The following is a 71667-nucleotide window of genomic DNA, read 5'->3' as shown; positions in this document are numbered from 1 at the left end:
AATCGAAGCAGCATTCTGAGTGAGGCGGGTCTTTGGGACAGAACCTCAGCAGACGTAGCAGAATGTGGACTCACCATTGTCTCCACCTCCAAAGGACCAAACTGTGCGTCCATCCTTGGACAGCGCAGTGGTGTGGGAGCTCCCACAGGACACCTCTCCCACATTACTGATATCCTTCACCAGGGTGGGAATGTTCCTACTGTTACTGTCACCATGGCCTGAACACACACACACACACACACACACACGCACACACGCACACACGCACATACGCAGTCAATGCAAACAAATGCTACAAATTCATTCAACAGCGTCACGGTAAACTAAAATAATGCTTCAAAAAATAAACTTCACGGAATATTGACTCTAAAGGAGAAATGAGTTACAGATATATAAATATATACATGATAAAAGCTGGAAGTGTACCTAGTCTTCCAAAGTCACCTTCTCCCCATGTGTACAGCTCTCCATCCTCAGTAACAGCTGCACTGTGACGGTAGCCTGCTGAAACACATACCACCACCTATACACACACACACACACACACACACACACACACACACACACACACACACACACACACCGAGTCATGAGGTCCATCATGACTGGGATTCACTGGCTTCATCACATCACTTATTCATGCACAACAAAAAGACTGGATAATTCACACCTCAGCTCAGGTGAAAATGGCTCATATACAGTGGATTAAACTACACTGAATACACACAGTTAGTCAGCAATAAAATAATCAGTAATGACCCGCTTTGAGTCTGATTAGTTAGTGGTTAAATAACATCAGATAGCAGACAACAGGAAATTTATGAAAGTTTATCACAAAAATCTTTCAACAACAAACCTGATTTTCTTCACTTACACTGCTCTTCCATGGTCTGATTCACTTGAAGTGCTGTTCCATGGTCTGATTCACTTATTGTGCTTTTGAACGGTCGGTGAGGTTGTTTGCTATTGCTAAACTCATTAGTGCATTCATGGTGTTAACAATGTAATAACTTTGTAAAAACTTTTGTTTTTAAAGTTATTCCAGCCTCCTGATTGGCTGTGTCCTAGCCACAGAGACCCCCATGATAAGGCCCACCTCTCCAGACAGCTCAGCTGCTCACTGTGTGTTGACTACACACAGACCCCACAGTGGAGGAGAATAGCGATGAAAGACTCTGACCCCTATACACACACAACGTCTTCAATTTCTCAGATTAAAGCGGACAGTGTTGTGATATATTATAGCAGAGACCCAAAGGTCTTACCTCGCTGCACTACACAGCATCATTACCAAACCACAGAACTGGGGACACCATGGGACATGTTAGCATATAAAAAAAGCAAACCAGAAAAGACAGCGACAGCTACTGCTGAGCAGCTAGAAGATCAACAACCACCACAGGCTAAAGGAACTGGACTAGACATGAAGGTGTCAGAACTCCATTTCCAGTGCACCCTGGTAGAGCAAACTGGGGCGGTATTTTTATACCAACACTGATCATACACAACTGATGCCACAGCCTTAACAGAAAAAAACTTAAGACAGGTGGGATTTTCAAATGAAAATATGTTGCATTTATGATTAGTAGGTGTTCAGTCTAGCTCCACTGAACCTGTACTACCTTATTGTACTTTGCTGCTGCTTACTGGAATAAAGATCATCCATTTTGATTCAAGTTTGGAGAGACTTCCTTTTTCTTACAGTCTGCATTACAATTTCAGTCATTATTTCATATTCAGTGTGCTGTAATCCAAAAGATGAAACATGCTGTACATGTTTAGTTATCCTGCATGTGACGGATAATACACTACACTCTACTCACGCAACAAATTACACCAACATGGCACCACTAAAGGTGGGAACATATACAAAAATATGTGATTTGCTGTTCAGTACCTTTCCTTGCAGGGGGCCCAGGATGAGTTTGGGATATTTCTGAGTGGAGCTGTTCCCGTGTCCGAGCTTGCCATAGTCTCCATCCCCCCAGCTGAACACCTCCCCCTCACTGGTGAACGCCAGCGTGTGACCGTCAGAGCCCTTGGATGATGAAACCTTCTTAATAGCACGGTGAGGTTCAAAGGTCAGCTTCTTAAGAGTGGACTGGTTGTTGGAGTCCCCCAGGCCCAGGCGACCATAGCTGCCCTTCCCACAAGCCCGCACGGATCCATCAGGAGAGATCACAAACGTGCAATACTGGCCAGCCTCAATCTGAGATTACAATCAACACAGCACAAAACACCAGTTTGATCAACTTAAAACTACAAAATTTTACTTTTAGTTTTCCATCCCAGGCACATATTTCAGTTCACGCACTTCAGATTTCAAAAGCAAATGTTTGCTGCCGTGCAGTGGACACGTGCCCCAACACGTCTGAGTGTTTCTCACCGTTTGTGCATCACTGAAGCTGGGCGCCAGTTTGGGTTGGAGGATCTTTTCCTGCGTGCCCTCCACCAGCTGGTGACTGCTGTTACTGCCCCACACATACACCTCACACATCTCAGACACCATGGCCGCCTCCCCTGCCTGGATACTGTCTGGGCTGGCACACGTCCTTGAGTAGTCAGACGCCATACGACAGACCTGCCATGCCGCCACAGGGCATCGCAAACCAGGAAACATTCAGACCATTACACACGTAAACATCTACCAAATCATCGGCTCCTAATTCTACAGCAGACAGGATGGCTCCTAATTCTACAGCAGACAGGACTTACCTCCTCAAACAGGCAGAGTGCCGCCTCATACAGGGAGCACAAGCTGTCTGGGGTGCGTGACGGCTCCTTCCACTGGCTGCGGTCCGCAGACGAACCCTGGAACACAACTGAGTCTAAATCCTCAACTTCCTAATCTCCAGGGTTATGATACTCTACTGCCCTCAAAATCAGGAGGAAGGATTCCAGTCTGCAACACTACTGAGGGCAGAATAAGTTTAATAACACAGTAAGAGGAAGTTAACAAGAGTGTAATCAGTATTAAAGAAGCACCGAGTGTGGCATGACAGACTGAGAGTGTGAGTGAAACATCACCTACTACATACCAGCGATCGTCTCATCTGCATGAGAATGCTCATGAAGCAGTCATATCCCATCAGCCCCTCCTGATTCTGGCCGGGCTCCAGGCCCATGATGCCTGTGGAGGCGGCCAGCGCCATCTCCACCCACTCCAGCAGGTATCGCAGGGAGCCCCTCTGTGCAGCCAGGCCCAGCAGCAGCTCACACGCCAGCCTGCGGCCCACCACGTCGGCCCCCGAGCCTCGCACACTCAGGCCCTTCAGGAAGGTGCTGACCTGGGCCAGACAGTCCAGACCCATGGGGGGGATCTTGCTCTCGTTGGCCAGTGAGAGCGGCGGCAAGGAACCAACCACCTCGATTGCAGTTGTGATGACATCGTTGCAGAGGTTGAGGCCCGGCCCAGCGGGTGGCAGTGTCCAGCTCTGCCGCAGCAGAGAGAACAGCAGACTGAGACCCGTGCGCACTCCCATCTCGATGAGCGCGTCGGTGCTGGAGCGCGGCCGCTCGCTGACTGCCTGCAGCTCAGCCGAGCCCGGTGCGCTCTCAGGGGCGTGCTGCTGGGCCTTCACCTTGCCCTTGTCGTGGTACTTGTTGGAAAGTGCGTAAAAGATCCTCTGCAGGACCAGGAGGCGCTTGCGCAGGGCGGAGGCAAAGGGCGAATCGGAGCACACCGTCTTAGCCAGGGCAAGCTGGCTGGCCAGCAGTGCGTCCAGGTAGTGCTCCTGCTCATCGCTGGACAGACATTCTCGCTCAAAGTCTGGAAGCTGAGGACCCTTCAGGCACAGGACCTGCTGGGGGAGCACCACCACCTCTTTATTGGCCAGGAGCTTGGAGTACAACAGTGCTACGCCCTCACGGGTGGAGATGGACTCGCTGTCCTCGGCGATCCAGGAGCTATTCAAGTGCTCCAGCCATTTCAGCTTGACTGGTGGGATCATTGCAGCCATGACAGCTCCTCTCACACACACGTGCTTCGACCTGGTGAACAAACATCACGTTAATTATAAAAACACACCTGCCATAACCATCTAGCATGAATAAGCAATTTAATTAATTAATTAGTCATTTCCCATCATCCCTATGCTGTGTTTGATGTCACTAGGCCAGAAAATGCAGGCTCTTAATTGGTGAAAATCTTCCTGAGATTCAAGTATGTGCTATTTTACAGCAAATAGAATGAAATAACTGGAATAACAAAACATTCAAATGATAATGGCTTTTCACAAAGTAAAAAGTTAAAAGTTTGGCTGAAACAGTATAATGCACCTTAACCGTACAGCAGAAGACTTTCAACAATCAGCAATCAGTTTTATAGTGTTTGATGTGAGCATTCTAATCAACCTCAGTGCTTTGTTGGTGCTCCGATGAATCAAACCTGATTCAACAAATGTAAATCTGTGGCAAATGCAGGCCAGTCTTTAACCACGCTATATCATGCCCAGTCTTTAAGACACCAGTGTTTAATCCCACCAGTTTTTAACGGAGCACCAAGTTATTTTTACCACCAAAAAGTAGCAAACACTATTTATGAAAATGATTTTTTTATTAGGTGCAGATCACATGAGAGGAAGAATCTAATTGCTCTGTAGTCCTCAAATTAACCTGTTTATGCGCCACAAAGAAGGTCCCCACACATGGCGGCCACTAGGGGTCAGTATAATCTTCAAGGGGTAAAGAATCATTACTGGAAAAATGACTTATTGCTCCTTTAAATATTCCATATCAAGGACAGAATTTACAGTTACCAGCCATTAACCAGTATACTTCAAGGCCAAGCTTTAACCACACAAGACTTTAACCAGTTCATATTAAAAGGTTCCACCTTGTGGAAAAAGGGGAACCAGGCCCCTGTAATGTTGCAGAGCTTTTTGAAAGCAGAAATTTCAAAAGAGCACCATGAACGGGCCCATATACAGAGCACCTCAGGGGGGTGTTGTATCGCTGGTGGCCCTTGGTAAACTGCTGAAGGATTTGGAAGTAGGTTATAACACAGGAAAAAGGCTGTATGGAGCTGAATGGTCCATCTGAACCCCAACAACAGCAGATTCAGTGTGGGGTGTAGATGTAATGGGGCACTGGGCCACATCATGCATCACTACAACTCTACAGGCTGGTCAGGGATGGTGTTTGGTCCACTAACATGTCCACCTGCAGACAAACACCATGTTGCCAGAGCACAGCTTGGCAGCTTTTATCTGGGCCAAAGGTGATCCAGCCTTATACTGAAACGGGTTTCTATTCTTCTGGTCACTAAGTAAATATAGCAATATAATTGCAATTTAGTTTTTTCCCATATTGTAATGCATGATGAAATAACAGGGGAAGTTGGTGAGCAAAGCTCTCTTATGATATGGCATCTGAATAACCAGTGTATAGGCTAGATTTCCTTTCATATCTAATTGACTGTAATAATTTTCTCAGTAAATTAGCTTTCACAAAACCTGCATATGCAACATTTTTTTTAAATCCAGTCTGACACAGCAAAAAGGAATGTGACAGGTAGACCTGCCAGTTCCAAACAGCGGTGCTTCAACAATAGCGGTGCCTTTGGAACAACAGGACATTTCTGCACAAGCTGGTTGAATGAGTAACTGGCTGTATTTCATAAGGAAATGTATTTCATAGAAAGTGGAAATAAAAATGCTACTGTAATATGACCATGAGTGGTAATATGACCATGAGTGGTTGGCATATGTGCCACTTCCTTGTAGCAAACCATGGTTTCAGGATATATTTGTAGCCATGTCAGCTCTCAAAATCTGACCCACCCACCATTAAACCTTTGCAGCTTGTTTTTTTTAATACAAGAGAAAAAGTATCTTACGGTTTGCAATTAAGACTAAATACAGTACCAATGAGTACATATCTGTAGGATGGGATTACACTTTGCAATGCCTCAATACTATATAAAGCATTCTTTATTACACTTGATTTGGCGTTTGGGCGAGGAGAGCAGTCAGACCCAGGACACAAGGGCTAGTCTACTCAGAAGAATCCAGTTATCTGTCTAGAGGAACCACAAACCTAGGTTAGACAGCACAGGTCTGGGGAAAGTGGTTCAGCATCACACTGGCAATTTCAGTCTGGTGTAAAGTATGTTGTTGCCAGCAACGTTATGCCAGTTAATGTACAACTTCATCTATTTTAGGTACAGCATCGGTATAGTTCTCATACAAGGGGTTTTAGCTAGAGACCCTGCATTTGCTGGCTTGCAAAGTGAAGTATTACTAGCCAACGTCAGCCTCGCATGGTGTTTTAACATGGTTAGCACTACGAGCCGGTATCTGTGGCTCCATTTCATGATGTCCGGGATTAGACATCATGAACAGTGGATTACTGGGTTCATAATATTATATAAAGGAATATTAGTGAACGCCTGCGGTTTGCTCAGTCATCCAGCTGGTTAGCTAGCAGCTAGCGCCCATAGCCCGATAACGTCAACTGCGTATAAGCAAAGGAATACAAACAGCCAACGGTTCCTGTTCAAACTGTTAAAGTAAAACCAGCGGAAAACTACACTGGTTTATAAGAATAGTGAAGTGATAGGAAAACTAGCAACGTGTCCATCATAGGCACAGCTAGGCTAGCTAGCTAGCTAACACGGCTGGGCTAGCTAAGGCTAACAACCCTACACAGCTATCTAAGCGAGCTACTATATCATTAAGATATATATCCTCACATTCAGATACTAAATCCTGATGTAACTAATTAGCTGTTAAGTATAATTATGAAATCAGGAAACGGTGTTTGTGAATCACTGAGCTAGGCTAGCTAACCTAGTTGGCTATCTACCATGCTGACAAACAGCTGACTGGACATTCCAACACAAAGCCATTATATCATTATATTATATCATATCGTTATATTAGCCATTATGTCATTATATCATTATATCAGATAGTTAGCTACATCTAGCCAGCTGGTGTCAATTAGCATTAGCCAAACGTCTGTGTCCTGTCACCTCAGATGTGGTCCTCAGGTAACGTTAATCAGGATTAGGTTAGTCTAGAGTAGGTTAGTTAGAGAAATCCTTGCAACATTCACTCGCTAATTTAAATCAGTATATTTGTATTGTCCGTTCTTAACTAGCGACTGTCTAAGCATAATGAAAGCATCACAGTTTTAACTGACTGAGGCCTTGACCTGCTTGCTGTATTAGGTGTGAACAGTAAAATCTTAAATTGAACCATCTTACCGTAAACGATCAACGGCATCTGCATCGTTACCGCTTCAGCACGTGAATGTGCCGGTGCAAAAAACCCAACAACAATCGCTACTGCCTTCAGGCTCTCGTCAAAGTTCATAATACCAATGTTAGGAGCGCCAGAGCTCCATGCCTGTCGCTTCGTCCTACAGTGACTGGCTCTCACCACAGTCCCTACTGGTTTCTATCAACTCACGACCAGGTTTCTATTGTTTAAATGATGTTTCCTGAATACTTTCTTTCTACTTTTTCTTTTTGGGTGAGTTGAATTATCTCTACAATAGAGGCATAGAAAGGGGCGTCAGAGGAACTTATCAACTTCTGAACTCTCTCTCTCTCTCTCTCTCTCACTCTCTCTCTCTCTCTCTCTGTCTCTCTCTCTCTCTCACACACACACACACACACACACACAAAAACACAAAGAGTGCAGTGCTGGGCTACTCCAGGACACTAGTGCATTTGGAACAACTGAGAAACACTAATGCAGTGTGGTCTGATCAGTGTGGCCAGGGGCCTCTGTAACGTGGGTCGCCACTCAAGCACTAGCAGGTCGGTGTCCTTACAGTTACCTGATATCATGCAGGATAAAATCCTCCCTTCCTGTTTCAACACAGTGAAAGGGAACATTGATCCAGAAGTGAGGCAGCTTGTGAAATCATGAATCCCCCCTTTGGTGAAAAATATCATATACATGAATCCAACCTCTTACTTTTAGGTTTGCCTCTTGAAAAAACTAATGAATTATATTTTGATGTTAATTAATTTTACTCATTTTTCCAACAAATGCTGTTTATAAAGTTAATAATGTTAAACAATTAATTAGGTCTTCTTTTTTTTTGACAAAATAAATTCTCTTCAAGCATAGTAAAATTATGATGACCTTTTATCCAAAGTGACTTAAAATTATGACTAAGCACAACTTGAGCAATTGAGGGTTAGGGATCTTGCTTAGTGGCCCAACAGTGGCCACTTGACAGCGGTGGGGCTTGAACAAGCAACCTTCCGATTATAAGTCAGGTACCTTTACCACTTCATAAAAACAGCTTCCCCGTGTGTGCTAACAGAGTTCCCAGGTAGGCCAACAACATTCCCAGCTCAGTAACAGCATTCCCAGGCATGTCAACAGCGTTCCCAGCTTAGTAACAGTGTTCCCAGGTGTGCCAACAACACAGTAAGTTGATCCTGACCACCCCTTTCATGCTCAAAGTAGTTGAGCAGCTTTAGAAACTATAAATCCCCCTGGTTGTGGTATATGGAGTAGCTGCAGAAAAACTAACTCCAGCACATGCTCATATTTAAGACTTCAATAACTGTATTACTGTGTAATATTAAAGTTAAATTGAACCTCAAATATTTATTTCAAATATTTATATACAATTGTTATATACAATTTAAATAATTTAATTTCAATGTCTTTGTCTAGATTGTTTTGAGTATTTATTGAACTATTTTAGTTTGAGCCTGTTTGCCAACTCACCTGAGACAATTATACATAACAGATTTCTTGCTGTAGAGGAATCACATAATCTGTTTGCCCAACTCATAAATAGCATTTTTCCCAACCTACTATGCAGTGAGAAGAGTATAAAATCCACAAGGTTCAGAGTGTCAAACAATATGTTTATACCCATGTACACACACACACACACACACACACACACACACACACAAACCCCATCATGGTCAGCATTAGGCCATCTAACTAAATGAATTACTCCAGCTGAATAAAATAAGTGTACCTAAAACAATTCTCAAAAACATCTGTGTACATGTGTGCGACTTGAGATACATCTCCTTTTAAATGGAGTGACCCACAGTTAATGAGTTATACAGACAAATTCAAATCACTCCTCACTTCTAAATATAGACACCAACGCAGCAGGACCAGGAAAATGACATCATGGTTTGATGAAACCCTGAATACCTCAGTACATTTGAATGTTAGTCATTTTGGATTTAAGCACATTGGGGTGTATCTGTAACTGCAGGGTCAATTCTGTATACAGTTTAAATAAAGTTTATGTTTAACTGCATAATTTTCTTTGCATATTGTAAAAGTATCACTGTAATTTTATTGGCATTATTCACATAGGATGTGATCGATTAGTTTTAAATATAAACAGATGTCACTATTTGAATTTTCAGTGAACATGTAGTGTTATCACCAATGGTGTCTTGATGTCCGTTTCCGTGTTTCCTTGTAGTGTCTGTTTTCCTTTGATTCCTAGTTGTTCCGTTCCATGGTTTCGTTTTCTCCGCCCCTCGTTTGGTTTTCCACACCTGTCCCTCGTTTCTGGTCTTGTTAAGTTCATGTGTTTAAACCGTCTTGAGAGCTGTGTGTTTGCTGTTCATTGCGTGTGAACGAATGGATGTGAGTTTTGTACTACTAGCTTTCGTGTTTCTTAGTCTCAGAGTTCTTCCTCGTATCTGTTGTGGCCTGTTTTCCCTGTTTGCGTTCGTGTGTTTTTGTTGATTGTGTATCCCCGTGCTTTCCGTGCTGGTAATATGACACTGGACTACTACAACGACTCTGATTTTGGATTTGGCCTTAATAAATCTCGCTCTTCTCCGCACATGCGTCCGCCTCCGTACCGCTCACCGTTACAACTGTGCTCTATGATGTAATGAGTGAGTGTTTAATATTTATAATTTATAAATTGTGCAGAATATGGAAACAAAATGGAAAATGGCTAGTGCACATAATCATGATAACAAAAATGACAGCAGTTTGGGATCATTCAAATTCGGATTCCAATTTGGATTACCAGGAAAGGTCTTAGTGAGAAAATGCGCATTAATTAATATTTCAAGAATAAATTATACAAATCCTGATTATTTCACACCATGGTTAATAAAGAAATGCAGCCACTAAGGACATGTTATAAAGAAGTAATCTTTATTTATTTATTTTTTTAATAAACCAATGTTTACCACTATAGCGATAAAATGTATTTTTACCATGAGGAGAATCTTAAATCATTGCACTCAGTAGTAGCTATTTTAGTTGATGTCTAAAACTTTAAATCAGATAACTGCACGCATAGTGTTGCATTATTACCAAAGAATCAGAATGAAAACCCTTTTCATTTTAGTTCATTCACAAGATTTCATTTGTTGTTGTAGGTGACAGATCTTTAGAGAACAACGTCCATCCACGTGCTTGACGAGCAGAGAAGGTATAACAGAATATCTAAACATTCACAGAATTTGGCAGATGCTCTTATCCAGGGCAGCTAACATATTTATGACTATGTCCTTTCCATATGGAAATAACAGGCCCTGCCTTACCAGCTCTGACAGGTGAGCTACAGCTCCACTCCCAACTACAGCTCCACTCCCAACTACAGATCAACTCACATAACTACAGCTCCACTCCCAACTACAGATCAACTCACAAATAAATTTCAACTCAACCAACCTCTGTACCAACACTCAGCTCAACTAATCAACCATTCTCTAAACACAACTCAACTCATCTAGCTGTCTAAGAACTCAAGAAAATCCCAAAACAGTGTAAAACTACAGTCATGCTTCTCACCACCATTAAATGGTTCATATCTCACAGTACAGCCACCTCTGTTGAAGACCTACACAAACAAATGGACAAAAACACTGGACACTTGTCTCACAAATGCCAGAAATGAGGTAGAGGGAAGTGTCCAGGATTATGAACACAAATAAATCAGACCAATATTGGTGTTGGATTTCTTATGTAAGATTTTAAATAATCTGCCCATTTATCAACATTCCATAGTGATACAAATGACAGAACGCCATGATGATACACTGGCTTCAAGCAAAAAAGTCACAATATTATTACATATAACCACATTATTTATTACAATATTATTATATATAATCACATTATATATTACAATGTTATTATATACAACAATATTATATATTTCAATATTATTATATATTACAATATAATAGTTCAGCAGATGTGCTGTATGCTATCTGACAGGGCAGTACAGATAACAGCTGGAGACCCACCAGCATAGTCCGGATGGAAATAAGACTTTAAAAATCTGCAATCTTCAGGCATTGGCAATACAAACATTTCTAAATTTCTCATGAATTATTTGTTTGGTCATTTTTCATATTGTAAGGAGTGTTTTATATTGTTATATCTTAGAACCGAAAATTCCATGTAATAGTGAGTCTTCCCAGCACTGAAGATCATAATGTGGTCATGATGTGTGTGGATCAAATCAAACGAAATAAAGTTTATTTGGCGTGTGCACATTTATAGTAGGTAATAGGCTCAGTGAAATGAAATAAAGTTTATTTAATTTCATGTGTGTGTGTGTGTATCATCTCTGCTGGTCTAGGTTGAGGCCTGTCAGCAGATCTCCCCCACAGGACCTGTTCAGTAGCTCCTTAATTGCTTCATTCAAATCTGAGTTAAACACACTGCTGAAGCTACAGCTGGGGAATCCCCCCCCACTGCTGCCAACCACTTGGTTTGATCCGACCACCTCCTGCACCCAGTGCAGCTCTGCCCCCAGCTCCTCCTGCAGTGCCTCAAAGTGGGCCTGCCTCTCCCTGTAGCGCTCACTAACACGGCCAACGGCCACCTCCACTGCCCTCACGTCCTCCTGCACGCCTCGCCTCTGCGTCTCCACCTTGCGGAACTCGTAGTGGAGCTGTGAGAGATCGTGATGGATGCTCTCACTCTCCTCTCTGTACCACAGCTCCTTCTGGCTGTAGATGGAAGCAAGTGCATCGATGTCCTCTTGCAGGACAGCCTGGGCTGAGGCCAGCTGGCTGAAGGTGTCCTCCATGCCTGTGATGTCCTCCACCACCTGGGCGAAGCGTTCAAAGTTGATGTAGGTGTTGTTGGGTGGCATGCTGGAGTGGGATTTGATGGTGTACTCCTTCAGCCGCTTGGTCTTCAGCTGTCGATGCTCACACTTCCTCTCCAGGGCTTTGCTGGGCTCCTCCCTGTGCTCACTAGACTACAAGTCCAAGGACAAGGACAGACAGACAGGGTGAAGGAGTGGACGTCATGGATGTGGGAAAAAACAAGAAAAGGGAGTGAATTCCTACCTTGATCCAGGGATGGTTTAATGCATCCTGAATTGAGAGTCTCTTTCTGTAAAGCAACAACCCAACAGCACCTCTGATAAGTAATTACTCCTAGACTCTGTCAAAGAGATCTCTCTGTGACACACACTAACATCTACGACACATTCTGTGACACACTAGAATCTACGACACTGTGTGACACATACTAACGTTTACAGCACTCTCTGTGACACACTAACATCTACGACACTCTGTGTGACACGCTAACGTCTACGGCACTTTCTGTGACACACCAATGTCTACGGCACTCTCTGTGACACACACTAACATCTACAACACTCTGTGACACACACTAACATCTACAGCACTTTGTGTGACACACACTAACATCTATGGCACTCTCTGTGACACACTAACATCTAGCGCACTCTGTGGAAGAATAACATCTAGGGCACTCTCTGTGACATACACTAACATCTATGGCACTCTCTGTGACACACACTAACTGACCCCACTGACCCCGTCTGCCATCAGCACTTACTTGGTGTCTTTCTGTAACAGCTGTCTGATAAAGCTCTTTGCGAGTTCACTGGTGTGGCCGAAAAACTCGTCATCAAACTCGTAGTTCATAGCTGAAATATTTCCTAATGTATCCTGCTTTGTCTCACCCAAGAATGGAGATGCCCCACTCAACCTGCACACACACACACACACACACACAAACATGGACAAACAAATAAACACAAAGTCAACTGATCAATATCAAGCTGTCACAGCAATTATGATAAAATGCTAAAACAAGCTCAAGGATATTTTTAGAAAACATTTCCCAAACTTACAGTATATAAGTGATCACTCCTATACTCCTAAAACAGAAAACCGTGCTTAGTTTGTTCACTAACCATGTGACAAAATGTGTGAAAAAAATTGTGATAAAATATCACATTGGATATACTGAAACAAAGCTGAAACAAAAGTCTCACCACATATCGGCCTGCAGGCCCAAAGGCTCATAGTTCACAATCTCAGGAGCTGAAAAAGCATTTGGACAGAACATGCAAACAAAACCAAAAGTGTGTCGTACAACTGCCTAAACATCAGCAGCACAGATAAACTGTGTAATCTGTTCATATTTCATATTCATGCTTGGCTTGTAATTTCTGTGTATGTTTTGTATCCTACCCACAAATTCTGGAGTTCCAAAGATGTTTTTAAATTCAGCTCCTTCCTCAATTTTATGAGCTAAGCCAAAATCGATGAGTTTGATCCGAGGCAGAGGAACATTCTTATCAAGAAGCATGATGTTTTCAGGCTACAGAAAAGGATAATCACACAAACGATTACCTCTCAAAACAGAGCAATAACACACAAAGCCACTTATCTATAACTAAGAATGAGAGCTGACTAGTTATATCAGCAGTTATCAATGATCTGCTCCAGACACAAAGCACAATTCCTTATTCGTGTATTTCTAAGAACAGTCAGATTTTTACACAGTAAATAGATGATGCTGATAATTAGAGTTTGGACAGATGGCTTGACTAGGACAGTTTTGTTAGAATGTTTTACCACCCAACTGTGCTGAACCCGACAGACACAGGAGAGCCCTGATATATGAGCTCAACCCTTACCCTCCACAACCGGCACTGGAGATCCCTGATATATGAGTACATGAACAGTTTGTGCAGTTTGCAGCTTTTGTTTTAGTAAAAAATATTTTCCTGGCTGCTCCATTCATGTGTAGTTGTGTGAAATGCAGTTCCCCTTAGCAGCTGAAGATGGATGTGTGCACTTTTTCACCTTTTTAAACTATTTTTGAATTTCTACAGGCACTGCTTCTGTTTTAACTAGTTCCACAACACCCAAACTAGTCCTTTTCACTGTCAGAATGTTCTGGTATGGTTTCCTTTAGCTTCCAACTGGGTTTTGCTGTTCATTTGAAACACTCCAACACTCCAGACTTTAACACAAGAAATAACAGACAAAATGACTCACATAGATGTGTGTAGGTAGTGACATCACCTCACATAAACATGCGTGGGCAGTGATATCACCTCACAATAAACGTGCGTGGGTAGCAACATATACCTTAGTCACACAGACGTGCAAGGGTAGTGACATCACCTCACACAGATGTGTGAGGGTAAGGCATACACCTCACATACGTGCGAGGATAGGGCATACACCTTAAGATCAAAGTGAGCGATGTTTCTTGTGTGTAGGTAGTGAACACCCTCCAGTATTTGCTTGATGAACTGAGTAGCCTCATCTTCACTCAGTGACTCCTTCTGAGCCAGGAAGTCAAAGAGCTCTCCTCCAGACACACTGAAACACGACAAGCACCTGTGAAACTTCACTACCATTGGCCATTCCTTCTTTAATATGTTACAAAAAAGTTAACAACCAGCCTTGGAACATTAGGGACTTCATGAGTATGCGTGTGCTTGTGTGTCCATATGTGTGTGTCTGTGCATGTCCATGTGTGTGTATGTTCGTATGTATGTGTGTGCATGTCCATATGTGTTTATGTGTATGCCTGTATGTGCATTTCCATATGTGTGTATATATGATTGTATGTCCATGTCCGTGTGTGAGTGTGTGTGTGTGTGTGTGCATATGACTGTATGTCCATGTCCGTGTGTGAGTGTGTGTGTGTGTTCTTGTGTGTGTGTGTGTGTGTTCTTGTGTGTGTGTGTGTGTGTGTGTGTGTGTGTGTGTGCATATGACTGTATGTCCATGTCCCTATGTTTGTGTGTGTGTGTATCCTCACAGTTCCAGGATCAACACCATGTCTGTCTTGTTCTCCTAGACGTCGTGTAGGGTGAAACACGGCAAGCACCTGTGAAACTTCACTACCATTGGCCATTTGTTCTTTAATATGTTACAAAAAAGTTAACAACCAGCCTTGGAACATTAGGGACTTCATGAGTATGCGTGTGCTTGTGTGTCCATATGTGTGTGTCTGTGCATGTCCATGTGTGTGTATGTGTGCATGTATGTGTGTGCATGTCCATATGTGTTTGTGTGTATGCATGTATGTGCATTTCCATATGACTGTATGTCCATGTCCGTGTGTGTGTGTGTGTGTCCTCACAGTTCCAGGATCAACACCACGTCAGTCTTGTTCTCGTAGACGTCGTGCAGGGTGACGATGTTGTGGTGTTGTATTTTCTGCAGGATGCTGACCTCCCTCTCAATGTCGTCTCTAAGCACGCCGCGCTGGCTAGCCTCGCTCTGACGCTTCTTTATGAACTTGGCAGCAAACTGGTGGCCGGAGCTCCTCTCCCAACACCGCTTAACGATGGCAAACTGCCCGCTATTGCAGCCACAGCAGTGAGGACAACACTCTGTCACGGCTAGCAATGTTTGTACTAACACACATTAATCAAAGTAGATCACAGGTATAGAGGCTCGTTAGGGAAACTTATGCAAGAGCAGTGACCATCTACAGGAGTACTGTTCCTACTGTTCTGACAGACACTGTGGAATATGAAAACATCTAAGATTATAGAATATTACACATTAATTAACATTAATTAACTGGCCAGATAGGAGTAATGACTCCTTCTGAGTCAATTCCCCATTGAAGGAAATACACTCATTCTCCTTGGTGACTTCAACCTTCCATCAGACAAGCTGCATTCCTCTTGCATCCTTCCGCTGTTGACAGCATTTGACCTCACCTGCAACCACTCTTCTCTGACTCACAAAGCGGGCAATGTTCTGGACCTGATCTTCACCCGTACCACCACAACATCGGGCATCGCAGTCACCCCCTCCACCTCTCGGACCATCACTTTCTATCCTTCTCTCTCTCCCTTTCTTCTCTTTCCATATAGTCCTCTCCAACATGTTCCTCCTTTCCTCTGTTGCAATCTGCACTCCATAACTACCTCTTCCCTTACTTCTACTATTTTGTCCACCCTTCCTCACCCTGACTCTCTGTCTTCTCTCTCTTTGGATACAGTTACAAAGACTTTCATTTCTACACTCTTCTCATCAATGAATCTTCTGTGTCCTCTATCCTCTAGACCTGCTAAGTCCTCCCCACCTGCCCCCTGCCTAACAGAAACACTTCGCTGCCACAGGAGAGAATTAAGGTCTGCAGAGCGGCGGTGGAGGAAATCTCGTGTAGATTCAGACTTTAGCTCATACAAGTCTCTCCTTTCCAAGTTCTCACTGGAAGTAACATCTGCAAAGTCATCCTGCTTCAGAGAGAAATTCGAATCATCATCATCTGATCCACGCAAGCTCTTCACTATTTTTTCTTATCTCCTTAATCCTCCCCCTCCTTCCTCATCTCTTACTCCAGAGGATTTTATCACCTTCTTTGAGGAGAAGGTTGCAGCAATCCGCCAGTCCTTTTCCTCTGTTCCCACCCCTCCAACCAACGTGCATTCCCCAACATCCAACTCTCTGACTTCTTTCCTCTCTCCACAAATGAAATTCTTCAATTCCTGATTTCCAGCAATCTGACTACATGTCCGCTGGATCCAGTTCCTTCTGCTCTGTTCCAGACAATCACAAGAGATCTGCTTCCTTTCATCTCTGCCATCATCAACAACTCCTTATCTTCTGGATACGTGCCTACTGCATTCAAAACCGCCAGGGTGGTACCAATCCTCAAGAAGTCCACCAGCTCCAGCGTTACCAACTACAGACCTGTATTACTTCTCTCTTTCCTCTCAAAAGCCCTTGAAAGAGCAGTTTATAATCAATTGTCTCTTTTTCTCACCCAGAACCAGCTGCATGATCCAAATCAGTCTGGCTACAAACCAGCACATTCTACAGAAACGGCCCTCATAGCAGTGACTGAGAAACTTCATGCCGCTAAAGCTGCCAAACAGTCATCTGTTTTGATTCTTCTAGACCTTTTAGCAGCCTCTGACACAGTGAACCACAACATTCTTCTCTCTGTTCTTTCCAGGTTTGGTGTGACTGGCTCTGCTTGGAGATGGTTTCAGTCCTATCTGGATGGACGGTCCTATCAGGTGGCATGGAGCGGATCCACATCCAAACCGTGTAGACTTTCCACTGGTGTTCCACAAGGCTCAGTATTGGGCCCCCTTCTCTTCTCTTTGTATACTCGTTCTCTTGGTGATGTAATATCTTCTCATGGTTTCTCCTACCACTGCTATGCCGATGACACTCAATTATTTCTTTCTTTTCCACCCTCTGACACGCAGGTCTCCAGACGTATCTCAGCATGCTTGACTGACATGGCATCATTGATGACAGCCCACCACTTGAAGCTCAACCCCAGTAAAACCGAGCTTCTGTTCATCCCAGGTACTCCCAACCCTTACCATGACCTCACTGTTTCCTTTGAGAACTCCCTGGTATCACCATCCGAAGCTGCCCATAGCCTGGCCATAACTTTGGACAACCAGTTGTCGTTCTCAACTCATGTTTCTAATCTAACCCAGTCTTGTAGATTCCTCCTTTGTAACATACGAAGGATTCAACCCTTTCTTTTGCAGGAAGCTACCCAGGTGCTTGTGCAGTGTCTTGTGATCTCAAAGCTAGACTACTGCAACTCACTACTTGCTGGTTTTCCTCTAAGAGCCATCAAATCTCTACAACTTGTCCAGAATGCAGCAGCACGACTGGTCTTCAATCTTCCGAAGTTCACACGTTACTCCACTGCTGCGCTCCCTTCATTGGCTCCCTGTAACTGCACACATCAGATTTAAAACCTTGATGCTTGCCTACAAAGACAAAAATGGACCAGCCCCTTAATACATGAGGTCAATGGTCAAAGCGCGATCTGTACCTCAAGTACTTTGGACCTCAAGTACAGCTCGGCTTGAAATACATTGCTTCAGGTCTCATGGATGACAAGCATCGAGACTATTTTCTGTCTTGGCTCCAAGATGGTGGAATGAACTCCTGCTTGCTGTCCGGACAGCAGAGTCCCTTGCAATTTTCAAACGCAGACTTAAGACCTATCTATTTGCAGAATATTTAAAGGACAACTGACACTGCTCCCATACTGACTGACTAATTTAGTACTTATTGTAGGGCATTGTTTATGTTGTTTAACAAACTCTAGCACTTATTGTTTATAGCACTTATCATTGTTTAAGATAGACCTTATGTATTTTGCACTTTTATGTATCAGCATTCATCCCTGTATTCTACAGTATTCTAGTTCATTGGTATGTTTAATTCTAACCTACTGTACTGTACTTGGATATATTCTATGAGTAAATGACAAAGCACTTTTGTAAGTTGCTCTGGATAAGAGCATCTGCTAATTGCCGTAAATGTAAAGGTAACCATGAAACCAAAACATAATGTACAAATATGCCAGGATTCATACGTTTTATTTGTTTTGAAAAACATTCACTCATGTTTAGACATGTTTATATAACCTCACACATGGTTTCATACAGCTATAATGCTATAATAAGTTCTAATGCACAATAGTAAGTGTCTTTCTTCCCCTTCTATGAGGTTTGGGCTTTTCTTTGCTGCAGCCACAGACCAACTGTAGGTCTTCATACAAGCACTCCAACCAGTTCTGTCTGCACAGACCAACCTTCTGTAGGTCTTCATACAAGAACTCCATCTAGTTCTCTCTGCACAGACCAACCTTCTGTAGGTATTTTTACAGGCATTCCATGTAGGTCTATTGTGGACATCCTGGCAGTCCCTTGCCCCAAATTACTTTTCCGAACAGCATTATCTTGGGGAGGCAATGTCCTTCTTACGTGTCCTGCCCATCTTGGTTGGTGTCTAAACAACAAACTCTCACCTAGTGCTTGGTTCTGGTGACTTGGAACAGGCCACAGTTGCTAATCTCACACTTCATACCAGCCAAAACTTGCATTGTGGAATGCATTGAACTTCACATACTGAGACTGAAACATCAGTGGAAAAACATGCTGTACAGAGCCTTACAGAAGCACGAGTAATATGAAGGCCTTGTAGCTCTTGGTCTTCAGTGTCTGTAATCTTCAGTGTCATGAAGGGTTGTTTCTAGAGTGGCTAAAACAACTCTGTTCATTTGATTGCAGCCAGTTTGATCTCACACCCGATTTCCACCACACTCCCCATGGTTTCCACCACACTTCAGTTTGTCCTAGGTCATGCAGCCCATTCGATCACTCTCTTGATCATCTTGTCTCTCACCATTTCCATTTTGTCCTCTTTCAAGTTCTGCTAAACCTGTATTGTATCACCCTGTACTGTAGCACCCTGTACTGTACTAATTCTGTATTTTATCACCCTGTACTGTATCATCCAGTACTGTATCACCCTGTACTGTACTAAACCCATACTGTATCACCATGTACTGTACTAAACCTGTATTGTATCACGTTGTATACAGTACAGGATATTCTCTGGTGGTATCCTGCCTGTCTAACATCCATAATGTTACACAAATCAACAGTATATTCAATCAAAGACCAGTCGTTTCATTCAGAGAAGTCATGTTGATGTACTTTCTTTTCGGGAGAAAGTGTGTGGTGAGTCAAGGCCCCATCGACTGTTCCCTGTAACATATTTCACTACAGCGCATGTGCAGCCAACAACACGGCCAGTGCGAGCGAGACTGGGGCCTTTACACAGTCTCCTCACTGTCTCCTGCTTTCATGGTGATCCGAGAAGCCTTATGGTAGACATATAAAGATTCCAGGCCTAAGAGAGTTTCACCAGCCATGTGCCTCGAGGTGTTTGATGTTCACCTGACTAGTGGTACCACTAGACACTAGACATATCACTACAGTAGTGATCTGATCCAGGAGGTCCATTGTTGGTTGGACTGATGATGCTACACAATACCAAAACCAAGCTACACAATATTTCTCCAGCACTGACAAGTGTCAGCATGAGAAGTTGATATTTAATCATAGTACTTGACTTAGTTACTGAGTGTCCTAAGTCAATGTGTTGGTCAATGTCCTTTTAACTCTGGATGGTGTTGGTGTGGTTAATGGACATAACACTGGTGCTGTTGGTGTGCTTATGATAATGGTGTCATTGGTTTTAGTGGTGTTAGTGGAAGTGCTGTCATTGGCTTTAGCAGTGTTAGTGGAGGTGGTGTCATTGGTTTTAGTGGTGTTAGTGGAGGTGGTGTCATTGGTTTTAGTGGTGTTAGTGGAGGTGGTGTCATTGGTTTTAGTGGTGTTAGTGGAGGTGGTGTCATTGGTTTTAGTGGTGTTAGTGGAGGTGGTGGTATTGGTTTTAGTGGTGTTAGTGGAGGTGGTGTCATTGGTTTTAGTGGTGTTAGTGGAGGTGGTGGTATTGGTTTTAGTGGTATTAGTGGAAGTGCTGTCATTGGTTTAAGCCGTGTTAGTGGAGGTGGTGTCATTGGTTTTAGCGGTGTTAGTGGAGGTGGTGTCATTGGTTTTAGCGGTGTTAGTGGAGGTGGTGTCATTGGTTTTAGCGGTGTTATCAGAGATGGTGTCATTGGTTTTAGCAGTGTTAGTGAAGGTGGTGTCATTGGTTTTAGTGGTGTTAGTGGAGGTGGTGTCATTGTTTTCAATGGTTAATGGAGGTGCTGGTATTGGTTTTAGTGGTGTTAGTGGAGGTGATGTCATTGGTTTTAGTGTTGTTAGTGGAGGTGGTGTCATTGGTTTTAGTGGTGTTAGTGGAGGTGGTGGTATTGGTTTTAGTGGAAGTGCTGTCATTGGTTTAAGCGGTGTTAGTGGAGGTGGTGTCATTGGTTTTAGCGGTGTTAGTGGAGGTGGTGTCATTGGTTTTAGTGGTGTTAGTGGAGGTGGTGTCATTGGTTTTAGCAGTGTTAGTGAAGGTGGTGTCATTGGTTTTAGTGGTGTTAGTGGAGGTGGTGTCATTGTTTTCAATGGTTAATGGAGGTGCTGGTATTGGTTTTAGTGGTGTTAGTGGAGGTGATGTCATTGGTTTTAGTGGTGTTAGTGGAGGTGGTGATATTGGTTTTAGACGTGTTAGTGGAGGTGATGTCATTTGTTTTAGTGGTGTTAGTGGATGTGGTGGTATTGGTTTCTCTGATTTCAGTACATTTTATACATGTTGTACAGATTTATACAATTACTCCTACATGCACTCAGGTCAAGCAAAACTGCTTTTGAACATTGCATTGTTGGCTAGGAGTTGGGTATGCAAACATAGTTCCCTATCTGTAGTCTATGTGACTGGACAGTCAGGAGTCACTGGACAGTCAGGACTCACTGGCCAATGTATACACACACATAAACAGGGTAATTGTGTAATGTGTAAATGACACAAATTCTAAATCCTGTGATGTTTCACTGAAATCTGATTTTTACCTCTGTGGGACAACTAGTGAAAATATTTGAAATCAAGGGTGTGAGATTAGCAGCCAAAGCATACAATAACCAAAAGACAATAAAGCTATGTTAACACTTCAGAACTGGAAGGCATAATTATATAAGAAAACCTTTTTCTTTATATAAGAAAGCCTTTTGCTTTGAAGAAAATGCTTTTGTCTTCTTGGTTGGCTGCGTTCAGCGTGATTATAACCATAACGCCAGTAGGAATAAAAGGGCAAGCCTGCACACACCAGTCTAATGCCACATGTGTTACACATGATATTGTATGGTAAGAAAAAGGGTTTAAATAGTTCACCTTCCAAGCTCCTCTCCAATTTCATAGACGTCTTCAACCTTCTGCTGCGTACACATGGCCATTCTCCACACTCTACACACACAGAAATAAGTGGTGAATGCTGAGCATGTCTGTCTGTCTCTCTCTCTCCCTCTCCCTCTCCCTCCCCATTACATCAACATTTTTATTTTTAGCCAATACACAAATGTATCGTTTTTTTCATATAAAATTACTTGAATTTACTAAATGACTAAACCAACTAAATTTGGACTAAATCCAATTAAAAATAGCAATATGACCCCAGACCCCAGTGGCCAATTGATAGAAATATTACATTACAGCTAAATACATACTTGCTCTTGTCATCGGCAGGCAGTCTATGTTAAAAACACAACAAAAAAAAACCAAAACGGTCGCTTATGGAAAGGGCACATTTATTAAGAGAAATCGTAAAATTAGTCGTTGAATTCGAAATACGATCGACATGAACAAATTTCCCAGTTTTATAGGCAAGAACAGGCGAGAGTTGCGTTAGAGGAAACTCCGAGTTTGACGTTTTGATTCAGCGATGACAGAATAATTCATCTGCTTTATCAGCAAAATTATGAGCGTGGAGACCTGCTCCCCAAAACAACTCTCATCTGAAAAGAAAATCTAGGACAGTTAATTAGAAAAGCATGGGATTCTTACCTCATAAATGATTAGGTGATTAGATGTTTGTCTGGGTTTGTGTGTTTGTTAAGAGAACATGTCAAAGTAACTGGGCGCGCGTGTGAACGCTCGTGCCTCTGCGTCTAAAACAGGACGCCACCTGTTGAAGTGGCGCCTGCACGCTGCACGCGCTAGGGCACGTGGAGTGTAAAGTTGGCCTGAAGGTGAAATGTGACAGTCTTAGTTTTCTGATATCTGAGGTCTACAATGATTAACATAATGCCATAATGCTCAACATAACCTCATAACCTGTCATTTTAAGATCGCCTTGGAAAGCTGAGCCATTTCACTGCAGTCGCATTCTAGAAGCACGCTGGTATTATTTTCTATCAGTCATCTTTCATTTCCTCCCTGTCCTAGTCATATGATGTTATTGAGCTTGTTTTAACATAACTGAGAGTGTCTTCGTAATTAACTAAATAAATTGCCTTGTGTAACTTAAATTTTATATGTAAGAGGATAGCGATCTTTGCACTCTGGGAGATAATAATTCACATTTTACATTTCACTCATATATATTTTGTTATAGAACAAGGACTAATCAGTAGTCATTTATTCAATGCGATTATACAGGTGTGTGGAGTTTACTGAAGATGTTTATGACACTGTGTACTTGATCTCCAGGAGCGTAGAATGTTCTTACCACACTGATCCATCATTACATGGGACTGATTGATGACTTATATCTGGTTTGGATGTAAGTCATCAACACAGTCAAACAGAAAATGTTAAGGTCCTGCTAATGACATTAGATCAAACTCTGAACTTCATAGTAATTTGGTCAATAGTTCTTACAATTTTTCACTTTAATTAACAAACTATATACATATATTTTATTAATTATAAAACCTTACACTTCTCTGTTCCCACTTATTGATGTTTATATTGTTCTCAGGATATAAAATCGACTACTTTGGATCAATAATTTGCAGGTCAGCAAAAACGGATGCACTCACTGGCCTTTGCTGGGACCTTTCTCTTCTATCATCCAAATATCGACATATCTGGCATTGTTTAATCAAGAATAATACTCCATCTGTACCATTTATAATCTAGAATAATACTCCATCTCTACCGCTTATAATCTAGAATATTACTCCATCTCTACCATTTATAATCTAGAATAATACTCCATCTCTACCGCTTATAATCTAAAATAATACTCCATCTGTACCATTTATAATCTAGAATAATACTCCATCTCTACCATTTATAATCTAGAATAATACTCCATCTCTACCGCTTATAATATAGAATACTCCATCTCAATGTTACAAACACCCAGGAATCACGCTCAACCCCACACTGCCATGCCTACCTCTTCCCACACATGCCTCCACTGGTTCGCCAGAATACTAGCACACACCTGATTTCTCTCATCACTGCTCCCTGACTTAAAGTCCCCTCCCTCACACGCACGTCACGAAGTATTGCCAACATTATGCTGTGTACCAAACGGTTCAGCTACGGTTTTGTCTTCCTGGTTTTTGACTCCTGCCTGTGTTTCAAACCTTGTCTCCTGTCTGACCCCTGGACACCCCCCGGTTCTCTGCCTCGTGTTATCGACTTTGAACCAACCTGACTGCGAATACCTGCCTGACCCCTCTGATCTGTTTGATTTCCCTAATAAAACATCTTGTGATTAGATCCTCTTCCTTGTGTGTGTGTGCAATCATAACACTTATAATCTAGATACGCCATCTCTACCACTTATAATCTATAATAATACTCCATCTCTATCACTTATGATCAAGAATAATACTCCATCTTTGTCACTTATAATCTAGAATAATGCTCCATATCGATCACTTATATGTCCAATATTTTGTGTACTTGATTGCTATGGTCATCTGAAACAGTACTAGTTTAAACACAGGAGATTAGAGCTCCCCCAGGGTCAGTAGCTCAGGCTCAGGGCAGATCCTGTGGCGGTTCACCCATGGTTCACCCATAGCCTCTGCTCTCCCATTGTGCAGAGGGTTCTTCATCTCTGCCAAGATATTGAAAAAGTCTGATTTGTCCAAGTATGATTTATTTCTATTATACACCTAACAAGTGCAGACACATTTATACACTTTCTTTGGACTCGCTCACATCAATACATTTGTAGAAATGTATTCAAAGAAATCCACTTAATGTCTAATTCTAATTCTCAGCACATTGAGTGACCGTATTTCTTAAATAAGAAACATTCTGTCAGTTGTAAGAAACTGGATTTGGTTAAGTGGAAAATGCTTGGGGCCCCATGTGTAAAACATTCACTCAGTGACAGTGACAACATCCCCATAAGCCATTGTATTTGATTTTGGATCTCGTTGATTGCATCTCTCCTCATATGTTCCAGGGTCATGTGACCTTTTACGCATTGGTGGATTACATGTTTCCGTGTTCACTTTTTGTTTCTTTACTCAAGGCAGTAGTGGAGACAGATCAGCTATGCTGATATTGCAATAAAATCACAATGAGCAAAGAAACAGTGCTAATTGACCAAAGGTAGACAGAAAGTCTTCAACAATGCCACCATTCACAGACACACTCACTTAGTAGCATGCAATGGAAAATAGGCAAAAATAGTCAAATGAACTGCGCCAGTCTTCCTGTAGCTGGGCAGCAGGCAGGAGTAGCAGCGCCATTTTACAGCAACACGGCCATTCGAGGTGTGTCTGGGCATTTCTGCTGTGCCTCTACGGTTTGGTGTTTGTAAAGATCCAAGGAGATGGTGAGGATGGATGAGATCAATGCAACTCTAAACCCATTGAGCAGCAGAGCATCACGGCCAGACGAGAACAAGCCTGACAGCCGCGGGCATGAGCAGTCAGAGGTGGCTGCAGGTGGAACGAAGGAGCTGGTTCTCACCTGGTTTGTTGAAACTCAGGCATCACTCATTCTGCATGACGGACGCTTCCCCACCTGGTTTCATGGCTTCATCTCCCGACAGTAAGCACGTAAACCCAGTTATGGAGTAAGGCAAGGCAAGGCTGCAGTATGAATATCCTATTGTTGGAAAACATATCTTCTTATTGGTGGAAGCAGATTACACAGTAATGCTTATATTGAATGTTTACTGTACTAATAAAAAACATTGTTATTGACATTACATGGCCTAGCTAAAGTTTATTTATGGGTGAGTGCAGCTGACAACCTCCCTGGTTTTTCCTCTGCACTTGTTTTTCAGAGAAGCTGAAGACCAGCTCAGAGATAAAACTCTCGGCAACTTCCTCATCAGACTCAGTGAGAAAGCCTTCGGCTACATTCTCTCCTACAAGTAAGAGACATCAGTGTGATCATTGTCATAAATCATGTCATATTTGTTTTTTGATAAAAGTGCTTTAATAATGGGTACACTACCACATACTGGGTTCTTGCAGGGGAAAAGATCGTTGTCGTCACTTTGTGATTAACCAGACCAAGGACAGTGTGTTTGTGGTTAGTGGTGACTGTATCACTCACCCGAGTCTGTTGGAGCTGATTGAACACTTTACACACACACCCATCCAGCCGTTTGGAGAGTGTCTCACAGTGGACAGGGAGGCTGAGGTGTGTAAAAATGATGTATGAGTCACCTCCACATACAGAACACACAGACGAGTGTAAAACTACAGTCTATCTAGGGTTAGGGTTTAAAAGAAATTAAGTAATAGTTCCACAAAAAGAAACTTTCAGACTATCCACCAAAAAATAAGCAGTTTTCCTGCATATGGAAGAGGTTCATTGAGTGTGCATCAGTGCCCGATGGTGTGTTGGGGGATTGCTGACCTGTTGTGCATTCTTTCAGGCTGTGTCTGATGACCTGTATGATGTAATTCATGGTAAGTCCCGCGTGAGTTCAGGTGTAAGTGTTCAGGCCCTGCGGAGTCTGTGGGACCAGCGTGCTGATATCACACTGAGGGGTCCTCTGCTGCCCCCTAAAGGCAGTAACCGCAGACTGCCATCTTTCAGCTCCATTGACAGGAACATCACTCAGGTAGCCATCGCCAAGGACACTGTGTCTCCAGCCATGACACTAAAAGGAAAAACAAACGTGTTCTATACACTGCTTTGGTATTTCAAACTGATCTTGTTATATTTATTTGCAACAGCAGTGCTGCAACAAAAAGTACAATAATCATCATTATTTTTGTGTAACCAGGTGGTGCCACCTGTTCTGAAGAAAAACTTACCTCTTCGGAATTCCTTGAGTGCTACCCTGACAGGCAGACCTCTGTTCCATGGCCTAGAGCCACACAGCCAGTCAGAGGAGTTGCCATGCGAGATGGGCACAGATGAAGAGCTTGCCTGGGGGAGCGGGGGATCCAGCTCCCTGAACAGCCACCTCCCCTGTCATTTAGAGTACCAACAGACTGACTGCCATCAGTTGCTGCCTGATCTGGAGGAGGGTCAATCTCACAGCAGTCATCCAGCCAAGCCCTCACCTCCACCTTCACCACACGCATCCTCAGCTCCACCCAGATCAGTCTCCTCGTCCTCATTGGCTGTGTTCAAGGATGAGGACAATGACCAGCCTGTGCCTGGTGACCCCCTCCATACAACTCCAACGGCTCTGCAACCGAACCCACTCTACCAGACCTCTTCTGGGCTCTGTGCTGGACACAACAGACACTGGGGTTCATACAGTTATGGGGAGCCAGGCCGATTTTCTGAGATCTCCAGCAAACCAATCAGTGACCTTGAGACATCAGACACCACCTACCAAGATATTCCAGAGCAGCAAACCAACGACACCTATGAGGGCTTAGCTGAGAGCCTGCAAGGAGGCATTCCGGAGATCAACACATACGAGGACATTCCTGATAGACACAGCAACACATATGCAACCGTGGAGGAGGTGCAGCCCAGACAGCACACTTGGGGAAAGAAGGTAAGACACCAGAAAAGACAAAATATAGAGAACTAGTGCATCAAACTATTGGATCAAACCATTCAGGAGGGGGTTTATTCTTTTCTCTCGCAGACGCATAAGTGGTGGAAATTCTTACCAGAGGGAAAGAAGAAGTGAGCAGGTTCTAAAGAATGTGATGTGCTGGACAGGTGTAGTTGCTTTCTGCATGTTTGCATACAAATGTAATTTTTCAGTCATGTATTTTATTGACTTTAGTATGTATGTTAAACAAAACTTGGTATAGCGTTATGCAGCGTTATAATACTATATTGCACTTTGCATTGTGCTTTCATAAATATCTGACATTCTGAATCTTTTGTAGTAATATTGTAAACAAAGAAGCTATAAAGTACAGTGATGTTTGCATCAGTCTTCAGATTTCACCTGGTTGAATAAGTTTGTATTTGTGCCAAAACATGTATATTAGAATAAGCATACAGATATCATATAGATATCATAGTACCAAAGAGACAAAATCACTTCATTATATCCAGTGTATGTGATACCTGATTCTAGGCCTGAAATTTCTGTTATTTCTGTCTGAACCTCTGGACTTCATTGGTGTGGGTGAATGTAGATACAGAGTGCTGTGAGCTCACTACTACCTGCAGACACAGTAGTGCGGTTGAGTCTCAGCATGGAGACACAGTAGTGCGGTTGAGTCTCAGCATGCAGAGATGGTAGTGGGGTTGAGTCTCAGCACGCAGAGAAGGTAATGGGGTTGAGTCTAAGCATGCAGACACAGTAGCAGGGTTGAGTTTCAGCACGCAAACACAGTAGGGGGGTTGAGTCTCAGCGCGCAGACACAGTAGTGGGGTTGAGTCTCAGCACGCAGACACAATAGTGGGGTTGAGTCTCAGCACGCAGACACAGTAGTGGGGTTGAGTCTCAGCACGCAGACACTGTAGTGGGGTTGAGTCTCAGCACGCAGACACAGTAGTGGGGTTGAGTCTCAGCACGCAGACACAGTAGTGGGGTTGAATCTTTCTTTATTTGCTCTCCTTCCTACAGGCAGACATTTACTCTTTGGTTCAGTTTTATAACATCTACAATGCTCTTGTTTTAAAATGACTAAATAAAAAAGATAAATATGAACAAGTCACCTTTTCTATTCTCTGTTCAGCAGACAATAAACTGAATCAAAGTGTTTCACATGAAACATTATATACTCACCAAAAATACAATAAGAGTAATATATATTTAGTGCTCTTCCATGAAGTGATTTTCTGTTTCAATACTATATTGTGCTCTGAAATAAGATTTACTTTTAAAATATTATCTCCCAGTAATTGCTAACATTATCTCTCATTAGTTGCCTGTATTATTAAAAGCAGAGTTTCAGGGTTTTCTACCAGTAGCAAAGATTATATTCATAATAGTGTGCAAATTATCGGATTGAGAATAAGACTAAAAAAGGAACAAAGATTTCAAGAAAGTCAAATCCAGAAACATGTTTTTTAGATTAGACACATTCTTATGGTATCTGGAGGACTTACACAGCTGTGTAGCACAGAGTATCAGTGACCAAGTCCCAGGTGGTCTATAGTCCTTCAACAGTTTAAAGAATTTTCACATCTAATGATAATAATTGAATGGAAAGTAACTGAAAGAAGGCCCGTGTGAAACTTCACACAAAGATTTCTGTCACGGAGAGTACGGAGTCGGGGCTAGTCAGAAGGAGGTTTGAAAACTTCACTATGCAAGAGTTCCTGTGCAGTCTGTCCTTGAAAGTGACCAAAAGATCCTTTCACCTGCAGCCAGAGCACAGATCAAGGTACTGGGATGAGCATGACATTAGCATGACATTAGTATGACATTAGCATGACATTAATATTACATTAGTATAACATTGGTATGACCATAGACTATAGTGTCTATTTCCTATATCTGTATGTATGCAGCTTACCAGTATACTTAAAGGCATTTTGGTCAGCATCAAAACATAGAGAGCAGAGGCAGAGAACACAAACAATCCTCCACAGAATCTGTCAAGTCATTCATGTCCTCCTTCATGGCCCTTTTCTGGTCATTCTGCAGCTATTCATATGCGTATGTGGAAAGTGCTGCACAGGTCCAGACAGATGCACAGCATGTTAGACATCCAAGCATTAGCACGGCTCCCAGCACACAAGCCCCACCCTCACTGACACTCGCATGGGATGGAAACCAGTTTGAACCGGCTTCAGCCTAGCCAGCTGATTATGGGATATATATACCTGTCCAGCCCAATAATGCTTTCATCTCTCAGCTCTCAGCACTAAGCCATTTCCAAATGGTTTGTGCTATAAACTGGGATCTGCTTACAGCCCCGTGATAGATGGAACAGCACTAAAAGGCTTTGCAGGGTCTTTATGTAACAGCAGCATGACGGTTATTTACCAGACCATGTAAAACCACAGCAGAAGCTATGCTGCAGAAAACAGTCGAATCAGACTGGGACCTTTCCCAAGACTTTACAGTACAACACTGTGTGAAAATAAAGTTTTAGAGATGTTTTTATACATCTTTTTCCATAATGACTTTAGTCATATTTTCCTGTTACATGGCACGATGGTGTCAGGTGTCTGAGGTGTTAATTACCTAATGAAATCTGGTGCTTTGGAAATCATGTTCTCAAAGTCAGTGAGGGAAAGCTTCCCATCTCCATCCAGGTCAGCTTCCTCCATCACCCTGTGCGAGACCAGCTTGCGCTCCTCTGGTTTCAGCTCTTCTCCAGTCAGCCGGTGCACTACCTCCTCCACATCTTGCTCACACAGGAACCCGTCCATGTTGAAATCTAACAAGACCAGAGGTGGAGTGAAGCAGACAAACTTAAAGAACACCAGCTCCCACAGCACAGCACAACAGCTGGACTCCTGACCATATATCTTGAAGGCGTAGGTGATCTTCAGATCCAGTGGTGCCATTTCACTCAGGATGGAGAACATGTCCACGAAATCACTGAAGCTGAGGTCCCCACTGCCATCCTCTGAGAAGGTCTCCACTATGCGCTGGCGGAAAGGGTTTTCCTACAGAGCAGAGTATCAGAAAGACGAGTCAGAGTATCACAAAGATGAGTCAGAGAATCAGAAAGATGAGTCAGAATGCCCCAAGAAAAACAGTCATTAGTGAGAGCAAGCCAGTGACCTATAGACAGACAGTTCATACTTTAAATAATTAGACCATTAAATAATAATTAAACTGTTAAATTTTACATATTAAATAATTCAGAATGAACAATTAGAAAGATATCATTAAAACATTAAAACAAAAAGATTGTTTGAGGTCTGTTCCTTAAACCTACCTTAAGTTCAGGCATGGCGGTGATGAGACAGGAGGTGAGGGTAATATCAGGATTGTTTGTGTAGTCCAGGGGAACCAGGTTGGGGGCCAGTTCTCGGAACCGCCCATGTAACCTGGAGAAAGGAGAAAAACCCAACATGAGCTGAGAGTGTGTCAGTCCAGTACAGAGTGGATACATATAGATCGACTCTATGGGTCTGCAATGCCAACCAGTACTTGGCCTGTAGAAATATTTCTGCATTTATTATGTGGTGTAATATCACAGCCGTAAATAGCAACTGCAACCCAAACTTCAGACTCAGTGATAAGAAGTAGTTTTGCACTGCAGAAAGGTCAGTTTTCTGTGTTTCCCATCTGGGGGTTTACATAACGTTCCTGAACAGATTAGGTAGTCTGTAGCACAGTTAACTAAAATCACATACAAATATGAATGAGAAGTGTTTCAGTGGGTAAACATGCATTATTAATTATTATTAGTAGTAGTAACAACAGACACTTTTACAGTATTTATAGACATTTACTGCTGGGCCAAACTAATCATGTATTGATCCAAGACCAGCTGTACTTCCCTTACAGACCAAACCATAAGTAACACAGCAGAGTAAACAAACTGGACTCAAATAACACAAAGGATCTGCACACCTTCATATAAAATAACACAAGGGATCTGTACACCATCATATTAAACAGCCACTTACCGCAGAATTTCTTTACTGGTAAAAAATGTGCAGTCCTGTTAGAAGACATTTTGAGTTTTACCAAATGGCTCTTTGAATGCTTTATGTAGAATGTTACTTCAGATAGCATCATAGACAGCATTAATAGTATTTTTTAAATAGCCAAAAGCCCCAAATGCCACTAGAATTACAGAGTGATGAAGTGAGCTACCTGGTACTCGTCGAGTTGGTCATCTCTGAAGGTTGTTTGCTTACTTCCCATTTCCTATGGAGAGTCTTCTCTCGACATCGCTGCATGCCACGAGCATTCAGCAGTATTAAGGTTTCATTGCAAGATCTAATTTACGGAAGAAATTAAAATGAAAAAAACAAAACAAAACTATGTGTCCACTAGCACCATGTAACATAAATCAGATTAGAAAAACAACCAAAAGAAAACTGCTACACCTGTTGTAGGTCAGCCTTGCTATTCCTCTCGCTGAACGTCGTAAGATCGACTGCCAGAACAAAACAGTGCCTCTGCGATGAACAAAACAAACAGCAGTGGGCGACATTCACAGTACGGAATATATCAGAGAGTATTCATTCACATTTGAATATTTTAGAAAGTATTGATTCACATTTAAATATTTGAGAGAGTATTGATTCACATTTGAATATTTGAGAGAGTATTGATTCACATTTGAATATTTTTAAGAGTATTGATTCACATTTGAATATTTGAGACAGTATTGATTCACATTGCTCATAGTTTTAATAAACAGAGAGAAATTCTATTGTATTGAAGGCATATATATATATATATATATATATATATATATATATATATATATATATATATATATATATATATATAAACTAAAAACTAAAAACCCAAATAAGCAATGGCTACACAAAATGTAAACTATTCATAAGCTATAACGAGTCTAGGATTGGCGTACTACAAGAATTACATTATAAATTTGTTTTTTAAACATTCTTTTTCACAAGAGGAACAGTATATCTTTACTGGACTATGAACCACCTATTCAGTTATTCCCTGACACATGATTAGCCTATTACGCTGTCATAAATGAACAAAACCGAAACAGAACTATATGGCTGCGCACGGTTTGTACTTTCGTAGTTTAATGTTTTTGTTTCTCAGCTGTTGTTCCCTTAGCTGCGCTGGTCGGCTATGACGTCACCCGACACACGCCCGACTCCTGCCAGTGTAGTGGGTCCGTAGACTAGTTCGCCCACATTTTTATGTACTGTTAGTTAAATACCGTTACTTTGCTACCAGGCCAGGCAGCTAACTAAGTCATCGGAACAGACATGGCAAAAACCTACGATTATCTTTTTAAACTACTGCTCATCGGGGACAGCGGAGTGGGGAAGACATGTCTACTGTTTCGCTTCAGTGAGGACGCGTTCAACACCACCTTTATTTCCACCATTGGTCAGTTTCTAAGAGATTTCATCTTTGATTTTACTATTCACAGTCGCTGGATATGAAGTCCAGTCGTTTCCCATTTTGAACATTTTTTTGGTATATATACTCCAGCGTAGCAGAGAAGAGCCAGAGCTGAGGGAAATAAAAGGCCTTCCGTTTTGATAGATTCCCTTAGCTGTTCGGATAACATTTTAGTCAAGTTAGCAAATGTTGTGTCCAGTGTTTCAGCTTTCTGTCACTTGAATTTCTGCGCTAATATTTCACTGGGGTGTTTTTAAAAGTTGCTGCCATAATAACAACCAGAGACTGAAAATAATCAGTTTGACTAACATTTAGCTAGCTAAGCTAGCTAACCTAGCAGTCTTGCTATGGGCCGGGAATGTCGCTGAGGCGCTACGGGCTGGTCAGTCAGCAGATGACTCTACATTTCTAACGTGTCCGCTTGACTCTGACCAGGTGAGACGTGGTTATGATACCTGTGATGGTCTCCCACTGGGTTAAAGTAATGCTGTACATAGCTGGTGTCCCTGGATGTTGGCTGGTCAGCTGTGCCAGTCTAACATTACCTAGCATTACATAGCATTACTTATACCTTACACGAATCAAAACCCCAAAGATTTCATACATTACTTAGATTAAAGCAATTCCTGCATTAAGTGGGGTTAATTTAATGTAATGGGAATCCAAACTGAATGGGTCCAGTGAGTTTGATTTGTTGGGAAAATTATTTAAACATCCTGGTTTTCTGTGCAGATAGTTGGCTAGTTTACCTCCATGGAGTGATATTTGCTTTGTTATCTTGATTCACAAGACAGTTGCCAATTCCATCCTGGGGTGGGGGGTGGATTGGTTGGGTTGGGGTGATTGTGTAGGACATTTCCTGTCTGCAGAGCAGGAGTTCGAGTTCTTTGACCTCTTGTTGTTGCTATGCCACAGACTTCCTGTATTGCCATGGAGAACGCTGCTGTCTCACTTCCTGTTCTATATCCTGTCAAGACTTTCTGTGGACAGAAGACTGCTCATAAACTGCCAAGTTCCCTCATAATTGTAATAAACTGGGACCAGTTTCAATTCCCACTGAAAGCAACATGTTTAGACTTAATTAATGTGACCATATTTTGATTTTCAAAAAGACATCGGGAGGTGGGGGCATGTATGCATGTATGCAGTAGCAGTTGCTTTCAGAGCCTATATGGCCTGATAATCTTATTCTTCTCCATTCAGCTGTTCCTTACGAATAAAGTGTAAAAATGTATGAAATAAAAAAAATATTTTCATGGTCATAGGTAAATATAAATAAGTTGCCATAAAAATGCACTACTTCACTAGACAATTTTCAGTAGTTCTGATGTACACAGGTATACTTTCCTGAAATCTGTCTGAGATATTTTAACAAGACTGATGTGCAATCCCGTTATTCTGAGACCTTTGTTACCCAGTGCACATTCTGGGTGTACCTTTGCTGTCCTCTTTTACAGGAAGTGACATTGTAGCAGATTAAAGCTGTCTGGAATTAGAATCAATTAGAGAGACCATGTTATGATCCTATTGTCTTTATTATCTTCTTTCAGGGATAGACTTCAAAATTCGAACAATTGAGCTGGATGGAAAGAAAATAAAACTTCAAATTTGGTGAGAAATGCTGAGCTAGTCAGGAAGATTAGATCCATTAGCCCTGCATGATGGAACCTAGGAAGTAACATGTGCACGTGTGTGTTTTGTAGGGACACAGCAGGACAGGAGCGATTTAGAACAATCACCACAGCCTACTACAGAGGCGCAATGGTAAGACCCACACCAGATTTAACCTGCTCAACTACAATAACATTTACTGCTTTACTATACTAATGTTTGGGTGGTCATGAAGCTATATAATATATACTTATTGTATTATAGTGATAAGAGTTAATTAAAGAAGTAACATGTATATTAGCCTCTGTGGGGTTCTGCTGCTGTTGTAATCCATAGTGCTCCTACGCTTTTCCATACTCAGGGCATCATGTTGGTATATGACATCACTAATGAAAAATCATTTGACAACATTAAGAACTGGATCAGAAACATTGAGGAGGTAGGAGAACTCTAATACCACCACAGCCTCTAATGTGGAGAACAGGATCTGAGAGAAAGACAACTAACCTGATTTTATAAAAGGAGAATATTCAGTCAGTTTTTTCTTACTGGACTTTACACCACAAATAACTAGAGGCGGAATGTTCCTGTCCAAATGACCTGTGTTAGGTGCTTGGGTATATCAGACAGTTCTGGTCATTTTTGTTGTCATTTCCTGTTCTGTAACAGCATGCGTCGTCTGATGTGGAGCGAATGATTTTGGGAAACAAATGTGATATCAACGATAAGAGACAAGTGTCGAAAGAGAAGGGAGAGAAGGTGTGTAGAGGAAATATTAAATACTGACACCAACTTTCAGTTTTGTGTTGCATTGTGGGATGGAAGGCCTGATGTGTTATTTGTGTTTCTGATTGTTTACACAGCTGGCCATTGATTATGGGATCAAGTTTTTAGAAACTAGTGCAAAATCCAGCACAAATGTAGAAGAGGTATGAGAAATTAAGATGAAATATTGCATGACATGAGTTTTGAGTGATGAAATATTTTTAATATTAATAAAGAGCACAAAATGATTAGCCATTTAAACTGAAGGAACTGGACTCCATTGTCTTTGTCCTAAAGCTCAGCCCAATGTTAACAGTCCTGAATTTCATTCCAATATTTCAGGCCTTCTTCACCCTGAGCAGAGACATTATGACCAGACTTAATCGGAAAATGGTAAGTTTTGTTAAAACTTAAATTAAATTAAATACTTGTGTAATAAAAATGGCATGGTTTAGTATGGTGAGGTTTAAAAGTTCACTATGATTTTACAAAAAAAAAAAAAACAATCCCAGATTTGTACTGTATATATTTTGAATAGTACATTGCAGTTACCCACCTGAGCATAAAACTTTAAATTCCAATTCATAGAATGGATTTTGAAATCATTAGACTCTTGGGTGAATAAACTAAATCCTTCTGTGCTGTTAACTGAATGACTCCCTGTTTTTTTTTTTGTTTGTTTGTTTTTTGTTTTTGTTTTTTTGTGTGTGTGTGTGTGTGTGTGTGTGTGTGTGTAGAATGAGAATAGCCCATCAGGTGGAGGAGGTCCAGTCAAGATCACTGAAAATCGCTCAAAGAAGCCCAGTTTCTTCCGCTGCACTCTTCTCTAACCCTGCAGTTCTTCCAGTCTCTGTGTAACAGGATGTGTGTGTGTGTGTGAGAGAGACAGAGAACATGTCTTAGGAGTTTGTTTTAATTTCTGTAGGATTATTTGGAGCACAATTTATGGGTGTGTGTGTGTGTGTGTGTGTGTGTGAGTGAGAGAGAGGCTGCCTGCAGTGCCACTGGAGTGTGAGCTGCTGCTGAGAGCTCTGGACACTCTTCCTTACACACACTGACGACTCATGAACAGAAAGGAAGATGGAGCTCAGCTGGCTCCTCATTAGCCCTGCCCCCACCATGCCCTGTCCCACCCCCACCCAATACAAAACCAGGCTTGTCTTTGCAGATCCTAACAAAGTTCTTCCCCATCTGCACTTTTTATGCAACAATAGTTTTAAAAGTTAATGTTTCATTTGCTTTTACTTTGATTAGTGAGAGTTGATGTCATGAAGGAAACCAGATCCTACTGGGTTTGTGAGAATATACAGAAGATGTGTAGCTAGGCTCAACAATACTGACAAGAAAGAGTCCAAGGTCGTTACCACGCCAAGGACACACAGTACTGAAGGACCACCATTGCTTATCCTGAAGGACTCAAAGAAATCTGGATCATATCTGTAAGATTGTTTTTCAAAAGCACATTTATTCTGGTCTTAAAAATATGACCTTTGAAAATGTTTACATTGAGTATATTAGCAGGTAATTTTGTGAGGATTTCTAAATACAGATTGTGTAAGGAAAGCGTAGGACAGGTTTCTGTCATGTTCCAAAGTCGGATAATGATTACGTTGTAGGAAGTGCAATATTTCCCAGGACAGTCTTCCAATCTGCCTAGCTGATTCCACCGTTATTACAAGAGACCAAAGGAACTGAAAGCTGCAGACACTGTGGTAAACCAGGCCTGTTTAAGTGTCCTTCAGGGCCACTATTGTTAATGTTTTTTTACCCCCTAAATGAAGGCCATCCCCAAATGCTAACAGTAGCATGTCGATTATCAAATATTAACGGGTCCCTAGTTTCGTTCATTGTTGACATGGTTAGTATTTTTGGTTCATGTATTTCTTTAATATCATGTACATTCCATTTTCTTAGTGAAGTCACACACACACAGTCTCGACAAACGAGGAAGACTCATGTCCACATGCTTGTTGAAGTGGCAGTCAGCTTGGCCTCAGCTGGGACCTGGATATTAAATTCACATTATTATGTTTACTAATGGTATTATATTTTTATACTTTATCTACTATATGGAAGCACCTGTTACTTATCACTCTGTAAAAACCACTTCAATCATGTTTGGATGCATGACATTAATATGTCGATTTACTCTTTTTTAAAATATTAATTTCAGTGTATTTACAGTATGTTGATGTTTTGCCTTTTCTAATTACCTTTTTGTAAGATTCTGTAAGTAAGGATTTATAGTATAGTGTTTGATCCCACTGCTACAGTGTTTTCTTTTGTTCTTTTGTATTCAGTCTTAACTACGCGCAGTAGATTGCAATACCTCTGTACTGGTTCTGAAGTCAGGAGCAGCAGTACTGATGTCTTTAACTTTTCATTCGACTGAATGTTACGCTCAAACTCCAATGAGAGGTTCATTTATTCTTAGAAGATTAGTGCACCACTCCAGCTATCATTAAACCTTTTTTTAAAATCTTTTTTATTTTTGTTATTCTACAAATAATTGCTTACTGCATTTGTTTAAGGGTACACGATTGCTTGAGTTTCATTGGATGTTTAGCGTGTCTGTTACAGGCACTGATCAGACACAGTCTAATAGCTTGCATAGGTGTGCCGTCCTGGATGACCTTAGTGGTCAGATTTTGAACACGCATGCTGGCACATGTGCATACTTTACAATGTAACTATGACAGCTTTCAACCTCCTGTAGAAACTCCTTCATGGGTTTAATGCTGCATCTTTCTTCTCAATAATTTCTTTTTAATATTTTCCTCAGTTCCTGTCTGTGCTGTAACATATCAGTGTAAACTGATACTGCATAAAGATTAAACTATCTTTTGTAAATTATACTGATGCACCTGGTTCTATCTGTACCTGAAAAAAAGTTAGCATGTTAAAACAATTCTGAATTTTTATAATTAAAAAAAAAACATTGAATAGAACACAAGCACAAACGTATTCCTAAAATGTTGATGGTATCCACGGGGAGGGTATGATTGGGGCTGGAGAGGGACACTTGGTTTAGTTAAACACATGTATGTGTTTCATGCCATTTGCCTCATAAACAAGATGTGCCTGATATGCCAACGGGAATACTCAAACACAGGTTACACTCAGATTTGTTCACTGGAATGTTAAATCACCCAGTTAAACACAGTACATACTACAACACTTACATCATTAGTGAAAACTCCTCTAAAGACATCGGATCATAGTGAACTTTGTAAAGGGGGGGTCAGCTAAATATTTCACAGTACACTTAATGCCAAATCTGTATGTGTGTTACAGTGCGTGTTCATATATGTTTGTATGTGTGTGTTACAGGGTGTGTTCATATATATTTGTATGTGTGTGTTACAGGGTGTGTTCATATTTGTTTGTGTGTGTTACAGGGTGTGTTCATATTTGTTTGTGTGTGTTACAGGGTGTGTTCATATATGTTAGTATGTGTGTGTTACAGTGCGTGTTCATATGTTTGTATGTGTGTGTTACAGTGCGTGTTCATATATGTTTGTATGTGTGTGTTACAGTGCGTGTTCATATATGTTTGTATGTGTGTGTTACAGTGCGTGTTCATATATGTTTGTGTGTGTGTGTTACAGGGTGTGTTCATATATGTTTGTGTGTGTGTGTTACAGTGCGTGTTCATATATGTTTGTATGTGTGTGTTACAGTGCGTGTTCATATATGTTTGTATGTGTGTGTTACAGGGTGTGTTCATATATGTTTGTATGTGTGTGTTACAGTGTGTGTTCATATATGTTTGTATGTGTGTGTTACAGGGTGTGTTCATATATGTTTGTATGTGTGTGTTACAGGGTGTGTTCATATATGTTTGTATGTGTGTGTTACAGGGTGTGTTCATATATGTTTGTATGTGTGTTACAGGGTGTGTTCATATATGTTTGTATGTGTGTGTTACAGGGTGTGTTCATATATGTTTGTATGTGTGTGTTACAGGGTGTGTTCATATATGTTTGTATGTGTGTGTTACAGGGTGTGTGTGATGTGCTTTGAAGCCACTGCTCTTGCCTGTACTCATGTCCCTGAGGAGCATTTGACTGCAGGTGTGGGCGACAGGTGTAGTCACTCCAGCTCACTCCAGTTCTCCAGCTTCATTCATGACCAGCTGCTTATTGTGCTTTAGATCATATGCTAACTGTCCAAACTCCCTGACACACACACAAAGAGAGAGAGAAACAGAGGAAGAGATAAAGAAACACTCTATGTATACTTTTCTTGATGAAGTTTCTTTGTTTCTCTAATGCAAATGAAAGACTGAGCCTAACCATGGATTAAAGTTAAGCATTCATATTTATACTCCAAGCTACATCACTGTTAACAGGTCATCTTCTACACCAATGTACTGCACATTGCCTTTATGTTATGTTCAGGAGTGATCCCTCACTTGGACATCTTATCCAGATCCTGTAAAATATTGTCCACTCTGGGAGACTGGGTCATAGCCTTGGTCATGATCTCCTCATCCTGTTGCCACAGGGGGAGCGCCCTCTTCTGGTGCCTCTTCAACACTGCCTACACCATCAGCTGGTGGAGCGTGTACTGGAAGCAGCTGATCTTGGGATCGCACATGTGGACATCCACATCTTCTTCCTCATGCTAGATCAGACAGCAGGGAACAGGAGTCCATCAGACATTTAGAATATGCTGAATATCACTCTTGAATTCTTTAGGATAAAATTACTTCTAATGAGTGAAAAATTAATTCAGGTCCATCCGCAGCAGTTTGAGGGCTTTGGGCTAGAAAATAATCAGAGAGGTGTAGTTACTCTAGATTGTCACAGGAACATTTTAGAGAGGTGTAGTTACTCTAGACTGTCAATGGAACATTTTACAGAGGTGTAGTTACTCTACACTGTCATGGAAACATCTTACAGAGGTGTAGTTACTCCAGACTGTCACAGGAACATTTTACAAAGGTATAGTTACTCCAGACTGGCACTGGAACATTTTACAGAGGTGTAGTTACTCCAGACTGTCACGGGAACATTTTACAGAGGTGTAGTTACTCTAGACTGTCACTGGAAAATTTTACAGAGGTGTTAGTCCAGACTGTCACTGGAACACATTTACATTAAGACGGCCAGCTCAGTGTCCTGGTGTCCCTCACTGTTATCCACTGAGGCTGAGAGACATGCAGGTTTCTGTTGTCCCTTTACTCACCAGTTCTCTCTTTTTCATACCCTCCATCACCATGCAGTAGATCTGACTACAGTTATAATGGAAGCTTCTCTGACTGGTCAGCAGAAGCTTCTGTGTTTTCTGGTGATGTACTGGTGACTGGACATGGTCTGGTGTGGCTGAGTCACCTAAAAACTCGGTGGTGTTGCACTGTTCACAGGGCCCCTCAGAGTACACAGCACAAGTAGTCCTCCTTCAGGGAGGACAAACAGTATACTGAGTGTGTGCACCTAGGAGCTGCACACTTACATCTCATCTTTATTCTCCATGATTCCCCAGGGTGAGATTCCAATAGCATCCACTCTGCCAGGTGACCTGAAGGAATGGTCTTGAAGTGCACCTCCAGCATGAAGAGCCACTCCTGCCCAGCATGAGATAAAGAAGCGCAGGATATTTAAGCAGATCTTCTTGCTGTAAACTTTACTACTATATACTTTAATGAGATTTCTGTAAATCTCACATATGCATTCATGTAAATCACAAATAAACATTACCTGGCACCTTCTAGCATTCATTCGGATTTTTTTAATGATACAGTTTATTTATTTATTTTTATGATAAAAAAGAAAAAAAAAAGAAGTCAGACCTCATAGCCACAGCCCATCTCTCCTATTGTGAGTCGTGCTGAGTCTCCTCTGTGCTCCCTCTGGTGGAGAGTGGCGGAACAGTCACACTTTGGTTCCGCAGCTGGCCACACCCGCACCTACCACAACTGCAAGGCACAAGGAAAGAGCAATTAATTACTGTAAAGTCAAATAAAATTATAATATTTTATGATTTTGTCAAAATCGTGCGTTGACATCTTAACATCTAGACAGGGTAAAATCCTGCACAGCATGATTTTAATGTTAATGTTACTGTTAATCTTAAAGTTGTAATACTGCCTCTGTGGACAGTGTGCGAATCTGTTTATGGTTAAAGAAAACAAATATGGCAGAAAACACTGACGTATCAGGTTCTTTGCTGGTTGGAAGGATATAAATGCACTAGTTCTTATGAAAGGTCTGTGCAGTCCCTGTCTTCTGTGCCTGTAAAACAAATCAGGTAAAACAGAATTTGTATGAAAACTGTATGCATATTCCTGTAAATACTATATTATCACAGAATTGGTTTGATTTTTCTATGGGGGGAAAATATGCTATGAGCTTTCAGTCATCTAGATTCTACCATGTGGGTTTCTATGTTATTTGAGCAGATTAAACAATGAGAGACCAGGACCAGATTAAAAAGTGCTTTAAACCCAGAGAAAAATGTCTGTGTATTTGTAAAGAAAGGCAGAATGATAGGGGAGTGGTTAAAATGGAACTTCCTGCATTTAGTCCAGTATTCATTCTAGATAATGGCAGATCAGACTTGCATGCAAACAGAGGAACTTTCTCTCTCACTCTATTCACTCATGCACATGCACTCTCACACATGCGCAAATATGTGGTAACCTCATTCCTACAAAGACTTTCAGCTTATTGAAGCTCAGATGTTACCAGATGGAATAAATAACATGACGTTTACTTTTCCTGACCTGATTACTTTTAAGACAGATGCTTTTTTGTTCCTCATGTAAAAAGTTAAATGAATGAAGGTCACAACAATTAAAGAAGACATATACAATGCAAAATTTCAGGCAGGAGTTTAAATGAAATCTAGGTGAAAGTGCACACAGAACAGACACGGTTTCACTGCAAACACATATTCTAAGTCGTAGAACACTGTGCGATGTGTCAGGCATGGTTGGAGTGCAGTGGTGGGCATGAACATGCAAAAGAAGAATTCAGTGACGTTGCTGACTACTCACAGCAGTAGTGAGAAGCAAAATGTTAACCACAATAATATACTGATCTTTAAGAGTATTAAGAACATTATTAATGATGACCACAGCAAGGTACTGATCTTTAAGAGTCTTAAGAACATTATTAATGATGACCACAGCAATATACTGATTTTAAGAGTCTTAAGAACATTATTAATGATGACCACAGTAATATATTGATCTTTAAGAGTCTTAAGGACATTATTAATGGTATTTAGGTCTATTAGAATCATATTTCTTAAAAGTAAACAGGTCAGAAACAAGGCAACAAAATGCCTTTCAGTGAATGACCCACTAACTCAATCAATCATAATCTGTTTCTGCCCCAAATCCATGCAGGATATTTTCTGACATCTGCTGACAAACCTGATACGTAACCCAGCTTTGTATGGGTTTACTCTTAAGAACAGATTTTATCAAACATAAGGTTGTTAATTCTGTGCTGGACTCTACCCTGTTGCTTTAGCATGGACACCCCATTCAGCTGTAGAAGCACAACTATAAAACCCGAGACAGCAACGTTCAGCAAAAACACTGAAGACCTGAGGAACAAAACCCTCAGCAACTTGTCCTTCATGTGGGAGAGCTACAGTTACACATCTGTTTGCCAAAAGCAGATGCATTTCTCAGTTCCTAAAATTATCTGAACTATAAGAACTTTTTCAGCAAAATTGAAACTTGGCCCACAGTTGCATGTTCAAACACATGGCCCCATTTCTGTAAACTAAGCAAAAAAAAAGTATTACAAAAGAAAACGGTGTCAAGCGAGCAAGCCGAGGTGCACGGTACAGGGTAGAGCTGAGTTCTTCCCCTAACAGTCCAACAGTCCTGAGCTGCACTGGCTCCTGTCACATGCTTCACCACATAGATGATCTCCCCCTGCAAGAGCAAATTAACCTATTAGTGTAATGCTGAGCGATCACGAGGCAGACACACGCTGAGAAGAGCAAGATTTATTAAGGGCAAATCCATAATCAGGGTCGTTAGTACACTCCAGGGTCAATGAGCCAACACAGAGTCTGGGAATGCATAGTAAACAAAAGAGACAAACACACGATAACAGAAACAGGCTACAATGAGGAACACAGAATACACAAACAGGCAAAGAAATACAGGCAGAGCAAATAAGGCAATAAGGGCTTAGTACATCCAACTATTAACAGCAAATACAACAGAGGCATGGACTGAAATACCAGCAAACTAACAGAGAATGAGCACTAACAAGAACAGGTTATACAAATGAAAAAGTGAAAACCAAAGCTCTGTCCCAATTTCATACTACACACCAATACTCTAAGGAATACACTATATACTGATCTTAATAGTACGGGTTTGGCGAGTTAGTACATAATATTAACAAACGACTTCGTTTCGTACTAAAAGCCGATATTGAAGCGTTGCCATGCCAGCATACGTAATTGTGAGCTACAACTTGATGGAGATTTTCTTTGACTAAAAAATGTAAATTAACGATATTTTTCACCGTAATGCTTTACGACAGTCGGTCTCGTAGAAGAGTGCTGCTTTATCCAACCTTACGTGTAATTTCCGGATGTATTTTTTCTATGAATTGCAGCCTTCACAGGTTTACCACGGTATCCGAATATATATTCACAAGGAATACGTGGGACTGTGGGAGCAGAATATTTATAACAAAGCTGCGTTTAAAGAAACTAGAGAAACCGGAATGAAAGGCAGTGGGGCTCGACAGCTCAACAAATTACCAATGGAATCAAAGAGCCAAGGACGTTCGCATGTGGCCAGGAATAGGGTTTCCTGACATTTATATGTAGTCTATCTGATTGCATGTAAGCTACCAGGGACATACACTAAGCAAAGCCTGAAGGAGCACAAATCCTTGACACTCGGTGGTACAATGGATATTTCTTGATATGTTTCTTGTTATTTTAAAAGTTGGAATTCAAATTAATAGTTACTAACACTGTTAATATTACCATCGTTATTATTAATCATATCTATAATTAAACATAAAAACCCCAAAACTAATTAGACTTTTACATTTTATTTAATTTATTTTAAATTTGTTTTTCCCTGTCATGAGCAGGTGGAGGTCTTCCTCGGTCCCTGAGAAGGTTTCCATGGTTTATTTTAACCTTGTTTTGCTGGTATTACTCTTGAAATTCTACCTCGCTTATAAAGTTAAACTTAGCTAGCTGGCTAAGTGGCTAACGCTAGCTATCTTGGCTTACCTACGAAGGCCAAACACTACTGCAGCTAGCTAAATTAAAGTAACATGCGTTTCAAACAGATGTCTTACTAAAATAGCAACCATTTACGTTTATTGATTATTTTGGAAGAACTCTTGAGTTTTACTGACGTATATAATCCGTTCGCCTGCAACAGTCGTCGCTGAACGTAAGGTACGATGTCCGCCATTTTTTTTCAAAAATTTCCAGACGCGAATAGCTCCTCCTTTTCCGTTTTGCGTTGCATTATGGGACAAGTGTCCATTCAAACCACACTCAAAAACCGAGTGTACTCAAATTTGACCATTTTTACTAAACTAAATACTACATACTATACATATACTATATACTACATACTACATACTAAATACTACATATTATACATATACTATATACTACATACTAAATACTACATACTATACATATACTACATATTAAATACTACATACTATACAGATACTATATACTACAAACTATATACTACATACTCAAAAACTAGCTAGTTTCAGTAAGTAGTATGCAAACTGGGACGCACCCAAAACAAGGCCCGGAAAAGGACTGGAGAAAATGAAATACTGACAAAAGACAGAAACCATGGAGACAGGGACGCTAGAGGGGCCAACCAGGACAATTCAAACAGACAACAATGAGCAATGTCTGAAAATACTTTTTGCAGGAAATAACACCCCTCCTTTTAATAACTATCTGCATGGTAAACACGATCTGTATGGTAAAAATTACATTCTGAGTTTATGAAGATGCTCACCGCTGCTTCCTCAAACATAATTTTTGATCATCCATTTACATCGGAAGGATTCTACAAGGGCAGACCAGAGGCAGACAGGATACTACATGAGCACATGGTTAAGCATTGATCAGCACGACTGATCCCAGGTCAGTTCGAGTGAGCCCAGGTCAGATCAGTTGAGCCTGGGTGAGCACGACTCAGTGTGCATCCATGTCAGTAAATCCTTATCAACTCTTCTGGGTCCTGTGATTCACACTGATGGATCAGATGTTTGATGGCAAGTTGACATCTAACTTAGATTTCTCTCAAAAACCTTTTTTTTTTTAAAAAAAAAGGTGAAAACTAGAAAATAAATACATTAAGGATAAAATGTATGGAGAGACATTGCACATTTTGTTTCATACAAAGAGCATACTCAGAGACAGGTCTACACTTATTGTGGCAGCAATCATAAGATCTGTAAAACTATGGGTAGTAACATAGCTGCTCTGCATACATATTAAAAAATCAGTACATTGTGATAATACATCACAGCATTTAAAGGTAGTGTAGCATAAAAAGAAACGTTTTCTCCCAGTTACATCTGTAACACTGAGGTCATGATTTTCATTTGACTTTTTTTTATGTTGAGTGGTAATAACTTGTGCCTTTTAAACTTTTACAAATTTTACATACAAATCCAACATATATATTTTCTTATACACTGCAGTTGGATTTTTCCATTTTATGGCACATTTTGTAATGTATATTACTTGGGTTTATTTCCTTGATCCATGATTTTTATGACTTAAATCATCAACATTTCTGTGGTACACTGACACAGCAGGTGTTTAATGGGTTGAGGGCAAGGGAGCGATAGCACTGTGTTTGGGTTCTGTACACAGGTCTCTGCTGCTTTGATGTTGTAAGAGTATTTGAGCATTTGAGGGACCGGCAGTAGAAAGCTGTGTAGGCATCTTCTCTGTAAAGAGCAGTTCTTTTCTCTTAATCCTCAGAGATTAAAGGACCATGGTGAAATCACATTCAGAACAGATCCTGTTCAAAGATTATTCAGACATTTCTATTCCATTTCTCTACTGTTGAAACATTCACACAATGCACCAGTGGTCTACCTCAATCTTTCCAACCAAAAGTATACAAACCTATGCTTACTTTAATTCCTGGACATATAGTTTGGTAAACTATGCTACCAGATGCTTGTATTCCTAGTGCAGATTAAACATGGGCAGAGGGAGCTATAGTAATCTGAGAACTGAATAAAGTATGTTTAATGGAAGATCGCTTAAGAGAACCCTTTTTCCCACCAAAACCTTCTCCATGGCAAACAGGCTACTGTCTCTCCTCATTTGTCTGTCCTGTGCCAACAGTGATCCTCTTACCTCAGTTAGCAGATACCACGACACCAAAACTGGCTGAGCCCTTCCAGTAAACAATAAGCAAACCTGACAGTGTTAAACACAAATTCCTAACACTGTCTTGATCAACAGAAGTGAGGACAGAGATAAAGGTGCTTACTTACCTTGAGTCACCTCTCCTTAACGTAGGTTTAATAAATGGTGATTATAAGTAAATCTACTCTGGAAAAAGACAGAGCTACAAAGGCTTTAGGGTTTAACGATGCACTAGATTACCATAGCATGATGATAGACGCCAGACCGTGGGAGCAGGGTGGATGTAGCAAACTTGTTAAAAAACAAATGTATGCTTTCTCGGATTCTTGGATACTCCCCGTATCAAGGCATTTGTAATTGGTACAAAGGCCTTGATAAGTGCATTAGAAGTATGGACCACTAGATTTTGAAGTTAAAACCATAATTTTAAATGATCAATTTCAATAATCCAACTAATCTCTCCAGTAAGCATTCATCACCCACACGTTATTTCGAAACAGAATCATGCATATTCACACATAAATGGTTCATTTTGATTAAAGCTGTGGCATAAAAAGAAACACTGCAGACAGGGTTTGACTCAGACATAACATGACACACCGGACTTTCTTTGTTCAGACAGATTATCGGTATGTCAACACTGATGCATGCACATTTCACTCCAGTGAATTTACTGCACAACACATATTTTAAAACAGCTTTATTAAATGATTCAAGCTCAATTGTTATAAACTGAAACAGAAAACAAAACAAAAGGCATTTCTACAAAAATGATACATATATCCATAAAAAAAAAATCATCATTTTTAAGGCCTTATCTTGTGCAGCCTTGTGCTGAGCTGGTTGGTACATGAAGGATAGAGAGCTGTCGCCTGTAATAAATAATATGTACACAGTCCTCCCTGTGTGACTGGCCTTCACCCTAGTCTTCCTCAGTCAGCATGGCACTCTGCTTCTGCACCTAGGTCCTGCCTTCTGCCTCTGACCACCCTGTCACTCCGCTGGATTGGAACCAGTGTCTGAAACAGAAACAGAATATGAATCTTTATAATCCCAACCACACTTAATCCAAATAACCCTGCACAACATTCTCTCAGCCATTTCAGAAATCAGCACATTTCTCCTAATAAGCCTGCAGTCTCAGGCAATGATTAGGGTCTCTCTTTGGAACAGGATATTATTTTGGACTGCATGACAGTTGAACAACAGGCCAAGTGGCCTTGGAACTGCTACAAAACAAAGTATTTTAATATGTAGTTTGCAGAGAAAGCATAAACTGGTTTCCACTACATGTTGTAATTCTGACATCCATATTAAATTGTTTAAAGCCCATAAAATGAAAAAAATATCTAAAGCTTCATTGCAGAAAATCTGCAAATTGATCTACTACCGTAAATCTGTGTGACTGGCCATAAAACACATACTGCCCAGATATTACACAGTCCCAGTCAGAATGAATGGTGGAAGGTTTGGCTACTATCCAACCTCTATAGTATCATATAGGCTAGAATTATAACATATTTGCACTGGGGAGGCTGGGGGAGTGGTCAACAAACAAGAAACAACAATCTTACTTTTCCCATCGCAGGCTACAATCTTCATCTTATCCACCTTCACCAGGTCAGTTACTTCACGGAACTCCACATCATTTAAAACAAATGTCCACACATTGTCACAAAATCTATACGTGTTCAGTGATCCCTGGGAAGAGGACAGAGAGAAGCCCTCATAATTAATCCAGAATGTATTCTTTCAGATGAGGTCTACTGGTACACTTTTAGGTTTTGATAACCAGGATAACAACAACAACAACAACAACAACAACAACAACGTCCATTACCGTATTATTACATAAACATAATTCTGAGAATATTGTTTGATATGGTACTGCATACTCACCTTAAAGTTAACTCTGTTGCGAACTCGGTTGGCCAGTGCAGTGTTGATGGCTTTGTCAAACTGCAGAAGTACTTGTAGGGCTAACTGTGGGGTAATCTGCTGAGTCTGTGTAACAAAATAAGGTTCTTAAATACATATCTTAAGGCAAGGTAGGGTAAGGTAAGGGTATGGTAGGGTATGATAAGGTAAGGTAAGGGTATGATAAGGCAAGGTAAGGATAAGATAAGGTAGGGTAAAGGTAAGGTAGGCTAAGGTAAGGGTAGGGTAGGGTATGATAAGGTAAGGGTATGGTAGAATATGATAAGGTAAGGGTATGGTAGAGTAAGCGAATGGTATGGTAAAGGTGGCTAGCGGTATATTTAGCGGCACAGGTTAGCTATACGACAGTATATTTTGTGAACGAGCTCTACCCTTTCTCTCTCTCTGCTGTTCCGTTTGGTATCTTAACAATCACGATCCAACAAACTCTTTCGCTGAAAGCACATTAGCGAGATAGAGAAATCTTTTAGGAATGCCCATTTGAAAAAAATGTTCCCCACCGCTAGCTAAGTTAGCAGGCCCATATAAAGTCGGGTTTCTCGCCATCTTAATCACTATAACCTGCGCACACAGCAGAGATGATCAGTTAGCCATATTGTTTGTCAGTGTGTGTTTAACTGCTACCCTCACACAGACAGAGACACAGAGACACACACACACACACACACACACACACACACACACACACACACACACACACACACACACACAAACAAACAAACAAACAAACAAACAAACAAACAAACACTCCAACTGTGCACAATAACCACTCAATTTACGAACAAACGACTTCATCTTTTGCTTGTAAGCTATTAGCTAATGTAGCTCTACACGAAAGCGAGTGTTGGGCTATTTTACCTGTATAAGTTCGTCCAGACTCTCTTGTAGGCTGTTTCCGAGGGTCGTATTCCGATACAACTGATATGCCATTTCTTATTTTATAGCGAAATCAAATCAGCTTAGTTTGAATAATCAATCGCCGGGATGCTCTGTGTTTAGCAACCCGACTGTTCTGCCTGACACTTCACTTCCTCAACTTCCACAAGGACGAAAAAACGCAAAAATAAAAGTCTTCAGCCGCGTAAATTAGCGACGCAACACAACTACGACAAAACAAAAGTCTTCAGTCGCGTGGATAGGCGACGCCACACAACTACGACAAAATAAAAGTCAATCTTTTATGAAAGAATAACGTGATGAATGCAAAAGGTCCAGAGAGAAACAAAAATATTTATATCTCAAATTTAAATACTACCTACATTTAAAATAAATCTAAAAATACCAATAACAATTAAATCTATAAACAAATATATATAAACAAATAAATAAATATGAAAATATGAAAACATATAGTCCTAGATAGCCTACATGGAATCTACACCAATAAGATTGTTTTATTTTTTTAGTTTGATATTTCATTTTTGCACCTATATATTCATTTTGTACCTATGTATTGTAGGTATGTTGATGTAAATTAATACATATGCTTCGTTTGACATGAACAGTTACTGAGTTAATTTGTTTTACTATTTTATTGTCAAATAATTTTATTAAAATAAATGTGACATTTTGTTGAATAAGCTGTAGTCTAGTAAAACATTACTCGGTCATATCGGACAAGCTATTTTAAGTTTTAGGCCTACAGGTAGAAAGAAAGAAAGAACTCTGCAAAATGTTGATGAAATTCGTTGAGCCTGATGCAAGAACATTTTCAAATTCTTCTCTTAATTTCGCGTTGAGTGTAAGACCAGTTTAACTGCGCCACATAAACCAGACTCGGCGGAAGCGCGCCTTCAGGAGAACTGCGACTGGCACGATTGCCTCCCCAAAGCTGCAACTCCTTATTTGCACGGCGGCCTTCATAAAAATTTACGGGTAAATCTTTTACCCATTTAGGGGTAAAAATGAGTAACTTTCCAAGTTAGTAAACGACAACATATCGTACTGCTATAACTATTTCAGCGACTCGCCAAAGTGCGGCGTTACTAACGGAAGAAGGTCAAGCAGACGAGGTGAGGCAGGCGTCGAAACGGATCGGCGACTGTCAATACCGACAATATGAAATATTTAATTAAATAAATTAATTTTAATTGAAGGCCAATTTGTTATCATTTAGGCTATAAAGTTAACGCGTAGTTTATGAATAGTAGTACTAGTGTCTGACAGCATAATCTCAACATGATTGTTCATCAAGTCACAATTTTATATTCCAGTTTCTTCAAGGTAATGAAATAGATAGCTAAAGTATTTTTTTTTTTTCTTTGGGGAACAACTGTGCATGACTTGTAGCACAAATCTGGAGCAATCGTAATTGTTGGGGCAGTCCAAGAAGTTCTGTGAATGCAAACGAAATGCTTTAATTGAAAGAATGCAGGAGAAATCATCAAAAGCACAAATAAAAAAGTATAAATGAGCATGTTCTGTATGATCTGTTTTTGATGCGTCAGATAAATTTGGTATGAATCAGTTATTCTACCTCAGTTCCGGGGAATGTTAACAGGCCATTCCTGAGTCTTCGTCGTCGCCACAAGGTGGCAGCAGGGCGTTTTTAAGATAAACCATCTAACAAACAAACAAACAAACAAACAAACAATCTATCTATCTATCTATCTATCTATCTATCTATCTATCTATCTATCTATCTATCTATCTATCTATCTATCTATCTATCTATCTATCTATCTATCTATCTATCTATCTATCTATCCACCATATCTTTTTAGTCACCATAATATTAGGGATTGAAAAAATGTTTCTAACTTTAATATATTAAATGATACAGCTAGAAGATTGAATGCTATTTTAGAATAACATTTCACAAAATATAAACACATTTATATTGAACACAGCTGTATACTCTGAGCATTCTTCAATAATGTTTGCATTATCATAAACACATTTATACCAAACACAGCTGTATACTCTGGGTGTTCTTTGGTAATGTTAGCATTATCATAAACACATTTATACTGAACACAGCTGTATACTCTTGGCGTTCTTCAGTAATGTTTGCATTATCATAAACACATTTATACTGAACACAGCTGTATACTCTGGGTGTTCTTCAGTAATGTTTGCATTATCATAAACACATTTATACTGAACACAGCTGTATACTCTGGGTGTTCTTCAGTAATGTTTGCATTATCATAAACACATTTATACTGAACACAGCTGTATACTCTGGACGTTCTTCAGTAATGTGCCCTAGCCCTGCTGCTTCAGTATTATCATGAGCTTTAGTTGGGCTCTGAAGTCCCTGTGCATATCGTTTTGAAAACATCATTTTCACATGTTGAGTGTAGAATTAATTTCAATGACAAACTTAACTGGATTATAAGTATACATTTTTCTGTGATTAAATGTTATATCTGAAAGGCCTGTTTCATCAGGATTCATGAATTTTATCCCAATTTATAGTACCATGTAAACTTTATATCAAGTTACTGACTTACCTCAAGTTACTGATTTATTTCACAAATCTTTGCACTATAACATGATTGTATTTATGCTTTTCACTGTCCAGATTCAAACAGATGTCTTTACATATAGAGTATTGCATTTTCTCTCAACATGTTATGGTTCAAATATTTACTAAAATATTTATTAAAACCTTATGCGGAACATGTGTAACTGAGTGACATTTATAATTTAGTGATATTTGAAACAGCTGAAACAACTGGATAAGCAGAAACGGGATATTTCACTGTTTCCAAACATTACTTGCCATCATGCATATTTAAGCATTTGTAAGGAAACCAGATTAGTGTTCAGAGGGAAGCAAAACTCTTCCATTCTGTCTGCATTTAAACTCACAGTGTCCCTATCAAAGTTTAACCACGAACCCTATATAAAGTCTTATCATTTTAAATAAAGTGCAATTCTGTTATTATATTAAGAACTGAATAAATTTCCATAGATCCAGTTAATCATTTTTCATTTCAGAAACATTTTGGTAGTGGCTTTATTAAGTCATGGTTTCCACACCTGGACCTGAGCTTGAGGATCTTAGTGCAGTCAAACTCTCCATCAATACTTTACACATGCAAATGAAGATGCCAAGAGTTGCATGAATAAGCACAAACATCACTGATAAATTAGTAAGGAAGTTAGTAAACTACTCACTACATTCAAGCTTTATAAATTGTCACTTAATAACAAATAGAAGTGTTTAGAGAGAGATTTGAGATGACACCTCTCTGCAATAATGTCAAATTTTAAGAGGAATACAAATAAGGCACATTGTAAATAGAAACACAACCAGGTAAGCAATTATTTGCACACACCAAGTGTGAGCTCAACATAAAACCAAACTAATAAAATTGATCAATGACGCTGTTCTCGCTTGCTGTGAAATAATAGTGTTCGTTTAACTTATTCATCTCCTTCTGCACATGAGCTTTTGTGCAGCGGAGGGCGACGAGTCTTAAACGATGATAGATACAGAGGAGCGGACGGAAATGGGCATTGCTTCCTTCATTTAATTACTGTGTCAAACGGAATTACCCAGGAAATCCAAAAACATGAGCACTGCTGTATAGATTTATCTGCACTTCATCTGCTGGTTGGACTATCTGCTCTTTGATGTATTTGTCTAGTTATGTGCTGGCATCTTAAAGATCTTAACATTTATTTAGTGTCTCTGTTTTGTTGGATAATTTAATATCAACAAATTACTTTTTGCTATATAAAGCTTCTTTTTAGTGGGCAGGCTACAGCTGTTGGTAAATTTTAGGTTTATTCCTTAAAAATATTCAATGTCTGTTCTTTCTATTCTCTAACTAAGCATACAACATCTAACACAGAAAAAGACCAGAGAAACTCTTAAATGGAATAACTTATACTGGGCAAAAGCTATGCAATGTAAGATCTTTACAGGGCGCTAGGACCTGCAATGAGATGTTTGTGACTGACAGAAGGACCCTACAGGGCAAGCCAGGTCAGGAACCTTCAGATAGAGAAACTGTGAGCATAGTGGACACTCAAAAATGTGGCATTTTGATATGAAATATGACTTAGACATGCTATAAACAAACTTTAAAAAGGACCTAAACAGAGCTTCATCATACACACAAGCACGTATGCACGTACACACACACACACACACACACACACACACACACACACACACACACACACACACATACACACACAAAAGAGTGGATCTTTGATAGAGTATCACTGCTTGGTTCATACCCTATTCAGTTAGGGAATAAACAGAACAGACAGAGAGCTGTTTGCAGATCAGTCAAAGTTTCTTGTGGTATGTCAGCTACTCTGTTTGAGTGTTGCCATGGGAGCCTAACGCTGTTGTTATCCATCCTCAATGACCTTTGAGATTCACAGGGAGCATTCACTACTTGACCTATAACCTCTAACCCAGAAGACAGAGTTCATCTTAGCTCCCATTAGCATGTCATACAAGGCTCTTTTGGAAGTAGGACAGGAAGGCGGCCTGAGCTCAGAGCAGCGTATCGCGGCCAGAACAGACTCAGTACATTAACAACAGGAATGACAAGGAGAGGGGTTTCATAGCAATCCTTACAGTAACCACCACTTTCACAAACCTGCTTGGAAATACTTTGGGCATTATATTTTATATTTTTCATAGCAAGGCTATTTACTGTGAAAAGTGGCAATATATCCCAAGCCCTCGAATGAATGCTGTGACCATACAGGCACACTTAACACCAATCCTTAACCACTCCATCAGGAGCAGACTGCTAAATAATATGGAAAACAGGTTATTAAGTCAATTAGAGCAATTAACACAACAATCCCCTTGAGACTTAATTAATAATCCTAATCAATAATTCCATTATTCCATTGTCATAAAACAATGCAATTAACAAAAAATGGCTTATCTTCTCACACAGTATTGATATTCAGTGTACTAACCTAAAAATATCAAATGTTCTGCAAAAAGAAAACAAGCAAATGTTTACATGTGCCTTAAACAGATTACTAAGACAATAAATTATTGTTTTTAAAATTTGTGTTCTTTAGTGTTACGTGCATAATATGTATAAAAATAGCATTGTATTTTTACTTCAGAATTTGCTTTCTGATTTCCAAACACAGAAATTACAATGTTTTTAACATTGATTTGTTTAGCACTCATATTTTGAAGAGCAATTTTGAAATATATTCATCCCTGCTGTATATTATTCTGATGATGCAACTTTGGTGTAAACTCTCAGTCCCACTTATCCAGATAAACCAAACAAGTCAAGCAAAAGCAGTTAAGAAATCAAAACTGATCTGAGGTCAGCCCAACCATTTGACAACCTGTATCGTTATAAACTCTTTATAAATAGCCAGACACCATAGCCTAGCCGGAGTTCTGTCTCGCCTCATTGGCCGTAAGAGTGATGGGCGGAGCTTTGAGTATTAGATTTCTCTGCTACAACCCAGGGTCAGTGGACTAAGACTCCATTGGTAATTGGTAATATCTCCTCTGCAGATGTGCTACTTTGTTATGGCCTCCCCTCTTTTGTAAGTGCAATGGCTTAATGGTTTTCAGGGTTTTCAGCATCGAGGATGTGAGGCACGAGGGTGAAAGACAAGCAGCCCTGCTTGCTATTCCAAACTTTATTACTTGCTGTGGGTGGGTTAAATGTTTTTTTTATAGGGCTGGGGTTCTGTCTGGGGATCAGTTCAGGGATCAGTCCAGGGTTTGTTACTCACAGAACCAATGGAACATTTTGCTTCAAAACTTTTCAAATAATATGAACGAACTGGTCTGGATTTCAAATTGCAGCTCTGTGTAATGTTACTATTAACTAATCTTAACCCTATTAACTAACCCTAATCCTAAACCTAAGCCTAAACCCTAACCTTAACCTAACCCTAACCATAACAACTAACCCTAACCCTATTAAATAACCTTAACCCCAACCCTAACCCCAACCCCAACCCTATTAACGATCTGTTTCCTCATTTATTCTGCTACCATTTGTGGTGAACATTTAGAAATTGACCATCTGCTCGGAGCAGACAGGGAGTGCAACATATTCAGATTCAATAACTGCTTGATTACTTTTTAATTAAATGTATATGACCCATTGCCTAATATTAAAAGAGCAAACAGTGGAGAATATCTAGACAAATAGGTTATAAAGTGAGAAGGTTTTGGAGCTGTGGGTGTGGAACATGCTTAGAGAGCATTTTTGCTGAACACTCATTTCCTATGGTTTTATAATCTAATAATTTAATTAGATTTGAAGTTTTTAAATAGCACACACACACACACACACACACACACACACACACACACACACACACACACACACACACACACACACACACACACACACACACACACAAACACACACACAAATATTCCTTGTACAGAGCTACAGTTTTGTGCTGGTTATGTTAAATCTAAATAATGTTATTTTAACACAGCACCTCTATATAGATTCACACAGGAATAACCCTAATATCAGTAATACCTCAACAAGTCCTCACAAGGAATAAACACACACACACACACACATACACACACACACACACACACACACACACACACACACACACACACACACACACACACACACACCCATACACCCCCCCACACACACATACACCCTAACACACACATATACACCCAGACACACACACACACACACACACACGGGGAGTAGGGTGAGAGGGCATTGGTGAAACGATCATATCCTCTGGGGACATAGGCCCTAAATTAATTACAGCGATTCAGCATTTTTAAATGGGCCACTTAATAAAGCAGCAGGATAATTGCATTTGCAGCCCTGCGACCTTGAGAGCACTTCACAGATAATGAATGATACGAGCTGATAATCAGTGTGGACCAATAAGACCAACAACACACACACAATGAACACACACTATCAACACACACACAGCATCAACATACAGATGTGCACACATGCATACATGTGCGCACACACACACACACACACACACACACACACACAGAGTCACACATACAGTCATGCTCATGAATACCATACATACTCCAGCCAGTTAATAAACATGTCTGTTGCTCTTTCATAAATTCTCCTGACAATATCATATAATATAATAATCTTACAAAAACAGACAAAAACATCTAAAACTCTGTGTATTAACATATAACATATAAAACAATGAATCAATACCACGTAACACACACAGTATCATTCAGTAATTATGGAGTAGCATGGAGAGAATGTTTCCATGTTTAATACGTTTCTGTGACAACTATCCTAATAGATAACAGTCCAAAACTTTAAAACTGTTTGATTAAAGGAGATGAAAACCCCAAGACTTTTTAAAAGATTATTATAAGTTCCAGCTGTAACATCATCCAAATGACACCAGGAGGGTGACTGGGCTGATTACTGAACACTTCATTACCATCTACAGCTGAGGGTTTCCGAGGGTTTCAGTAACTGCAACTTCATTGCAAGAAAGACAAATGTTTTACTCTGCCCATTTCTCATCCATGTATCTCTTTCAACAAGCCTGAACCAATTATACATTAAATATAATTGAACAATTATGTTTAATTTCATATTTTAGGATTTATATTCCAAGGGAAGTATGTCTCCTTTTTCTTGAAGAAGTTCCAGTAGTGCTTTTTAACTATAGCTTAACTAATCATTCCACATAGTGTGGCAGGAACTGAATTAACATCTTACTTTACGTTGCAAATGACATTAAGGAAATGTACAGATGTGTGAATTCCAGTATTATTACAATATACTGAGGTGAATTTAAAAAATATCCACTCACCAGCTTTGTGCAATGTTAGGATCTGTCACAAATTCCATATGTTGATAATGGGACACTTATTATTGTAACATCATATCAGCTCTGATGATGTCTCGGACCTGCAGGAAAAAGTAACGTCAACGTCAATATCGTCATTTTGCGTTGAAACTGTAACTAGAAATAAATAATATTTTATTAAAACGTGTCTGTAATTGTATGAAGTGGAAACAAACTTTTTTGTGTGAAAATGGGCCAATTTGCGAATGCTAAATCAATCAACCATCACTACTGACATTAGCTATCATAGTTAAATTACCTAGAAAGTTAATTAACCACACATTCATGCATGGTCCAACAGTACTCATGGGCATATTCAGATAACGTTAATGTTTTTATATTTTGTTATATTTGTTAGAAATCCCACGCGAAGTCTCAGTAATGTCAATCATTGTAGTGATGCATGTGAACATGTAGAGTAGCATCTTTAATTTATTGCATATTCGTATAATATCCCAGCTGTACTTGCTTATGATAAATGGCATTATTAGTATTTGAAAAAGTCAAAGCAGATTTTTATTAGTCAGCTTTTGTCAGCTTTCATTCAAAGTAAGTCATGAGTAAGAGGAAGCGTGGCAGTGACATTCAGCAGTTCTTGAAGAAATATCAGAAAAAAGAAAAGGAAGCTGTGAGAGATGAGTACTAGTGGTATAAGTTCAGAAGAGAGTCATAGAAGAGCTGAGTCAGTGTTTCCTGATATCATAATTACCAGTCAGATAGGAAATTGTCAATAATCCATTCCTCAGCATCATGGCAAGAAATATTTATTTCATGTTCATTTTGGTTCATTCAGAGTAGGGGGGGGGGGGGAGGCTGACAGTCAAGGAGCAAATATTGATAATTAAGACCAAGTAATCACATCACAACAGTCTCATCCTAATGCTAATTTAAGATATTCCTCTAATATTAGATGTTACTACTACTGCCACCACTACTACTACTACTCCTAATAATAATAAATAAACAAACAAAGATATGAAGAATAAATTAAAGCCTTAATTTTAAATAAAAAACCCATTAAGACTAATAAAGCAGTCCCCCAGTGTGTGCGTGGGGGGTGTAATTAATAAAACAATTAAATGTGTATCTAAAAAGAAATGAGAGGAGACTAGATGACTGGAGAGGAGAAGAAAGGATAGACAGAAGAGAGGAATAAAGACATAATTATAATAATTGTGAATGGAGGAGTGGATGTGAAGTGTGATTGGTGGTTCTTTGATTGATTGATGACTGGGGCATGATTTTAGGGAATAGTGACCACGCTAGGACTCAGCACTGGAGGAAGAGTGGCTATGATGGCCACTGCTGATGATTTCACACAGCTGCTGTTGTAGTCGAGCAGTGAATTCATGCCAACATAATAAAATAATGTGTGTTTGTTAGCAGCTATGTGTTGGTGTGTAAGTGTGTTTGTGAGTGAGTGCGTATTTGGGTTTGTACCAATTTATAACCGATAGAACAGCAAATGATTACAGCAGACAAACCATACAAACCAGACAAATCAGACTTCTCCTCTGCGTAACTGAAGTGCCAATGCTGTATTGACAAAATGTCACTTTCACACTGACCCTGTCATCAATCTGCAGAACCATTCACATCTGTCTCTCTTACTCTCTCTTTCACACACTGCACACACCAGCACTCACAGTGTTTTATATTATACCAGTAAACAATGTATTTAATTAAAATCAATTCACAAATTGCATGTGTGTGTATGCAAGAGAGACAGAGTGTGCGTATGTGTGCATGAGAAACTGTGTGTATGTGTTGTGTGTGTTTGTTTACTTTTAAAGAGCTATAACTTGAAGGGTGTAGTAGGAAAACATGGAGCTTGGTAAGTTTTTACTGGGATATAATAATAATAATAATAATAATAATAATAGTAAAACTATACTATATCATTCTTTTATGTTAGAATGGCCATTGTATATTAAAAATGCCATACAAATTTGCATTGTCTTGTCTATAAAGTTTAAAGGCCTTTCTATTTAAACAGAACAGTATAGTTATTATATATTTTTTGTGCTAGAATTATATTCAGCCCAGACATTCCTATGATCGCAGTCTGAAGGAGATTTCCTCCTCACTTCCTCTGTGCTCTGATCTACTGCTGAACCTGATTTAACAGCTGACTGACGGGTCTTCAGGGTCCTCAGGGTCTGCAGGATCTCCAGGGTCCATACCCAAACCTTCCTTTATGAGCCCTCCAGGCCCCTCACAGTGCACCATCCCTACAACTCAGTCCCACAACCACCTTCAACTCCCACAGTTTGGGGTGACAAATGGCTGTGATTATTAAAAGAAGGTTACTTTTAAACACCGTCCCCTGGCATCGAGGGGGGACAGAAGCCTCTAAATCACTGTCAGGGAAACTAATGATAAGATATCATAAGACACACGAGACACAAGACAAGATGGAGTGGAGCTTCTCTCTCCTGTAATAAGCATCCACCTTCTCTCTTCCCTGCACACATCTCCATCCAGCCCAGAGCTGTTCTCTGTGTTACCTCTGGGGATCCATCACTCTGTGGCTGTCACTCAAGTGATTTTGTACGGACAGTGTAACTATGATAAATACGAGCTGTGTGTGCAATGTGCTTGTGCACAGTCTTCAAACTATTTTATTAATACACTGTTGACAAAAATACGAGGAATATTTTTCAGGTGACTCTAGATTCTCTGTGGTTCTCAGACAAACCAGTGGTCTCCCCAGCTGCTGGTATCTCTCCCAGTGAGCATGCAAGCAGGTCTGACCATCATTGAGCCGAACAGCGTTTGGCCTCACAAACCTGCTCAGTTTGTAACACCTTTAATAACCCCCATAATAACACCTTTAATATCCCCTTTAATAACTCCATAATAATCCCTATAATAACACCTTTAATAACACTGTTAATAACACTTTTAATAAGCCCATTAATAACACCTTTAATAACCCCATAATAAACCCTTTAATACCCATTTAATAACACCTTTAGCGTTGCTGTAGCGATTTGCTGCATCCTTTGTTGGGTCTGTTGTTCTTGACGAGTGCGAAACAAGATGCAAGCACGAGACCAGATAATGCAAATAAGGTGAAAACAACAAACACAAAGTAGGAATGTGGCTAACAAGGGGGCATGGCTACATGAGAAACGGGTAAGCACAACAGAAGCACAAACACACCAGGTGGACATGAGAGTTGTGGAGGGGAATGTGAAACATAATATTAAAGCACACTGTAGAACATTGTGTAAATTTGTGTGTTTTGTAGATATTTTGTAAAACCAAACATACAAAAAACCAAAACATTAATCAACAGCTAATCAATTATTAAAATGACCATTAGTCATTGACTTCTAGTTTGGTCTTTGGTCTCAGAGAACCACCATAGCCCAGTCATACCCACGCCAAGGTGCCAAACTTTTCCTACAGGGCGTCTGTTTAGTTGAAAGAGCGGTTCCTTTAAGATGGCCAGGGTTAATCATGCCCTGGGTAAAAACCTGTAGATTAACCTAATTAATAAAAGTCATGCTCTGTCACAACATATCAAGCACTTTAAGATAATGACATCATAAATCCTTTATGCTAATATGGCAGGCACAAAAGGGAGGTGTGTGTTTCTATTAGAGTGTGTGTGTGTGTGTGTGTGTGTGTGTGTGTGTGTGTGTGTGTGTGTGTGTGTGTGTGTGTGTGTGTGTGTGTGTGTGCATTCGTGCGTGCATGTGCGTGTGTGTGTGTGTGTGTGTGTGTGTGTGTGTGTGTGTGTGTGTGTGTGTGTGTGTGAGTGCTTGGGCTATCATCTTATCTTTGTACCTTCCAGTCATGTTTAAGACATGCAAAAGTTGATGTGAAGCTGTGTGAACTGTGGCCAAAGCCTGTGTTTGGTGTTAGTGCACCATTAACATGGAGTAACTCCTTATCCCTAAACCCTAACCCTAACCCTAATCCTAAACCCTAACCCTAACCCTAACCCTAATCCTAAACCCTAACCCTAACCCTAATCCTAAACCCTAACCCTAACTCTAACCCTAATCCTAAACCCTAACCCTAACCCTAAACCCTAACCCTAAAATTGCACATCTGCTCCACACTACACTGACTCACCTGGACGAAGGGAGGGGAAATTATGTTAAAATGCTATTTGTCGACTACAGTTCAGCATTTAACACCATCATCCCCTCCCTACTCACTACTAAATTGGGAGATCTAGGACTGCATACATCCCTGTGCGACTGGATCTCCAACTTCGTAACAGACAGACCACAATCAGAACGGGTGGGCAACTGCGCCTCATCCACCCTCACCCTCAGCACTGGAGCTCCTCAGGGTTGTGTCCTAAGCCCCCTGCTCTACTCACTGCACACCTACGACTGCACAGCCACTTCCAGCTCTAACATCATTGTCAAGTTTGCTGACGACACCGTTGTCGTGGGTCTGATCTCGGACAACGACGAGAGGGCCTACCTGGAGGAGATTAAACACCTGGAAAACTGGTGCCAGGAAAATAATCTCCTCCTAAATGTCAGTAAGACAAAGGAGCTGATCGTGGATTGCAGCAAGAAGCAGGAGCGGCACTACCAACCTGTGAGGATCAGTAGAACCACGGTGGAGAGAGTAGATAGTTTCAGGTACCTTGGAGTTCACATCTCGCAGGACCTGTCCTGGTCCCGCCATACCAACTCCCTGGCAAAGAAGGCTCGTCAGCGTCTTTACCACCTCAGACGCCTAAGGGACTTCAGACTGCCCTCCAAAGTACTGCGGAACTTCTACACCTGCACTATCGAGAGCATCCTCACGGGGAACATCACAGTCTGGTTTGGGAATAGCACCAAGCAGGACAGACAAGCACTCCAAAGGGTAGTGCGTTCAGCACAGCGCATCACTCACACGGAACTTCCTGACCTGAAGACCATCTACTACAAGCGGTGCCAGACCAAGGCCAGGAAAATTGTGAAGGACCCCACCCATCCCAACAATAGACTCTTCTCTCTGTTGAGGTCAGGGAGGCGCTTCCGCTCCCTGAAGACCAAGACAGAGAGGCTGAAGAGGAGCTTCTTCCCACAGGCCATTCGGGCCCTGAATCAGGGAAACTGATAAACTGTGGGGACCACCACCACCATGTAACATGACTGTATATCTATACATCTGTATATATAGATTTATACTCAATTACCCTGTTAGACAACAACTGTAGATGTGTTATTATACAAAATGGATCTGTACATTCTGTAGATTGTGTACATATATACCCAACCATATACATTGTACATTGTGTATATAATCATAATATACATATATTGTACATACATTGTTAATATATTTTATACATACATAGAATATATATATTTATCTGCATATATATATTTTTCTCTATGCACCCCTGTTTCTCTTCCTCAGTTTGGACAGAGCACTCTCCACCATTTCACTGCGAGTTATACTGTATATGACTATGTATGTGACGAATAAACCGAACTTGAACTTGAACTTGAACTTGAACTTGAACCCTGACCCTAACCCTAAACCCTAACCCTAATCCTAAACCCTAAGCCTAACCCTAACCCTAACCCTAATTCTAAACCCTAACCCTAACCCTAATCCTAAACCCTAACCCTAACCCTAACCCTAACCCTAATCCTAAACCCTAACCCTAACCCTAAAGAGTAAAAGCATTAAAACCAGGCAGAACCCCTACAGTCTTGATTACCTAATAAGTGAAATAAAGTGAAATATAACCCTAACCCTAAACCATAATCCTAAACCCTAACACTAACCCTAAACCCTAGTCCTCAACCTAACCCTAACCCTAAACCTTAATCCTAAACCCTAACACTAACCCTAAACCCTAGTCCTCAACCTAACCCTGATCCTAAACCTTAATCCTAAACCCTAACACTAACCCTAAACCTTAGTCCTCAACCTAACCCTGATCCTAAACCATAATCCTAAACCATAGCCCTAACCCTAAGATTAAACCCTAACCTAAAATCAAAACATTTCATTAAAACATACCTACAAATCAAAGTATTTCAAAGTGTGTATTTCAAGATGTGCTTTTCATTAAAACAGATAGTACAGTTCAGTTTTTAAATGCCCAAATAAAAGATATTTTGATGAAAACATGAAAATGTTTTCATGTCAACATGTTTTTGATTATAGTTGTCTATGTGAGTGATAGCCTGTGCCTTTAATGTAATTATGGTTTTAAAATATTCTGGGGCCCTTCCACCAAACCCTCACACAACCCCTACACCCACCCATCCCACTCCACCACACCTGACTCCACCACACCTCTCACCCCACCCCACTACAACCACCCCACTTCGCCCACCCACCCCACTCCACCACCCCACTACACCCCACCCCACTCCACCACACCTCTCACCCCACCCCCACTACTGCCAACTCCACTACAACCCAACTCACCCCACACACTCAAGTTTGTTAGAAAATTCTCAAAGTCAATTTTGTTTTTAAAAATGGGACATTGATATTCAGCAGACATAAAAGATACAACCATGCCAAACATTTCTAGACATTTCTAGTGAGTGATTGTGTTTGCAGCATTGATGGGAATCAATTCTCTGCAGTGGGGGTTAGGGATACATGTGGAGCATTAAAGATTAAGGTTAGTGGTGTTATAGTGGTGTATTTTTTACTGTGGGCTGTGTAAGTACAGCCATCAGCTTTAGTTTTAGATGAAATCTAATTAACCTGTTTGTTGTGTCTGTGACAGCAGGCCAGTTAAGCAGCAACTCCAACAGTTAGGCAGACAGATTAAAAAAGGCAAATTTATTTGTATAGCACTTTTCAGGCACAATTACAATTCAAATTTTATTTCAGTTTGTTCACGCGCTGTAAAACGCACTCATATATGTGTACTACAACAGCAAGCAGTCATTACAATTGGAGGAATTTGTAAAATGCTTCCAGCTGTTTGAAAATTAAATTTATTTTCATTTGCACAAAATGTAAATTTTTTTGAAGACATCATTGTCACACTAACCTCCCTAACCCTTTACTAAGATAAGTGTCACACTAACCTCTAACCACTAACCTTTAAACCAAAAGACAGACCTGCATCAATACTGCCAACAGTTCAGGTTAAGTACTGGGATAACAGGTGAACGCTAGCACAATCTCCTAACGGTCAAACAAGCTCCACTGTGTTATAGAATAACTATGAATAGTGCTCTGTTTCTCTAATGTGATATTTACAACTGCATGAAACACAACCACAGTGACATAGTGAGCACAGTTGATGCTCAACTGTAGTTGAACCAGTTAATAACTACATTTACAGCATTTAGCAATTATGGCTGAACACAACTTGAGCAAATGAGGGTCGTATTATGGGCCTTGCTCAGGGGCCCAATAGTGATCACTTGGCAGTGGTGTGGATTGAACTGGCAACCTTCTGAATACAAGTCAAGTACCTTAACCATTTGGATGGAATGTTCTAATAACCAAACATAAATATTACCATGAATATTACATTTCCAGCCTCTATGCTTCATTATCAGTAACCAGCTCCCAGTCCAGCTGTAGAATATAAACCAGCTCCCTCAGTTATTAGAGCAAAAATGTTGACTGTCTGATCCCCAAGGACTGGACAACGCTGGTTGAACATCATGTAGTAAATGCTAAGTGTTAACGTGAACAAATCCATGTAACTCTATTCCAACTGTTTATTAAATAATATTCATAGGCAGGATAATAACTTGGTAATTACCTGATTTATCATCCACCAGAAGCCTGCTACTCCGAGCCTAATTAGCCATCATTTGTTAAATTGCTAGATAAATTGATTTAAATAGTCCAATTTTGGATTGTGTGATTACACATGCTGATGTCAAGATCTAGAATGCCTAGGAAACACCTGGCTTCTTATAAACTGGACTGGATTTCCAAAGTATTGGATCTTAACACCAATTAAACCAGATAACCATTAACAGGTTTTCATTTAAAAACCTAACTGTATTTATTAGATTATAAATAAAATAATAAAATATAGCTAAAACCAATCTCCCATATTTCATAGTTCCACACATTGTATGGGTGGGAGAGAAGTTATTCAAAATGGAAACATAATAGTGACAATACAAGCAGAACAGGATATAGTGTCATTAATGACACATCTCCGTCTGCGTGGTCACGGATTAGTTCTGCGTTGGAGTGGAACTGCACCACATCTGTGTGTTCACGGAGTCTTAATGAGGGTCTTAGCAGAGCTCAGCCTGAGCAGGGTCAGAGATGGACACGGAGCTGAAGACGAAAGCCATCTGCAGCACAGCATGACACGCATGCTCAGAATGAGCCAACACTCTCCAGCTCCACTCAGACTGACTTCCATTAGACTGCTGGTTTGGAGCATAATGCTGTGTTCACCCTTGAGCATTAATTAATGGTAGGACAGAAACAAACATCTCCCTCAAGTGTAGAATAGAAGTCAATGAGCCACTCCAGGCATCTTCAACCGTGCGTATGCTTTAAGACTAGGGCAGAGAAGAACTCTCCTGACAAATAATAAAAGCTTTTGTACATCAGGCCACAGTATTGTTGATTAGAAACCAAACTAATAAACTCATCAATTAGATTAGAAATCACACACACACACACACACACACACACACACACACACACACACAATACAGTATGTGTATATATATCTCACAGGTGGTAAGCTGTGAAGCACTGTCATTCAGAATTCAAATGTTGACACTACGAGGTGTGTGCATGTGATGTGTGATTGTTTTTCTGTGTGCTGAGTCCAAGAAGAAATTTTCCTGCAAGACTTGAATGGTCATTCTCCATCACCTTTGGGGGTGTATCCCACTTTGACCTTTGAACTTCCAGCTTCCTGAATTTGGCACAGGGGTTTCTGTACACTTTACCAGTCATTTGGTTATGGTGTTCCATGTAGTCTCTGACTGCTAGCATCTTGCATCCTGCTGGATTGTCTCAAGGATCTTTGCACAGCCTGCATCTGGGGTCTCTGTCTAAAAGGTTTCTCTGAAAACCTTGTGTACTTCAGTACACTAAAAAAATGTATTATATATATTTTACTTTTGGCAGTAGACAGGGTCAGTATGGACCCTTTCACCAGTCTGCAGCTACACAGTCTGTTCTGACACTTTTCTATCACAGCCAGCGTTAGCCAGAGTTAACATTTCAGCGGTTTGTGCTCCAGAAGCTCTGATCTTCTGTAGGATCAGAACAGACAAGCTAGCCTTCACTCCTCATGCGCATCAATGAGTCTTTGCAGGATTGCCAATAAATCCTTGGCAGAGATACAGAGTTGATCTCACAGACAAGGACATGGCACCTGCAGCCACAGACCAACTGAAAGAGGGACTGAAGTAGACTGATCAGAGTCTTACAGGCAAAATGTCTGGTGCAACCAGTTCAAAGTAAATGCAAAACAGTGACAACAGGCGCAAAACTGCATGACAAAGCCATCAACCACATCCAGAACAACAACTATATCCACGTTTGGCTTGGACTTCCAAGATGCCTCTCCATTGTTGCTGTTTGGAAGAAATATGCTGCACTTACTACTGAAGAACATCTCATTGGGGAACATCTCATTGAGGAACATTTTACTTGAGCACAAGCTGGTGAAGACCAGACTGCTGCTGGAAGAAGGAACACAAAAAGCTTGAGAAATACCAAGGGCTGAAGGAAGAGCTGAAAACGATTTGGAAAGTGAAGGCTGGGAGAATGGCTCTAGCAGATCCCAGGACTCTCAAGATCCCAGGTCTCTGGTAGAGGACCCAACCTTGAAGGAAAAGAGTCCACCCAGAGGAGGGCGAGTGGGGAATTTTTTATACACTTGTAGGTTCAGTAGTGTGTGACTATCTTTCAAGCCCATCTTTCTAACACTGGTAGTAAAGATAAGGTCGTGTGTGAAGTGTCATACCATATGCTGATGTTGTCCTTACTGTATTTATGTTGTCAGTGTTGCCATATTGGATCACCAGGGGAAACAAAACAACTCTGGGAATATTTATGAGCCAGTAACATCAATCACACCAAAAATGCATCACAATCTCTCTCCAGCATGCTTCATCAGGAAACACATCATTCATCACAGCATACAGCCCAACCTGCGTTTACTTTAATGTGGCCTGCATCAGCTAAGGGTCAAAAACTGCATCCTCACACAGAGTCACACACACATGTCCACACTCTGTCCATCTGGATTACACACATACGTCCACACTCTGTCCATCTGGGTTACACACACATGTCCACACTCTGTCCATCTGGATTACACACACGTCCACACTCTGTCCATCTGGGTTACACACACATGTCCACACTCTGTCCATCTGGATTACACACACGTCCATACTCTGTCCATCTGGGTTACACACACATGTCCACACTCTGTCCATCTGGATTACACACACATCCATACTCTGTCCATCTGGATTACACACACATCCACACTCTGTCCATCTGGATTACACACACGTGTCCACACTCTGTCCATCTGGATCACACACACGTCCACACTCTGTCCATCTGGAGTAGCTGGGCTGTGCATTGTTGCCTGGATGATACATGGAACCCTTGATCCCCCACTTAATGCCAAATCCAGGGTAATAAAACAGATACACAGAGCAACAACAAAAGACAATCACACAGTAATGGACAATCACACAGTAATGGACAATCACACAGTAATGGACAATCACACAGTAGTAGATGATCAGACAGTAGTACATGATCAGACTTTATTAGACGATCAGATAGTAGACCTAATTTGACCTGCTCAGGACATGAACTGTCCCTGGTCCTGAAATGACTTGGCTATGGGGAAAGAAATAAAAATGATCAGTGTAGATTTGTTAATTTAATTACGACAGCTGCTACAAATCAACCTCCATAAACTCCATTTCATGATTTAATGGTGCCTGCTTTACCCTCATATTATTATACAAATGCAAAAAAAAAAAAAAAAGAAGAGCAGGAAATTAAACTGAAACCTCTGCAAAGTTTCCATAGATGTTCCCTCATGCAACTGAACAGTCAAGGCAGCTCTAATTGTATAATCACTCAATTATCTGTAACACCAACATATGTTCCCCTTCCCTGAGGCTCTGTTTATTTCAGGGGTTTTTTAATCCTGCTGTGACGCAGCTAATTAATTTTACATGACATTTAATTTGAATGAAGACTACTGGGTGAGGGAACAGCCTATCAACACTCATCTCCGAGTTACTTTCAATGAATAACTTTGGAAAACAACAAATAAGCTTCAGTCAGTTGTCATATGTATTAACATTAATGTCTGGCTCATTAACAGGGCTGTTTCACATTTCCAGACATGTATTTAGATGTGGCACAGGTTTTTATCTAGGCATCCAGAAAGAACTGAAACTCCCCCAAATATTTGCAGTAAGACTAGTGATGAGCTCCACTCCGCACGAAACACGAACGCGTGAATGCAGCTTGAAAACGATCCTCGTGACCAGACTGATCGGTTGCCGTGTCTTTGATTTTGTAATGATTCATATTTATGTGCTCATATTACAGAACCAAACTGATGTAATTATTTCACATGCGATTTAGTTTTAAATTCTGTGCTACAATAAAACCCCAAACATTTTAGATTATTATGCTATCTAGCGCACGTGGACCTGTGGGGTAGGCTCTCTTAGGAAAGTCTCAGTAAGCGCAACCCTGAGCTCACGCACTTGGAGCAGGCTTTACCTTAAGGAGGATATTAGTGATCTGTTATTAGGCTATTTTAGCTACATTATAGAAGTAAAACTGTTGCAGTTATCGACTCGGCCTATAAATATAAATTAAACAAAACAACACATTGAATAAGTTTCACAATTTAAAGTATACCTGATTAAGTTGTATTAAATTAGAACGTTGTAGCGTCTTTTTCTCCTTTTAAATTCATTCATATTCTAATACCAAAATGCATCGTGTAAAATAAAATATAGAGTAAATTCGATTACTTGCCTTATAAATAAAGGTTATTTTTGAGCGTTTCTTTCTGTAAGTATTTCCATAGCTATTTTATTTGAAATAACGTGAAACTAAACGTAATTAGAATATGTTGTAACAGACTGTATCTGCAACTACGGAATAGGTAAGTTGTTCAAATATTATCAGGGGCTTTATTGTTGATATTAATGACGAGTATGAATGACATATTTTCCTATGTACTCTCAAAAAAAGTTAACGTGCAACTGGACATAGAGCGCGTTAACCTGCACGCGTGACAGCGACGCGTTCCCAAACCCAGAAACCACGGACCTGCTCACGAGGTTCTAGAAAGAGGAGCAGATGGAAGCGTAATGTGCTCTTCGCGCGCCTCCTGTTAAACAGTCATGTGACAGCTTGCGCCGCTGCTGAGACACCTCGCGGGGGGCTTCCTGTCACTGTGACTCCAGCGCGCGTCCAGGTTACGCATGGATATATAACCGTCTCGCACACTTTTATCATCGCGCAAAAAGCTGTCGCCACGAGTTTTGCGGAAAAGGTCGTTTATTGGAAAAAGCAAGTATAACAAATAACCGACATACGGGAAAGGTCTGCGAAGTCGCGTGTCTGCCAAAGTCAGGTAGGCAGTTCATTTCAAAGTTTTGAACACGCGCGGTCCATGGGGTGGTCAGTGAACAGGAACTCCAACACTGCCTTCAGAAAGTGATCTCGGATCAATGTGCACGGAGCAGCACGTTCGGACGGATCTGCCTTACTGGGCTTAAGCAGACCTCGGAGAATAAAAGATCAAAGCTGAGAAATGCCCCGACCAGGAAGGAACACGTACAGCGAGCAAAAACCGCCCTATTCCTACATCTCTCTGACAGCCATGGCAATACAAAGCTGCCCGGAGAAGATGCTACCACTTAGTGAGATTTACAAGTTCATCATGGACAGGTTCCCCTACTACCGGGAAAACACGCAGCGCTGGCAGAACTCTCTTCGCCACAACCTTTCCTTTAACGACTGCTTCATCAAGATCCCGCGGAGGCCAGACCAGCCTGGGAAAGGGAGCTTCTGGGCTCTCCACCCCAGCTGCGGGGACATGTTCGAGAACGGGAGTTTCCTGAGGCGCCGCAAGAGGTTCAAAGTTCCGGCGACACCCGACCCGGTAACACAGAACAAGCCCGCTGACACCACGCACTACCTTCAGCAACAAGCCAAACTTCGCCTGAGTGCTTTAGCGACCACCGGGACGCATCTTTCGCAAATGAACAATTATAATTTCGGGGTGTCACCGCCGACTACGTTCAAACATCCTTTTGCTATAGAAAACATAATCGCCAGAGATTACAAAATACCGGGAGGCCTTACTTTCTCAACCATGCAGTCCATGCCTGCGGGTTATCAGATTCACAATCAGCTGACCACAGCCTGGCCGCACATGTACAACAGCAGCGTGATGGACACAGCCGCACCGATCTCAATGCCAAGCGCCGAGTATTCCGCCTACGGAGTTCCACTTAAATCTCTATGTCACGGTGCGCAAACTCTGCCGGCGATTCCGGTCCCTATCAAAGCCACTCCGCCCTCTGTCCCAAGGCTCGCGGCACTCCACGCGCATCTCCCGGCCTTTCTTTCAGTCTCTCCCCAGTCCACGAGCCCAACGCCTCCGCACGTAGCCGCTACAAACAGCAGCTCCACCACTCACAGCATGTCCGCGTCTCTACAGTCCGTCGCCGTTCACTGAAAATGTCTTGGACTCAAAACTTTTGTCAGACACAGAAACTGGAAACCAAACTCAGAAGGCAAGAAAATATTTTTATCGGTTACAAAAAAATCATATGAACATTTTTATTTTCACGAATTCGCGCAATACTTTAGATGTCAACGCAGACTGTGCGTTAGTAGAGGCAGCCGCGTATGAAATATATAAAATTATTCAAGGCCTGTTTTATTTACTTTTATTCAAACCGAGTTCAAATGTTATTAATTACATTACATTACACGATGTTACACTATATTAGCAACTAACTTAAATGAATCTATTTTGCTGTGAAGCTCGTTTAAAATGGCACAAGGCAAACAAAGTTTAATCAGAGCCAGACTCTTAAACTGCATAACGTAACATATTGAAGTGTACATAACTTCCGTTAAAAGAGAAACTGTGCATATTCTGGTTTAAAATGATCACACACGGGAATCACCAGACCTACTTGGAAATGCAAGTTTCTAAAGTGCACAGTGCGATGATGTAAAAAACTGAGCTGAAAATATTTTATATGCACTTTTGTGATGGTACATATACTGGAAGAACAGGTGCTGTTCGGATAATGCTTATGTTATCAGCTTTTGTGTGCATGTGTAATCAGTTCTGTATATTTGTACGTTTTCTGCAGATATTAGCATGCTTTGTTGTATTTGCTGCTAGCATGCTACTTTTCATATGCGATATACCTGCAATAAATTATAATCT

The 71667-nt window shown here is 40.7% G+C and overlaps 6 protein-coding genes and 1 long non-coding RNA gene across 14 annotated transcripts in view; 2 read left to right on the top strand and 5 right to left on the bottom strand.

Moving 5' to 3' along the window:
* herc1 (HECT and RLD domain containing E3 ubiquitin protein ligase family member 1) overlaps positions 1-7538 on the bottom strand; it is a 40531-nt gene extending 32993 nt beyond the window's left edge. For 4 of the 5 annotated variants that reach the window (XM_035525777.1, XM_035525781.1, XM_035525794.1 and 1 more), the window contains exons 1-7: positions 7208-7537; positions 3039-3990; positions 2716-2811; positions 2387-2581; positions 1898-2209; positions 427-523; positions 75-218 (exon numbers count right to left, since the gene is read on the bottom strand). In XM_035525777.1, coding sequence (XP_035381670.1) covers positions 75-218; positions 427-523; positions 1898-2209; positions 2387-2581; positions 2716-2811; positions 3039-3959 — 1765 coding nt within the window. In that variant the 5' untranslated portion in view covers positions 3960-3990; positions 7208-7537. Of the gene's footprint in view, positions 1-74; positions 219-426; positions 524-1897; positions 2210-2386; positions 2582-2715; positions 2812-3038; positions 3991-7207 lie in introns of all 5 variants that reach the window. The other variant, XM_035525798.1, reaches the window with a different exon arrangement.
* A 3982-nt stretch (positions 7539-11520) lies between these two features.
* dapk2a (death-associated protein kinase 2a) lies at positions 11521-22570 on the bottom strand. Its single transcript, XM_035527365.1, has 10 exons — positions 22490-22570; positions 21821-21892; positions 15342-15563; positions 14434-14572; positions 13430-13559; positions 13231-13279; positions 13087-13113; positions 12789-12941; positions 12269-12314; positions 11521-12177 (listed from the first exon to the last, which is right to left on the bottom strand). The coding sequence occupies exons 1-10, from the start codon at positions 22492-22494 to the stop codon at positions 11533-11535; spliced, it is 1488 nt and encodes a 495-aa protein (XP_035383258.1). The 5' UTR covers positions 22495-22570; the 3' UTR covers positions 11521-11532.
* A 5801-nt stretch (positions 22571-28371) lies between these two features.
* LOC113567565 (calcium and integrin-binding family member 2-like) lies at positions 28372-31840 on the bottom strand. Of its 3 annotated transcripts, XR_003409471.2 has the most exons (7): positions 31560-31840; positions 31370-31404; positions 30673-30784; positions 30250-30397; positions 29970-30165; positions 29296-29452; positions 28372-29140 (listed from the first exon to the last, which is right to left on the bottom strand). XR_003409471.2 is itself a non-coding variant. In XM_035528888.1 (6 exons), the coding sequence occupies exons 1-6, from the start codon at positions 31608-31610 to the stop codon at positions 29137-29139; spliced, it is 546 nt and encodes a 181-aa protein (XP_035384781.1). In that variant the 5' UTR covers positions 31611-31840; the 3' UTR covers positions 28372-29136. The 3 variants fall into 3 exon arrangements, 2 of the variants coding, with proteins under 2 accessions (XP_035384781.1, XP_026851421.2); XM_035528888.1 differs by lacking the exon at positions 29296-29452; XM_026995620.2 differs by lacking the exon at positions 28372-29140 and having other exon boundaries at positions 29160-29452.
* A 662-nt stretch (positions 31841-32502) lies between these two features.
* Positions 32503-38033, top strand: LOC113567561 (ras-related protein Rab-8B). Its single transcript, XM_026995618.2, has 8 exons — positions 32503-32789; positions 34355-34415; positions 34508-34568; positions 34777-34854; positions 35085-35174; positions 35279-35344; positions 35523-35573; positions 35918-38033. The coding sequence occupies exons 1-8, from the start codon at positions 32666-32668 to the stop codon at positions 36008-36010; spliced, it is 624 nt and encodes a 207-aa protein (XP_026851419.1). The 5' UTR covers positions 32503-32665; the 3' UTR covers positions 36011-38033.
* A 1120-nt stretch (positions 38034-39153) lies between these two features.
* LOC113567563 lies at positions 39154-44605 on the bottom strand. 2 transcript variants are annotated; one of them, XR_003409470.2, is made up of 7 exons: positions 44534-44605; positions 42942-43074; positions 41337-41416; positions 40975-41100; positions 40638-40749; positions 39595-39806; positions 39154-39358 (listed from the first exon to the last, which is right to left on the bottom strand). It is a non-coding gene; the product is annotated as an uncharacterized LOC113567563 (long non-coding RNA). The 2 variants fall into 2 exon arrangements; XR_003409469.2 differs by having other exon boundaries at positions 41337-43074.
* Positions 44606-47226: 2621 nt separating this feature from the next.
* Positions 47227-49538, bottom strand: gtf2a2 (general transcription factor IIA, 2). The gene is made up of 4 exons (XM_026995619.2): positions 49338-49538; positions 48441-48545; positions 48116-48242; positions 47227-47560 (listed from the first exon to the last, which is right to left on the bottom strand). Exons 1-4 carry the CDS (start codon positions 49407-49409, stop codon positions 47535-47537), a joined length of 330 nt encoding a protein of 109 aa, XP_026851420.1. The 5' UTR covers positions 49410-49538; the 3' UTR covers positions 47227-47534.
* Positions 49539-69759: 20221 nt separating this feature from the next.
* LOC113567566 (forkhead box protein B1-like) lies at positions 69760-71645 on the top strand. Its single transcript, XM_026995622.2, has one exon. It carries the CDS (start codon positions 70012-70014, stop codon positions 70939-70941), a length of 930 nt encoding a protein of 309 aa, XP_026851423.1. The 5' UTR covers positions 69760-70011; the 3' UTR covers positions 70942-71645.
* Positions 71646-71667: the final 22 nt, after the last annotated feature.

Source organism: Electrophorus electricus, chromosome 1 (genome assembly GCF_013358815.1).
Source record: "Electrophorus electricus isolate fEleEle1 chromosome 1, fEleEle1.pri, whole genome shotgun sequence".
In the NCBI taxonomy this organism is placed as follows: Eukaryota; Metazoa; Chordata; class Actinopteri; order Gymnotiformes; family Gymnotidae; genus Electrophorus; species Electrophorus electricus.
Note: the sequence above shows the minus strand (reverse complement) of the source record. Positions and strands in the feature narration are given on the sequence as shown.

Excerpts from the sequence above, each read along its gene's own strand:
- LOC113567565 (XM_026995620.2), bottom strand. The coding sequence starts at position 31,610 with ATGGGAAGTAAGCAAACAACCTTCAGAGATGACCAACTCGACGAGTAC. Across the intron at positions 31,405-31,559 it reads ACCAACTCGACGAGTACCAG|GACTGCACATTTTTTACCAG; the intron begins GTAGCTCACTTC and ends GTCTTCTAACAG. Across the intron at positions 30,785-31,369 it reads ACCAGTAAAGAAATTCTGCG|GTTACATGGGCGGTTCCGAG; the intron begins GTAAGTGGCTGT and ends TCCTTTCTCCAG.
- dapk2a (XM_035527365.1), bottom strand. Across the intron at positions 13,280-13,429 it reads TGGAACTCCAGAATTTGTGG|CTCCTGAGATTGTGAACTAT; the intron begins GTAGGATACAAA and ends ATGCTTTTTCAG. Across the intron at positions 12,315-12,788 it reads CTGTTACAGAAAGACACCAA|AAAGAGACTCTCAATTCAGG; the intron begins GTAAGTGCTGAT and ends GTTGCTTTACAG.
- LOC113567566 (XM_026995622.2), top strand. The coding sequence starts at position 70,012 with ATGCCCCGACCAGGAAGGAACACGTACAGCGAGCAAAAACCGCCCTAT.
- LOC113567561 (XM_026995618.2), top strand. The coding sequence starts at position 32,666 with ATGGCAAAAACCTACGATTATCTTTTTAAACTACTGCTCATCGGGGAC. Across the intron at positions 34,855-35,084 it reads GGATCAGAAACATTGAGGAG|CATGCGTCGTCTGATGTGGA; the intron begins GTAGGAGAACTC and ends GTTCTGTAACAG. Across the intron at positions 35,175-35,278 it reads CGAAAGAGAAGGGAGAGAAG|CTGGCCATTGATTATGGGAT; the intron begins GTGTGTAGAGGA and ends TTGTTTACACAG.
- gtf2a2 (XM_026995619.2), bottom strand. The coding sequence starts at position 49,409 with ATGGCATATCAGTTGTATCGGAATACGACCCTCGGAAACAGCCTACAA. Across the intron at positions 48,243-48,440 it reads GCAACAGAGTTAACTTTAAG|GGATCACTGAACACGTATAG; the intron begins GTGAGTATGCAG and ends TCCTCTTCCCAG. Across the intron at positions 47,561-48,115 it reads TGTAGCCTGCGATGGGAAAA|ACACTGGTTCCAATCCAGCG; the intron begins GTAAGATTGTTG and ends TTTCTGTTTCAG.